This window comes from Helianthus annuus, chromosome 13 (genome assembly GCF_002127325.2).
Source record: "Helianthus annuus cultivar XRQ/B chromosome 13, HanXRQr2.0-SUNRISE, whole genome shotgun sequence".
Taxonomy (NCBI): Eukaryota; Viridiplantae; Streptophyta; class Magnoliopsida; order Asterales; family Asteraceae; genus Helianthus; species Helianthus annuus.
This window is the reverse complement of record NC_035445.2, coordinates 164,681,982-164,754,070: the sequence shown is the minus strand read 5'-3', so window position 1 is coordinate 164,754,070 and position 72,089 is coordinate 164,681,982. Positions and strand designations below refer to the sequence as shown.

Sequence of the window (72,089 nt, the reverse complement as noted above, 5' to 3'; positions counted from 1 at the left end):
AATGAGCTCAAAATCACAAAAGAAGCAAAAAGACTACTAAATCTACCATAAATACAAGAAAAGGAACAAAAGTGAACTGCCCGGACCCTCAACGGCACCTCCCAAGACAAAGAGAAGAGAAACAGAGCCTGAACACGCCCCGTGTCCAGTGAACACGGGGGCGTGCCCAGGAAGCAGCAGAAAAGACAAACCAGTAGAAGCTTCCATTGCTCACCACGGGGCCGTGCCCAGCGGACACGGGGGCGTGTTGAAAGTACAGCAGGCGCATTAATTGTAATTCGCAATTACAATTAATGAAGAGAGAGAATGTCAGACGGGCACGGGGCCGTGTTCAGCGAACACGGGGCCGTGTCCAGCGTTCTGTTCAGCCTATAAATAGAGGAGCTTGGCTTCATTCTCTCTCATCCCTTGGCACACCACCTCTCTCACACTTCATCCACCACCCATCACCACCATAACACCATCATCCACCACCATCATCCATTGTCCATCATAGAGTGTGTGAGTCGTCTCGGGATCCAAGATTGATCGTAAGAGTTCTTGACAATCAAGGCCATGTTTGTCTAAGTCTCTTACATCACTTGGTGAAGACAAGTGTTTAGTATAATACTTTTTATTTTTAATCTTTTGCACTTTTTATTTGGTTTTGTATTAATGACTTTAATAACTAGTTACTTATGTTGAAGGTGATCTTTCCTTATCGTTTGTCCGTGGTGTCTTGGCATTATTTTACTGTCTATATAAAATAAAAGATTTTCACCATTCATATCTCCACGGTCTATATGGAGGTATGTTGGCTACCTGGTCGGGGGTTAAGGGAACGGTTTGGTAAGGGTCTTGCCCTTGTTCAGCGTTTAGAGGTCCTGCTTGGGACCTGGGTCAAATTTAGTAGGATCTCCTTCAATGCCCATAGGTATTGGATGGCGGGGATCCAAACTCTTTGACCCCCTCATAAGCTAACTACTATTAATACTATAACCCGGCTATTTAGGACTGTATCCCTGCTGACTCAGACTACTTAGCCGAGGGTAACGTCACCGCCAAAAGCGGGGCCTACCATAATTTGCATTAATAACTTAATTCATTATCTTTCAATAATCCAACCCTTTAGGATTGTATCCTTGCTGACTCAAACTACTGGGTTGAGGGTAACGTCACCTCCGAAAAAGGGGCCTACTACAATAACTAAGATAATCTCTTAAACAAGTGCAAAAGTGCGAAAATAATCAAAGGTTATACTAATACACGTGTCGGATCCAAGTGATTCATCTTGTCTATCTGTTTTTATTTTATTTTATTTTTCAGCATTTAGTTAGTTTTTATTTTTCTTAGTTTAAAACATTTTTCTAACTTTTTGATTTGATTAGACGTTGAGGATAAACCGGTATTAAAAGCTCTTGTGTCCTTGGACGACCTTGGTATCTTACCAACACTATACTACGTCCACGATGGGTGCACTTGCCCATATGTGTGTTTAGTGTTAGTAAATATCGTGTTTTATAAATTTAAAACTTGGCTAAAAGTGTAAAAAGGGTTTAAAAATATATCTAAATTATATACACACCGACACACATCAACGGCCAGCCTGCAAACATCGTCAAACGTAAAAAACTGTTGTAAATTCACTACCTCTGAGATGTCGGGCCGAAGAGAACCGAGGAACCGAGCGATGACTTGTTCTTCATCTTCGTCCGCTCCGCACCGCATACGTAGACGTTCAAACTCGAATAGAAAATCCGAAACAGAAGAAGACCCTTGTTTGCAGCTATGATACTCCAAAAAGGCGTCTTGGCGGTAGTTAACGGGCAAAAATTTTTTTTGCAATAGACGCATCATCTTTTCCCACGTTTCGATCTTGTACTTTCCTTCTTGCGCCCGTTTTCGTTTCAAATGCTCCCACCACAGGGACGCGTGTTTCTTTAACTTGATCGCGACCAGCTTGACCTTCATATTTTCGGGAACGTCCCGCACATCAAAAACGCGTTCAACAGAGTGGATCCAATCGATGAACTCGTCTGGTAAAACCCCCCCTTCAAATTCGGGAATCTCGAAACGGAAACCCATCGAACGTAACGGGTCAGCGGGTGGTGGTGATCTCGGATTACGGTTTCGGTGGTCGTGATCCCGGTCGCGAAACCCACGTCGATCCGCAAAAGGGTTATCGTTATCCCTATCACGAAACGCGCGTCGATCTCTAGGGTTTGGGTCACGAAACTCATAGCCGACCGATGCTGTTCTCTCGGACTCTGACTCGTCTTCACGCCACCGATCGGTAGCGGGTTGAATCCCTGCGGCTAACAGCTGTTGGCGCAGCACCTCAATTTCATCATCCTGTCTTTGATCCCGATCAAAAGCAACGTTGCCTCTGTCGGCGAATCGACGTCGATTGTAGAAGGGATCCATGGCTCTGATGCCACTTGATAGCGTGATGGTTAATTAACACGAACGTTGATCTATGTCAACAATAAGCAATCACCAAATTGCCTCCAAAGAAAAGAACATGCATTCACGTAAAAACCCAAGAACCAAGTTTTACAAGGAAAAAAACATTAAATACTAAACCCTAATTTGTGGATAAGGTTTAGCTAACAAAGTTCAAAATTCAAACACCAAATAAAATAAAACAACTAATTAATTAAATAAATAAACCAAAGGCACCGGTCCACTAGGAGGCTTTTTGCGAGCCGGCCCTCCACGTGACGTAACGAACTTCCTAGCCACTTTGAGTTTGAATCGGGTTGTAACCCCCGAAACGGATTAAGCCCAAGTTACGTCCCCCGCTATCATGAATAATCCTATTATTTATTGTTTTATAAACTTTTAATTAATTACCTTAGTAATTACTTGGGTTAAATTATAATAACACATCCTTATTTAATTAGGGTGAAGGGGGTGCACACCTAATAGGTGAGTGCCCTCTCTTACGCCAAACCAATCCCCGTGTGCCACGTCAACTCCCCTCTTAAACTCCCCTAACACCCCCATTTGATGGCGCCACTCCCCTCTTAACTCCCCTTATTTTTTTATTCAAAAAAAAAAAAAAAAAAACAAAGAAAATCTATGATTGGATGGATCCAAGGCTGGCCCACCAAACTTCCCCCCTCCTCCATCGGTGAGTCCATGCCCATCTTCACCCCCGATTCGGGACCCCGCGGGGATGGCGGCGGTGTTCCCGATCGGGGAAATGGTTCACCGATCACCTCACCGATTGCGCCCCGTTCACCCTTAAATTTTGTAAATAAATCATAAAAAATAAATCATGCCTCGTTCGATTTTTTTATTGATACAAATATAATTGAAACAGAAAAGGAAATTAATATTTTAAAGGAATTAATTAAGTAGCTAATGAATTAAGGATTTAAACTCATTGTACATATTAACATTTAGATGTTGCTTACGTCAGCGGGGGAACAGTTCTTTCAATTCATTTGACACTTTGGGCGGCACTTTTGACTTTGTTTTTTTTTTTTTTTTTTTTTTTTTCATATAATAGTTATTTATAGGTGATATTAAATTACAATTTTATCCCAGATAGAAATTGTGATTTCGCCCTTGATTCAAAATAAAATTTTGCTTTTGCCTCTTGCTTAAATTTACGATTTTACCCTCAGTAAAAAAACAATTTTGCCCCCAGTTGAAAATACAATTATGGTTTTGCCCTCATTTCCAGTTTAAAATTATGATTTTGCGCCCACCTAAAAATTACGATTTTGCCGCAGCTAAAATTTTATCCCAGGTATAAAATTATGATTTCGCCCTTGATTCAAAATAAAATTTTGCTTTTGCCTCTTGCTTAAATTTACGATTTTACCCTCAGTAAAAAAAACAATTTTGCCCCCAGTTGAAAATAAAATTATGGTTTTGCCCTCATTTCCAGTTTAAAAATATGATTTTGCGCCCAGCTAAAAATTACGATTTTGCCCGCAGCTAAAAATTACGATTTTACCCGCAGCTAAAATATTACGATTTTGCCCCCATTTCAAAATAAAAAAAAATACTTTTGCTCTTAATTCAAAATATTATTTTGCCTCCATTTTAATATTATGATTTTACCTCCGCTAAAAATTGCAATCTTGCCATCGGTTTTTTCCTTTGGCAAAACCATGGTAGTGTTTTATTTTACTTTGTTGACTTAATTTTGTTTTTATTCATGCCAAATAGCTGCCTAGCACTCGCTAATTGGTCCTGACAAGTTATTGTTTTGCCCCCAACTTTAAATTACACGTTTGTCTTCGTTTTAGTTAATTTTTTTTATCATAACTATGCTACTGGTTTTCTTTAATTGGTTAACTTGATGTATCTTTTTTGATATTGTGCTATAGGTAGCATGTATAACTAACCGACATAAAGGCGTACAAGCTATTAACCTAAGAAATACTCGGTTTAGCGCCCCACAACACGGGCGGCGCATAACTCTAGCTGCCTAACACTGGCTCATTAGTTCTGAAAAATTACAGTTTTGCCCTGAACCTAAAATTACGGTCTTATCATCGTTTTTTTAATTGATTGAGAATTATTCGGCCATTGCCCCGCAACGCGGGCGGGGCATCTACTAGTTAATGATTGAGTCGTTGATTGAAAGAAAGAATTTGACTGAGGGTGAAGCAGAGGAGTGCCTCCATAATGTACCTAAGGTCCTGCAGGAATTAATTAAGTAGCTAATGAATTAAGGATTTAAACTCATTAATAACGAAATACAGAAATATTGCTTTAAAATAAAAAATAATAAAAAAGTTGTTTGCCGTTCAAAAAATAATAATAATAATAAAAAAAATAATAATAAACAACATTTGAAAACTAAGTATACGGTCAAAGGATTTAAAAAAAAAATGCAATTTGCCTTGAATCCTTTTTATGTACAAACTAAAAGCAATCATCTTCTTAATTAAAAAGTCTTGGTCGAACCCACTGAACTATAACATTAGATCATATATGTTTTGATTTGGATTATATTTAAACACAGTTATTGTTGTCATCTTCTTCATTTAGATATAACATGAATGTAACTCAAAAGATTCTATTGTTTTAACATAGCATGGAGTTAGAAAATGGTGATTAACAAAAACAGAAAAGGACAAGGATTTATACCGAACTGAAAGAAACACGAATCGAACTCCAACGCGAACCTGGTTCCGGCGAACGTCCCCGATCTTCTAACTCCGGTAAAGCTCCGGTGTCTTTCAGTTTCTCCAGCGAGTGTGTTAACGAAACCAAGAGGGTGAATGAGAGATAGTGTCGAGATGGGAATAGAACCGTGATGATGGTTCGGTTTTATAGAGTTCGCATGGCTCGCCAAGTATGGAAACGAGTTGATGATTGAACCGAAAACATGGAAAGGTTGATGATTGATCGTAACAATGGAAACGCGGAATTCATTGTAATCACCGAACATTCAGCGAAAAAAAAAAGGAAAGTTGTTGCTGTACACGTTTTCTTTTAGCGGCAAAAAGGAAATGAAAATGGTTTATATATGTTACACATTACCAAGTCCAAATGATTTCAAGACAGTGATGGAGTGGTTAATGGTGCGTGTTGCGACGGGATCAACCTGGGTTCCATTATGGTGATCAACCTGGGTTCCATTATGGTCACAGCCCATTCTTTTTCTTTGTTTGGTTTTGTTAATAGTTTTCCATAATTTGCACAAACAACCCCTGTGGTTTATTTCAGTTATAAGCATCCTTGGTCCCTGTTTTGTTATAATTCTAACTAGGGTTAAGACCCGCCCGCGTTGCGGCGCGGGTACATCGTAAACATTGAATAGATTAGTCCAAACGTTATATGATGCATTAACCATATGAAAACACACATTTTCGACGTATCCAGTTGAACTCAGTGTAACTTGTATAAGCATTGTTATTAGATCAAACGTAAAGTAAATGGAATTCATATCGAACAATAACTTGAATTTATACGAAAACGTACATAAAAATATGCACGTAAAAATGGTTTCTTTAAACGAAAACGTATTATATTTGACATGACTCGTCTATAAAAAAAAGTTTACGTCGGAATGTAGTAGAAATCTTATTTATACATACCCGTACATAAAATATGCACGTAAAAATAGTTTTTAAGTAAAGGAAGTATAGGGGTAAACCGAAACAAAAGATTAGTAAAAAATTTAATAGGTTAAAAACGTTCGTAAAACCATGCCAAGTAGCACCAATGCCACAACGACATCAACTCTTAACATCGTAAAAATAAAATAGATAAAATGGTAAAAATTACACTGAACGGAAAGGAGACTAAAATCGTTGAACCATGCACACCCGTTACAGTGTGTTAATGCGAAGAAATTAACCATAAACGTAAAACGTAGAAAATAATAACTTAGTCGATCTAGGACCCGCCCGTTGCGGCGAAGTTTTCAAAAGAGAAAAATGGACGCGTTGCGACGGGTCTGTCAAATATGGAAAATAGAGCAAAAATGTTGAAACTCACATGCACGCTACGACATGTTAACTCACAAAATTTAGAACGAAACGTAAAACGAAAAACTTGCGGAAGATAAAAAGTATGGGGGACCAAAGTTGTAAATAATAAAGTGTTGTGTTAAATTACAAAAGATGAAAAAGTTTGAGTTAAAAGTAAAAATTTCAAATGGTTTAAAATGTAAAAGATAAAACTTTAAGGTTGAAAGTGGAAAATCAAGTAATGGGGCAAAATGTAAAAGATAAAACTTTAAGGGTGAAAGTGGAAAATTAAGTTTTTTTTTTGGAAAACTCCCCAAGCATAGGGTACAAGTCATAATGCACAAGAAAGATGATAATTTATATATGGAATAATAATATATACATAAATAGTCCTCTAACCTTGAAAGGTTTAATTAGTTAGGTTAAGTTATGTTATGTAAAAAAAAAAAAAAAAACTAACTTAACTATAAAACTAACTAGGTTAACTTGTATTATCTTAAACTAACTTTAAAACTTAACGAGACTAACTAGATTATTATTTTTATAAAAAGAATAAAACTTTTAAATTGTAGGATTAAGTAATTTAATTATTTAAACAATAAATTCATAACCATATTTATAAACGAATTATATTAACGATAATAAAAAAAAATCTTTCATCGATTATTTAAATTCGCGAAAAAATTCTGAGGTTTAAAGTTTAGAATCGAATTTCAAAGCGGGTCGGATTTTGAAACGGGTCGATTTTGACGAATGTTACAATCACCAGTGAGACAAAATCAGCCTCTATCTTCTCAACCTCGTGCTGAGGGCAGTAGTTTTCTTTAATGAGAGCAATAAATTCCTCCCATGTCATCTTGTACAAAGCAGACTTACCAGATGCCTGTACCAACGCCCTCCACCATGCCAGGGCCTCGCCCTTAAAAGACTGGGACACATATTTCACCACATCCCTCACTGCACACCCGCTGATGTCCACTATAGTGTCCATCTCATCTAGCCAGGTGATGCAATCAACAGCACCTTTCTCCCCTGTAAATTCCCGGGGCTTACATGATACAAAGTATTTGTAGGTGCAACCCTTAGCATTTGATGCATCAGTATATTCTCTATCGCGATGAACGTTGTTCTCAGTGGACGAGTGTTTGTCGTCATCTTTCTTGGGTTCAGAGGGCGGTTTGGAGTGTGTCTTTGGTTTAGAGGGTGGTTTTGACACGGTTCTGCCTTGGGACTCAGTATATTGACGATCAATAGCTGCCTGAACAGCATTGTCAATCAGAGCCTTCAGTTGTGCGCCTGTCAGATGCACTGGCGTATTGTCATAGTCATCTTCATTTGTGTGGCTGTTCTCTCCATTGGGATCCGCCATTGTAACTTGAATCTGTTACAGAAGATAACAAAATTTTATTTAGGCGATTATTATATAATTGTCTTTTATGACAATTTGTCAACCATGGTACAGAGACCATATTTGGTTAACTTATTATTTCATTAAATATTAGGATTTGAATATATCCTATTTCAGCTATATAAATAGTATTGGCGGCATAAAGCCTAATCATGATGATGTTTTATAATATTAGCCGAGATTTCAGAGAATCAAAGGCATAGAGGTTCGAACCGTAGTTCTCTTATCTCTTTCTGACAGAGAGTCATAGACTACCACTGCCTTTTGTCTTTATAAGACAATTATTATGGCCCATAGGCATTTCACCTCTAATGGATGTTTTAATATGGTTGGCCCGTAGGCACTACATCTCAAATGGATGTTTTTAATAAGGTTGGCCCGTAGGCACTACATCACTAATGGATGTTTTTATAAGGTTGGCTCGTAGGCACTACATCTCTAATGGATGTTTTAATATGGTTGGCCCGTAGGCACTACATCACTAATGGATGTTTTTATAATACTGGCCCGTAGGCACTACATCACTAATGGATGTTTTAATAATACTGGCCCGTAGGCACTACATCACTAATGGATGTTTTAATAATACTGGCCCGTAGGCACTACATCACTAATGGATGTTTTAATAATACTGGCCCGTAGGCACTACATCACTAATAGATGTTTTAATAATACTGGCCCGTAGGCACTACATCACTATTGGATGTTTTTATAATATTGGTCACCTTCATTGGTGATTTAACCCACGATTTGTAAATCATTTAGTTGGGTTTTGGAATCCTTAAAGGATTATTGCATAAGAATGACGTGCGTGATTTTAACGAATCACATCTGCCATGATCGTTAACATGCGTACAGAGGTTAACAGGGAATCAGAATCTTTTCAATTAGGTCATACCATCTTGACTGGATCTTAAAAGACACCAAGCTAGGTTTCACCTTTTAAGATTCTTTATCTAGGCAGATCAATATAAAAGGAATGGTTTTGATTTATTTTATACATATTAAAACAAAACTCATAACATACATTCCAAAATCTCAAATACAATTACATATTGCCCTAAACGGGTCTTTCAAATAGTACATACCTCCATAGAGGTTTAAAAATAAGTGACAAGTCCACGCAGGGACTAATACAAGATAGATGTCCATGCAAGGACTAAAGATAAGTCCACGTAGGGACTGAAATACGATAAGTGTCCACGCAGGGACTTATTTCAAAGTAGAAATTACATTAGTACAATTATTAAGGCTAATAGTCACGTTTCTTCTTTTTGCCCTTTAGTAGGTTTGCCAAGCCCTTGAGAAATCCTCGGTGGCTTTTCTTTTCTTCCTCGAACTCTCTCTCCACACGATCTAGTCGATGGAGTATTTCTTCCTGTTCAGGAGGAGAGAAACGTGGTTGTGGCGCTTGATGCGGAACGGGAGGTCTGGGAGGTATTGGATACCCATGAGCTGAGTAGTCCGGTGGTCCCATGTTTCCATGTGCTCCGTCAGGGTAGCGCGCATTATATCTTGCCGACACCACATATGGGTCGCGCTCATAGCCGTAGTTGTATTGTGCTTGTGACGGTTCGAACGTGTTGTACGCCGTTGGACCCGTGTAAGCAGGTATGGGTTGGTCATACCCAAATGGTGGCGAATTTCGTGCAGCTGGTGCGGAGTTCGCCTCCTGTATAGGACTTGAAGGTCCTTCTTCTTGTAGCGGCGGATAGTGGCTACTACTAGAATGTCGAGGAGTGCTGAAGTGGATACCCCCTCCTCCTCGTGTAGACATACGAGCATTCGTCCTCCTACGCCTTGGCGGATCAGGTATTACTGGTTGCGCCGGTGGCGGAGGTGGCGGCGTAACTGCCTCAAAGCGTGAATCCTCAGAGGGATCCTGTGGATGTCTCGGTTGTTGAGATGTCTGTTGAGGTGGCGTGTAGTACCACTCATGTCGGTCAAACAACGCTTGGAAACTGTCTGGTCCCTGATAGGGTGTGCCATGGAAGGATGACCCATCAGAGACTTCTATCGGATGCGTGGGCGTACCACGAGCCGGTTCAGTAGGATCCTCATCTTCCTCCATGGGATCTTCAGAAAAGTGGTCTTGTGGCCCTAGTGGAACAAAACCTGATGGTTCCTGTATGTAGTCAGCCGGATTAAACTGACCTATGTAGTATGGAGTAGGGTCGTCATAATTCCGGTGCGATATCGAACGTTGTAGAGGTATGAAGGAAGGTTGTGGGTTGTTAGGATCATTCTCTGAGTTTGGTCCAAAGGAGTGCCGGTAGGATGGCGTCGAGCTGTGCGAAGTGGAATGCCTCGCGGGTTCGTAAAGATCTCTTCGTCGTTGTGGCTCTTCGCTCCGTGTCATCGAAGGATGTCTTGTACTAGATGGTCCAGCTTCGTTATCGTGATGTGTCACGACTTCTCCTCTGCCTCTTCTTCCCCTTCCTCTTCCTCGGAATATAACAGGTGGCATTTTCCGGCTTAATAAAACTTTAAATACAAATAATAAAAGAAAAGACAAAATTTTTGTCATTCCTCTTCGAATTGTTATTCCAATTTTGTCCTAAGTTCTTGTCTAGACTCAAGTATGTGCAATTGTGTCATTGAGATTAAACACAATAGGATAGTGTTTAATTCACTCAATGTTGGCTCTGATACCAACCTGTCACACCCCGATTTCCACGTGTCTCACCGGTGGGCCCGGTGGGGGATTACCGTGACGATGTTGGCAACAATATAGTCAAACACACAATTATATAATGCACAGCGGAAGCATAAAATATATAAACTTCGACCTCTAGTTGTAATATCAAATGTATTACAGAAGTTGAATATATCCACAGCGGATCAAAATAAATAAATATTGTTCGTTCAGATACGGCATCAAGTTTGCGAGACTATTCGTGATGCTTAGGTAGCTAATACCAGCCAATTTCGTCTAGCACCTGCACTTAATCTTTTTGGGGAAAATACGTCAGTTTACACTGGTAAATACATTCAACTGACACATTTGAAAATGTTTATTAAAATTGATTTGAATGCACAAGGCACAAACTCTTTTATAACTTGGGAAAATTATAATAAAATCTTGTGAACGTTTTACATGTTCTTTTATGCGTTCAGTAGCCCGGGTCGTGCCGGGTTAAAGATTTATAGACACACCACGTTTGCGTAAAACCGTAGTATAAAAACCAACGGCTACGTCTTTTAATTTAATGTCGACACTTTATACCGGGTGTACGCCTACACCGGGATGTCGATGGTCGTGGCCATTTCGTAAAATGATGCCAAGGATATCCGGGACAACGGTCATTAAACCCCCCAAAGGCTTATAAGCAACAAAACTGTTTAAATGAGCCGATCATATTATTTAATTAACCACCTAAGCGATGGAAGAATATAATGCTCAATCAAGCGGTATTAATATACCGTAACCCAAGCCCATATAGGGGAAATAAGTTAAAGTATTTACCTTTGCAAGTATATTTCCTTAATTTGGATTAAATCACCGATAGCTTTTACTGGGGCTCCTAATCTGGAACGAAGGTTTTAATTAACCTCTTAGAATCCTAACGGGTCGTTATAATGGCCGTAGCCTAGACCGGTTGGTTCCGATATATATAGATATGGTTTAATCGCGCGAAAAGGCGAAAACCGAGAATGGAGTGTGATTCTGACTCAACAAGTTCAGAGACTTGTTTTATATGGGTTTATGGTTCACACTCTGGAATTTGGGGTTCAAATAATATAATTTGACCCGTATCGGCTAAATTATGAAAACTAGTTTCATAAGCCGAACCGTGCGCGCAATAGGCGAAACGGTTAACCATGAGAGTCGTACGCTTATTTCCTAAGTCAATATGCCTTAAATGGGTTGTGGTATCAGTAGGATACCTTCCGTGACGCCCGTAACGAGTTTAAGTTAATATTATGCCCCGTAGGGACTTTTCGGTCATTTTAAAGACTTTTAAAGAGCTTTTCGAGTTCTACAGGAAATCTGAGTTTCCCGAACAGCTTATAAAGCTTAAAATACTTTATTTATTATTTAAAATCAGTAGCAACTGGAATCGGGTCCAAAGACCTTGTAGAACTCATGTTTTGGCCGAAAAGGGCATATTCGGTATTTACCGAACCGTAGCCATAACCGCAGGTTATGAGCGAGGTAAAAATTATTAAAAATCTTTAAAATTCCCAAAATATTATTTTACTACAGTGGGTAAAAGTTTTGGTGACGAAATCTTGGTTTAGATAGGTGTTATGCTAATTGCGCCGTTTATTACAAAAGTTTATTTAAATTGCGCTAATTAGCATAACTCTCATTCTAGACCTCGGATTGACGTGAAACTTTAAGGGCATGCTTATAATTTAATAAGCAAGGTTTTGGTCCGTTCACGTGTCCGAAATACTCGTTTTAATTTCAAAAGGCCGTTACGGTCAACTTTTAGGCGAATGACGGAAATGCGCAAAAGACTCGGATAACTCATGAACCGATCACAGAGGTTTATACCGACATGTGACCTGGTCCTAAGAGAGTCCTAAGGTATATCTATACCTCACTAAAACGGGTCAGAACTGAAGTCAAAGCAAAAGTCAAACTTTTGCGACATTCGGCTCCGAACCGGGTCAATATAGCAAATGATCGATTCAAACGAGCGCAAACAAGTTTATATACTTAATATCATGTTTTATAAGTGTCAAAACAGTTTTCATAACATATACATTACAGATTATGCATAAATCGCTAAAATAGCTTTCTGTTGACTTTTTAACCGCACGTTTGACTCGATATTTGACATAGTTAGAGTGGTGATCAGGGGGAACCCTTTTAGAGGTTTATTACCCACATAAATACCAACTCATAACCACTTTTGATTCGTCATAAGACTGAACCATTTGCAAGTTGTTGTAATGACAACCGTTAGTTACGACGGTTGTGTTTATAGGCTAAAACTATGGAAATGTATGACCAAAATGGTTATGAATGACTTACAGAAGTGGTATCTTGCCTAGAGAGCAGAAGAGAATGCTAGAGGGCCTTTGGAATGATCAGATAGAAGAGTTTGAAGTGTGGTGAACTTATGAACCAAAGGTGCTTATTTATAGTGTTCACAAGACCTCAAGATCACCACAACTCAGCCTACAATTGATCATGGATCATGGGCAGGTGTCCCTAAGTGGTATGGGTCGAGTAGGGGGCACCCATGCTCCATTAATTGATTGTTTGGTCGTTCAAAGGCTCCAAAAGGCAAGATGTTACAACTTTCTGCATCTGGGCACTTTACGCGACCCGCATGGAAGTTCCATGCTTCTTTAACGCGGGTCGCCTAAAGTTCAAATATCAGGCGTGTAATTTAGGAGGCTCGCGGCCCGCCTACACTTAAGCCTAACCTTCACGCGGGTCGCGAGAGGTCTGTTTTTTAGATTTTTAAAATCTTTTGTAATGATTATCAGAATCCGGTAATTAATAACGAAATCTTTCGTAATGATTTACCTGACCTTTCGGGTTTGAAGGGGTAACTTTGCGGTTTGGCCCTCGGTTATTTACCGATAGGGGCCTCGTGTTATTTACCCGCATTATAAAGTCCCCGGTTAGTTTATTAATTATTTGGAAAGCCTTAACTTTCACTGTCGACGCTTTTAACCCTTCTTATACGAATTTGAGTATAACTCTTTCGTTTTTAAGACGGAACTTCGCGGAATTTATACAGTATATTCTAGTGAGCGTATAATACTGTTACGAAGCCTTGGGAACGTTAAAGGGTCACTCAGAGGTATAATTAAACATGTTGACACAGTTAACCCCTGTAGCTCGTAATCTCTCACTTTCTTCCGCGTTTCGTTTCCGTACGATCTATGATTTATTCGTTTGAAGGTTCAAGCGTTATTTAGGGTTACTATACAGTATATTTACCCTTGTTGACATTTATAACCCTCGAATTTATATACTTTCAAGGTTTGTCAAAATTGGTCCTTTATTTAATATCAATGCCACGTGTAAACAAATGACACGTGTTAACACATTATTGGACACAAAAATTCGAGGTGTTACATGAGTTTTCCTATCAATGTTTTTTTAACGAGACAACATTACCAAGTGTATTATAAGAATAATATATTATTTTGTCACATGGATAGTCAAGGGGGAATATTGTGAATTATTATCTATTTATTGTGTGACTATCCACTTGTGTTTACCATTATATTATGACTCTCCATGAACGTAACTCCCATCTTGTAAGTCTATAAATAGAGTCATATTTAATTCATAGACTAGTTGTTTCAAAACACTATAAAGGTTGTTGGGTAAAAAAAAGTTTAAAAAGAACATGGGTCTTTTAATGATATAAAAAGTCTACAATTAAAAATTAAGTAATCGTTAATAATGTGCATAGTCCACTTCGTAGAGGCACATGTCTTTTAAATGGGAGCTCTCAGGTTCAAACATAGACAAGGAGTGTTATTTTAAATAAATGGTGTAAAGTGGTGTAGGAGCAACCTTTGCCATTAAAAAAATTAAGTAGTTAGGTTTAATTTTTAAACTATAAATTTGTTTATTATGTAAAACAGTTAGAAAAAAGCAATGGTGTACATCATAAAATTGGCGTCGGTCGTAAAAAAATACAATAGTATCACTAGTAAAAAAACAACTATGTCAATCCATATTTTATTCTATTACATTACATGTCACATATGATACGCAAACTTCAATAGTGACGAACCTGTTAGACTCGGCCTCGATGTAAAGGAAGGGAAGAGATGAAGAAATTGCCAATCATTCATAGGCGTTAGGAATGACTTGACTTTTCCAAAACGTTCCCACGACTTGGCATGGTACCAAATAATGTAGCCACCATATTTTAAATTTCTTAATATCTCCTTTTTTGAACGGACTTAAGATCTTCTAATCACATCTTTTATTTTTTTTATTTTTTAATTCTTTATCTTAATTCTTTAAACAATACTATCGTCCAAAATTTTGGTTTTGTTTCTTAAATAATTATTATATATTAACCTACATAAACGTTAAACTTTTTATTGAAATATTGTCATGATTCTTTTGATATACTCATGTCTTATTTAAAAAATGTACATTCATCACATTTTTGTTTTGGATAATTCCACCTACCTACGACAACTTTTTCATAATATTATTAACTTTATTTGTTTGATGATTAAAAATATTATATCCTTCTATTAGAAGGAATGATTCACATGTGTTGTAGTATAATGTATGACTCTCTACGTCAAATATTTAAAAACAAGATTTATTTGACTTTCACATGTATATAAACACGGATATATATACAGATAATACCTTACTTCTCCTTCTCACACCATTTTCCGGCAACTATTTATTATTTTCCGGGCGACTATTGCTTGTCTTTTTTTAACGGCAAATTTAGATCACTGACGGACCACTGGAGTATCATCATACAACCCAATCATGCAGACTGGTCCTCTCTCTATATCTATCTATCTATCTATCTATATATATATATATATATATATATATATATATCCCCTCTCTCTCTCTAGTTTCTCTCTCTAACACATATAGTTTTATGCAGGTGGGGATGGAAGTTTTGAGATTGTTACCGGAAAGCCTGAAAGCGTTGTTCCGCGGTTAGATTTGACCGGATCCGGCCATGTTGGAAGGCCGGAAAACTTTTCACATTATGTTGGTAAGCTTTTAAATATGTCAAAATCATATATCTTGCCATTTTTTGAAATCTGATTTTGATTCTTTCAATGGTAATAACAACAAGAACAACTTGCATTCATCGGTATCCACTAAAATCTTATCCATAGCAAAACTATTGATAGGATACGGAAAAAGAGATAGAGAGACTGCTTCCAATAATCCAATCTCAGCTAAAATATGATAATGATAATGATAATAACAACAATGATAATAAGAACTTTTTTATATATTTTTATTGTTTATTTTTCGAATTTGCAGCACGACAACTTGGATTTAAGGATGCAAATGAGTGTCCGAAATTGAGCAAATTGGCATCGGAATATGCAAGAAGCTCGAAAGCATTCGAGGATGACCTATATAGGTATTTTTCAAAGGAAAAAGAGGTGGAATCACTATGTGAAAAGCTTGATGAAGAGCTTGAAAGATGCATTCTTGCATACTTTGCATTTCATTGGAGCCAAGCTTCGGATATGATCAGTCAGGTATATCGAGTTTAAGCATACATGTTTCATGTCGTTTTGATGATATTAGTTATGTCGTGTTGTTAAGGGAAGCAATTTTTCTATCTCCTAGGATAGAAGTAACCCTATCAATAGCTTTGCTACTATTAGGATTTACTGGGTACACATGTTTATAGTCACCGTGTTGCCTATTATATGGTTTATATAATTTACACCTAACTAAAAGTAATTGTAGTAACAAAAATGCTCATTTTAGCTTATTGGTTTTTATTTATTTTGGGTGGAAGGTGTTGAGCGATGGATCCGAAGAGAAGAGGATTAGAAACATGTTCTTGACAGCAACAAGGTGACTTTTCTTATCTTACACTACTCACTAGTCGGGCTTGAGTTGTTAAATATATAACCCAAAACTAGTAAAGCTCCGGTTTTTATTAAGTTAAATGAACTAACCTCGAGTTTAGTCAAGTTCAAGCTCAGTATCCTTTTACAAACCTAGATGCATAATGTGGTTAATCCATAAAACTTATGAAGCACACGTAATGATAAAAAAAAAAAAAAAAAAAAAAAGACTTTTTAGGTCATAATTTTATATTAAAAATAGAGTAAACTGCTAAATTCGTACCTGAGGTTGACTCAAATTGTTAGATCAGTCCAAAATCAAGTTTTGTTGCTAAAATAGTCATTGGCCCTAGTTTATGTTGCTAATTCAGTCCAATTAATAGGACTGAATTAGCAACATAAATTAGGGCCAATGACTATTTTAGCAACAAAACTTGATTTTAGACTGAGCTAGCAATTTGAGTCAAACCTCAGGGACGAATTTAGCAATTTACTCTTAAAAATATGATGTAACATTTATATATATATATATATATATATAGGGGAAGGTTCATTTGAGAAGAAAATTTAATTGAGAAGAAAAAGAACAAAGGGTAATTTTGTAAAATATTAAATAGTTTTTTCACTTATCTCATTTATTATCATTTTTTACTAATTAATTAGTCATAAAGACTAGTATCCTCCACACCAACTTTTTTTGCCTACACACATCAAAAGTTATCTTACATATTTCGAAATTCATCCTACACGTTGAAATTTATCCTACACAACTCGTGATTTATCCTACACTTTAAATTATTTTATTTTATTGTTTTGAAAAAATATATATTTTAAAGATAAGTTACAAAAAATTTAATGTAGTTAGCTATTAAAGAGGAAGACTATAAATTAATGACCTATGTAGATTTACCAATGTACCCTTATAGTAACATTAAATACTTATATTAAATGAAGTAAAATAAACCATTCTTATTGGTTAAAATTTCTTCTTTTTTGTTCTTACAAAAAATTTCTTCTCATTTGAACTCTCCCCTATATATATATAATAAAATATTAATGGTCATTATTTTTTTACAGTAATATTGAAAAGAAGGTGTCAGGTTTGGTTAAGATGTCTTGTTTCATTTCATGAATAAGGGGCTGTTTGGTAATGGTTAAGTGCTGAACCAGTAAGAGGTCTGAACCATTAAGTGCTGAATCAGTAAAAAGTCTGAACCATTAAGAACATGTATAATGCTTAACCATTCAGAAGCAAATGTCTGACCAATTCAGATTAAAGGTCTTAACCATTCAGACTCTGTATAAATCTTAACCATTCAGAGACAAATGTCTGAATCATTCAGACATCTGTTCATGAAACAAACAGTCTGAACCATTAAATGCTAAACCAGTAAGAGGTCTGAACCATTAAAAGCCTCATTAAGATGTAAACACACAACCCTTAAATCATCTAACAAGTTGGGCATGGAATCACTGATATTTGCAATATATATTTAAAAAAATACAATTATATAACCGTAAAATATGTTGGTAAACTCACGAGTTCATATAGAAACTTAAAATAAGATTTAAGATAAGGTAACAACTATAATGATGTATAATTAATAAGTAATATCAATAATAAAAATAACGAATTTCATTTTATTATAAAATTGCAATATGTCTTTAAATTCGACCTGGTTATTTTGTTAGAAATCTTATTTTTTTAGTTTTATTGTTTTTTTTTTAAATTTTCTATTGCCTTTTCTTTATCAAATACAGTCTTTGTGTACAAATAAATTGCAATTATTTACATGATTTTAAAATTTTGTATCATTTTTTAAAAAAACGTAGACATATACCATTCTTTAAAAGTATCAATCTTTAAGAAAAATGTAACTATGTAAGGTAATAGAGGTGTATATGAAGAAGAAAAAACAAAATAAGAATATCTTGGACCACCCATGTGGCCAATATCAAGTATTCAAGAGTACGAAAGGATGGGATGCAATATTGAAATGTGGTGGGGCCTTTGAATTTATTAGCTATTTAAAAGTTGGTTTATCAAACTGTCACATACCATACAAAAATTAAGGGAAAGGTGTATGCAGTGATTTCAGATATGGTCCGCAAACCGTAGATGTTTTACCTCTTAAAAAACAAATAGACCTTAGAGACGTAATGAAACAAAGAAAAACAGACGCTAAGGTGTACGGTTGTTCGTAGATTGTTTAATAGGAGTTTTCGTTTATTTATTTTAGAGTTAAATGCCATTTTAGTCCCTTTGGTTTTAACCATTTTGTAAGTAATTTTATTTTAAGATGTTTTATATTAACTTGATTGTTATGTATATGTAGAAAGCAAAGATTTGAGAGAGTTTCAAAGGATTTGAAAGTGACGAGGGCAATCTCAACAATTGTGGAGGAAATGAAACTGATAGGATCTAACTCCTTTAAAAGAGACGATTGCGATGACACCTTCACAGAGGTGTTGGTGCCGGTGGCTCATTCCGCCAGAAGCCCTGTGCTTCTCTTCATGGGCGGCGGAATGGGAGCTGGAAAAAGCACTGTACTCAAAGAAATTGTTAATGAGTAAGTTCTTTTTCGAATTTATCCACTATTAAGTTGAATATTTAGGCGTTATCATCACCTTTTGTTACAATCTAATTCGGGTATATTCATTTATGGTCTTATCTTATTAAAACAAATACCTATTACCTAAATTATGATCCACACTTCTTAAAATGTTATAACTTTATAACAACTTTAAAATACTAGTTATAAGATTATACATTGTATTAATATATTTGGGTTTGATGCGGGTTCAACTTCATTTGCCATCCATATTCTTAGCTCACATTCCATTTTCAACCAAAAATATGGCAGGGCGTTTTGGTCGGGCGCTGCAGAAAATGCGGTAGTGGTGGAAGCCGATGCTTTTAAGGAGACGGATGTGATTTACCAAGCACTTAACTCAAAGGGAAATCATAATGACATGCTTCAAACCGCCGAGTTGGTATAGTCTCTCTTCATGCGTATAAAGTTTTGCATGACCCTGTGTGCTATTTTTTAGTATAAAAATACCGGGTCATGCAAAAAGAATAGGCTCATTTATGATTTAGATGGATATGATTTTAGTTTAAGACAAATGGAACATTTTATATAGGTGCATCAAACATCTACGGATGCAGCTTCGTCTGTATTAGTAACCGCGCTAAATGATGGGAGAGATGTGATCATGGATGGGACATTGTCATGGGAACCATATGTTGAACAAACAATTGCCATGGCGAGAACCGTTCATAAACATCGTTATCGCATGGGTGTCGGCTACAAGGTCTCCGAAGATGGAACCGTCACCGAAAAGTACTGGGAAAAGTTAGAAGAAGTAGATAAACCGAAGAAACCTTATAGAATTGAGTTGGTTGGAGTTGTTTGTGACCCTTATCTTGCAATTACTAGAGGAATTAGGTATGTGTTATTGATCATTTTATTAACATATATATTTACAAATATAAATATTTTATTTATAATGATGCAGGAGGGCTATAGCTGTAAAAAGGGCAGTGAGGGTAAATTCACAATTGAAATCACACAAGAGATTTGCTAATGCATTTCCAAAGTATTGTCCTCTTGTTGACAATGCAAAGCTCTATTGCACCAATGGTAGTGGAGTCCCTCCAACCGTAAGTTTATTATTTATTTGTTTATTTAAATTAAATTAGGTGTATAAACGAGTCGATCAAGCCGTATCCATTCGAGATCGCTCGTTAAATGTTATAATTAAATTGAGCCAAAACAAACTCGGTCCGGAACTTAAGCTCTATAGAAATTCATTTAATAAATTACGAATGAGTTCAAGCTTTGTAGTTTTGAGTTTGATTTGACTCGTGAGCAATAAACATGCATATTATTCATATAAATATAACAATTTTTATAAATGTATTACATGTAATTAATATTATAGTATTACATGTAATATGTATTAGTTTATAGTTAAAAATTAGAATTTTATTTTAGTATTCTTGTTAAATAATTTGGTATACGAGGATCAAGTTCATTTTAAAACTCACAATATCTTAAGAACTGCGAAAATCGTATAATACATTTGTACATCGTATACAGAAGATGATAAAAGTAGTGGGGAGAAAAAGTGAGACGGTTACGTTGTCTTCTTATATATTATATACAAAGCCATACACCTAACAACAATATGCAATTCACGTTGTTCTCGAAAATATTTTGAATTGGAAAAGAATGTCATGAAAACTATGTAGTTGATGATTTAACAAAAGTACAAAATTATGTTTTTAGTACCATGTGATTATCTTTATGTTGTATCACAATTACTAAACTTTTTGTTGTATTTGTCATCTAGTTTGTTGATTATGTTAATCTTTTGCTAAAAATGCAGTTAATCGGGTTCAAAGACGTTAATAGCAACCTACTAGTTGATCCAGATCAAATCAAATGCTTGAAAACGCTAAGCAATATAAATGATGAAGCGGATTCCATATGCGAGCTTTATACGGACAAGAAAATGTTAACTGATACTGACTCGATGTGGAAAGAACTTGTCTTGAAGCCGGATAGAATGGAAAGTCAACGTGAATTAAAAGTTGTGATCGAGAAAATTGAGAAGTCAAAATCGTAACATATATTCCCGAAGTTTAAGATTGATTTGTTGTGCGTACAATTATAATGTATTTTAAGCCACATCTTGTTATTTAATTTATAGCCACTTCTTGTTATTCAATTTATTTATCTAAGGGTAAATTGTCAAAATCGTCGATGGGGTTTAGGTCTGTTTGCCAGTTTTATCCAAAATGACTTTTTGTGCCAAACAACTTTTAACCTTTGGCATTCTTTTGTCATTTTCATCCAAATCACTAACTTTGTTTACTTTTTATGTTAAGTTGAAGGATATTTGGATGAAACTGACAAATATAAAACCTTAGAAATAATTTTGGCAATTTACTCGAACTCTTTTTAATTTCTTCTGTTTAATTAATTTTGTCACATATATATAACATAATATACATGCAGTTTTTATAAAAAAATAATAGTTTTGTCATATATTTTTTATAAATTTCCATCCAAACCACTAACTCAGTTTATTTTTTCTGTTGACGTAAAGGAATTTTTTTAATTTTATAAATTAAGACAGAAATTAATATCCAGTTATATATATATATATATCACTTTTGTAAAGAGAAAACGATATATAAAATAAATATCAATGGTGTGGAACACATAACAATCGATTACAATTTAATCAAGTGTAGAGATAGAAAAAAATTATAAAACATTACATATTTTTAAACGTGTTGAGCACCTAAGAAATATGTTGGCAAAATTAAAATATTTATCTAATTAAAATTATGAGGGTAACTAACTAATATTTATTTCGAGTGGGTTGAGTAAAGAAACTTTTGGTTCATGACATTATACTTACTATTTGGTGGGTAATTTTTAGGTTTTGTAACGATATGTTGTTTGATTTGGGGGGGGGGGGGAGTGGCTTTTGTTTTTGTTAGAGCGAATTTAAAAGAGTAGAAAATGAATTATAAACGTGTTACATATGATAAGATTTGTTTATTTGACTTTTTTTCTATAAGGTCACTATCATTTTAGTTTTATAAAATTTAGAGGTTGAAATAGATTTTATTTTTATAAAACTAATATATATAAAAAATTGGAAATTAATTTTTGTCTTACTTTACAAAATTTAAAAGATCTTTCACCTTAATAGAAAAAATAACTGAGTTAGTGGTTGGATAAAAATTTATAAAAATTATGTGATAAAGCTATTAATTTTTTTTAAGAACTGCATGTATATTCTATTTTATATATATGTGACAAAATTAATTAAATAAAAGAAGTTAAAAAGAATTTAAGTAAATAGCAAAAATGCCAATGAGTGAAGGGCTATTTGACACAAGAAAAATCATTTTGGATGAAACTGACAAAGAGACCTAAACCTCTGGGACGATTGCGGCAATTTACTTTTTATCTAAAGAATAACACAAATAAAAGTTTCACTAAATTTACATTTATTTCTTTTAATGTGCATTAAATGTATTGAGTTAAGTTCACATACAAATTGTCTTATCATAGATATGAAAAAAAAAAACGCGATAAAATTTTCGTAATTATTTAGTCGTAGAGTAATTATCAAAATTACACTACAAATGATCTTGTAGGGTAATTTTGATCTTGTAAAGTAATTTTGTAAAATGTTCTTCTAGGGTAATTTTCATCTTGTAGAGTAATTTTGTAGAGTATCATAATTACTCTACAAATTGTCTTGTATGGTAATTTTGATCTTGTAAGATAATTTTGTAGAGTATCATAATTACTCTACAAATGATTTTGTAGAGTAATTTTGAATTGTATGTTTTTTGAAAAACTTGCAAAATAATTTTGATACACTTGTAGAGTAATTTTGATAATTACCATACAAGATCAAAATTATTATACAAGAACATTTTACAAAATTACCCTACAAGCTCAAAATTACCCTACAAGATCATTTGTAGAGTAATTTTGATAATTACTCTACGAGTAAATAATTATGAAAATGTCTCCGCGTTTTTTAAGCAAAACCTTTCGTTCGTACGTTTTGTACGTTAAAGTTATTTGTATTTGATTAATGACATGACCGTGTCGTCCCGATCAGTAAAAAACCCAATTAAACCTAGGTAGCTAGGGTAAGTCGGGTATCGAATCCACGAAGAGCATGTGGTCAGTATCGCACGACTTGTTCGACTAGTTAGACTATTTACAAAAATGTACAATGTGATTGTGAAGATTGCTAATTTTTTTATAAGTTTATTTGGTTGGAAAATAAATCGGAGTGACCTGACAATTAGTATTATCTAAAACACTTGTGATTAACTAAAATTGCAACTAAATTACTAAATGATTAAAACAAGAAATTAGAGACAAGTTCCACACCCGGTTCGATTATTGCAAGACCTAGGGTTCCTACATGTTTTAACTTGATTCAATTGCATATAGTGATTAACGGATTACTATCACGAAGCTTAGGTGCCAATTGCTATCGACGTCATAGACAACGGACCGTAATGCACTTCGTTACCTCGGACATGTAAATCCTAACCTACGATAAGGCATAAGTGCACAAATTCATTTCGCAAAGTCATAACTTTATCATCGTTCGACAATTCACAAATTCAATTCAAATGCACGACAATTATCATAAGTTTCAAATACTAAACAATTTGTCACAAAACCAAATTAAAATACAAATGAATAAACCCTATAAATCTTACAACATCTACACCGGGGTGAAACCGAAGAGACTAGCCCTTCATGGTCAAAGAGACGCGATCACGGGAGGATGAATACGAGCACTGAACCATAATCTTGAGTCTTGAAGGAGAGTTAAGGGTTAGGGGTTAGGGTTTGGATGGTGGAGAATGGATGAAGATGAAGTGGGGTTTTTTTTTTTCAAATGAATGGGAGTTGAAGGAATAACAAAGTGTAACTCCCCCTTTCCAAAAATGACGTTTTCTCTAAAAAGTCTCGTTTTTACCAATCAGCTATTGTGCAGCAGATAATGCGACAATTTCTAGCCTTTAAAAACCTTATATTTTGATTCGTCTCGTCGAGCTACCCCAAATGCATATATTATAAGCCCCGAAACTCATTTTCTAGCTCAGGATAAGCCAATATGAAGTTTGGACTGTTTCTGGCGCAGAGTTCACTTCAGTTTTGCCTCTTTTTGCATTTTCTTCAATTATGTTCTCTCTAGCATCCACCCAAAGCTTCAGTAATTCTCCAAAATGCACCTTAAACCCGTCAATGCCTGCAAAACACAAACCATATCAAAGTAGTGTATTCTAGAAAGTAATTTCGTGTAATTAACCGAAATTAAAACCATTAACCTATGGAATTTTACCAACCCATCAATTAAATATATATATATATATAGAGAGAGAGAGAGGATCCTGTAAAAAGTCCAACTTTTGTGAGAAGTGTGAGAAATAACACGACAAGTGTCCCTTATCTTAACTAATTCAAAATGGTATGTTAGTAATTGTCCATTCTTATCAATTAATTGATTTCAAAAGATAACTGCCAAAAATATCAGGCGATATATTAGGGATGTGATTCGCATTCGATTTGTTCTATACATTTAATTGTTTACGGTAAGTTCTTGTTGTAGTGTTATATTCCCCAGTCAATAGTGTTATATTATGTACAGGTATCTTTAATCTCCTTTTCATAGTGTTTTATCCCCATCAATAGTGTTTTATTCTGTATAGTGTCTTACAGTAAACAGATAGTGTTATATCTTTCTATAGTGTTTTATCATGTAATATAGTGTTCCTTTTCATAGTGTTTTATCCTCATCAATAGTGTTTTATTCTGTATAGTGTCTTACAGTAAACAGATAGTGTTATATCTTCATATAGTGTTTTATCATGTAATATACTGTTCCTTTTCATAGTGTTTTATCCCCCATCAACAGTGTTTTATTTATGTATAGTGTCTTACAGTAAACAGATAGTGTTATATCTTCCTATAGTGTTTTATCATGTAATATACTGTTCTTTATAGTGTTATAAAAAGTTGTTGTGAAGGAAATCAAAGAATTTATTTCAGTACGAGAAATTCGCTATTTTTTAGGAGATTGATGGGGGTTTTGAAACAGTTACCATAAATTCGCTGATTTATAGGAGATTTATGAGGATTTTGAAACGGTTACCATATTTGAAACGTTGGAAAAGTCACTATTGCCCTTTAATTTTACATAAGGTCCTTCTAATTAAAACACAATTTACATTTTATACCCTATTAATCTCAACAATTAGATCAAATATCCAATGGTTTAAAACACTTCTTACCCTTCTCACATTTTAGACACTTTTTACCATATCCCTACCCTAGATATATAACTAAAATTAATTTAAACATCGCGGCCGTGTACACAGGTTCGTCGGCAAAATAATCGGCCACTAATCTATCATGGGCACCTAAATATTAACACCGAAAAAAAATTAAATACATTATTAACACTGAAAAAAAAATTAAATATATTATTATCACCGAAAAATAAAGATAACCTTCTCGATCTCGGTTTAAGGCGGCTGCCCTACTTCGCGGTTGTGACGACGTTTTTTCCTCTTCCTCCATGATCATATGTGCTGCCAGCATTACGAATTTCGCAAAAAACAAATCGCCCTCACCCGAAGATGACGGACATCATGATGAAGAAGAAGACATGCCTAAAACTTTATAAAAATTAAGGTGGTGTATAAAAAGTGAGAGAGATTGGAAAGATTTGGGTTGAAATGAGGGGAATAAAGGGTATATATTTATAAAGTGGGAAAGAATTTTTTTTTAAAGCTAGCCGTTATAACAGCTCTTTTTGTTTGAAAGTGGCCTGGCTTAAACGTCTAGTGGAGGACGATCACGACATCAACGAACCAAGGGAAATGGTGTGGAGGGGCGGCGCCGCTCCTCGACGGGGCTTGGACATCCCGCATAGCGAGTGGTCTAATATAAGATTTGTATAATTCGGTCTTAACCATAAAACTTAGTTAAACCGATTGATTTATCTAACATAAGATTTGAATAATTCAGTCTGCAATAATGAGTTGGTTAACAGTATCTAAAGATGACCGACCCAAAGCTTTAGCTAGTATTGTCGACTTTTGTGTTTCTTATGCTCTTAGCTTGTAAGAATGTGAATATTCGTTTTTGTAGATATGCTTGAATCTTTAGGAGTTTATAGTAATATGGTTAGACTGTTGAATAAATGACAAAACTGTTATTAATATGATGAATGCTAGTAAACCTACTTAAATAAGGCTAACCTGTCGCGTCGCGCAATACGCGACGTCGAATACCTCTAGTTTTTCTAGTTTTTTTATTTAATAATGTGCATTAAATGTGTTTGTATATGTTAACTTTTTATTCTTATTTATTTTTCATTTTTAATTTTTAATATACACAATCATGCGTCTGTATAGTTTAACAAAAAAGTGGTTTTGTTTTATCATTTTCCAAAATTACAATTGACAATTAAACCAATAACTTTTTGTAAAAAACAACCTTCCAGTTTGACTTTGACCAAAATCCAAAATACAATATTTTGTAAAAAACAATGTTCCATAAGCCCATAAAGACATAAAATAAAATCTTATTGTAGCCCAATAAACCGAAAGCCCAATAAAAAAATAAAAAACCAAAATGGGCCGAAGCCCTAAACTTACAATATACATATCATCAAACTCAACCGTTCATTTACCTCTATCAAAACCCTAACCCTAGTTTATCAAGCCGCACAGAGCCGAAGCAGATTCAGCAACCAACAATGGTGATTTTTCTTCAATTCTTCTTTTCATTTACACAATTTGCTTCGATATTAATCCATTGCTGTTTCAGGCGGATGTTGAGGTCGATGTTGCAGCAGCCGGAGCACCGAAGAAGAGGACGTTCAAGAAGTTCAGTTTCAGAGGAGTTGATCTGGATGCTCTCCTTGATATGTCCACTGATGAGCTTGTTAAGCTCTTCACTGCTCGTGCTCGCAGAAGGTATATATATTTATATGCATTTTTTTGTATAAATTGTGGATTTATATATTTTTAATTTAATTTGTGTAATTTTAGGTTTCAGAGAGGTTTGAAGAGGAAGCCTATGGCTTTGATTAAGAAGCTCCGTAAAGCTGTATGTTTTCTATACCATTTTACTGTGATAATCTTGTTTTATAAGGGAATTTATGCTGCTGTGTGTTACTGTTATATGCTATTTTGTTACATTATGGTTAGTTTTGTTGCTGAAAAGCTTTATTAATGTTTGATTGATTTATGTAAATAGTGCTACTAAATGTATTGTTTGTTGGATCTTGGTATGCTTGACTGCAATTTGTGTGAAACTTAGTATTGGTTGAAGATGCCGTAAAGGTGTTTGATGAAATGCTTCAAAGAGGTGTAGACCTAGATGTAACTAGTTTTTTGATTTTTTTTACATGTTTATAGTTGAGCACATAGGCCTGATGCTACTGTTAATCCGTTAAACTGTTAAAGCAGTGTGTTCTAATTCTATGTTCTAACATCACTGGCGTCGTATACGTTTATTGGAAATTGTTGTTCTTGTGAATGACATGGATTTGTTTTGTTTTTAATTGGCTATTTGATGTTAGTATGTTTTGTATATCATGTAAATTTTTTATTTGTCTAATGTTTCCCTGATTAAGCCTTGGCAAGATGTGATTTTTATGTAGTAACACAAGCTTTGCATACATTTCTTTTGATTTTCGAGTCCCTTTTGGATCAACGGAAGTATAATAAAATAAACCCACCTAGACCCCGAGCTATGCAGTTAATGCGGTCTAAAATCAAAAAGTCGTCAAGGGTCAAGGGCAGATATTTGAGATATAGGTTATCACGGTGGGATATTGATAACTCTATATCATTCAGAATTTATATATAATGCACACACACGCAACGTAAAACATATATAGTGTTAATAGTAATATCGAATGTCAAAACTCAAGTGCCAATATTTGAAACATGATCTAACCGTAAGCCATGGAATCTTCTTCTAATTCCACATCAACCAAGGCATCTAAAATAATGGTCAATATCGGTCAAATAGCAATCAATAGCACCGATAATAGCGGTTCCGCTATTCTGGACTGCTATTTTGGAAGGCCCGATAACCGCTATCTCACCACTATTGACAGTTTAGACCTCGAGTGGTGTTGGTTAAAATCCTTACAAGTAGTATTAGCTGTTACAATTGCTATTAAAAAGCTTTTTTTTTTTCAAATTTAGAAAGGTATTGTTTTTTATTGGCGTTTGAACGTGGGTTTAAACTTCTTGGAACTGGTTGAAAATGTCGTATGTAGATGCATGATGTGTGTTCTTTACCTGTTTTTCTTTTTTTTTGAATGACTGCATATTAGTAAATTCGGTTTCACCATTGCTGATATACGAATATCATCTGAACAGAAACGTGAGGCACCCGCTGGTGAGAAGCCAGAGCTTGTGAAAACCCACTTGAGGAACATGATCATTGTTCCAGAAATGATCGGTAGCGTTGTTGGTGTCTACAATGGAAAGACCTTCAACCAGATCGAAATCAAGCCCGAGATGATCGGTCACTACCTTGCGGAATTCTCAATTTCATACAAGCCCGTTAAGCACGGTAGACCTGGTATTGGTGCCACCCACTCTTCCAGGTTCATCCCATTGAAGTGAGTCCAGTTCTTGTCACGCTTTAGCGTGTTTTTGTTTTCCGAACCGGGTAGGTGGTTTTCATTTCCGTAATGTAAGATGTTACATGTTTTGAGGATTTTGCGTGTTTAATGCTTGTTATGACAATCTTTTTTTAATACTCATTCTTTAACCTTTATGCTGTTTTAACTTTTATGTATTGAGTTCAGTTTAAGTGTTTTTGTTTCTCAAATCACTTTTTGCCCCTGATCATCTATTGAGTCTTCTCGCCAACCCATAGTTGTCGATAGCGAATAGCGACAAGGCACCTATAGGCTACGTAGCGAATAGCGACGGCTATTTTATAAATAGCGATTACACTAGAAAAAGAATTTTGAAAATTTTTATATGTATATTACATCAAAATACCCTTGTATATATGCTATTTTACATGTATATTTAACAAAAACTAATAGTTAGTAGCAAAAGTTTAGGACTTATATGTTGGGTGTGTGAATGAAAGCCTCCAAAGGTAGTAAGTACTTTGTCCCACATTGATGTGTGAAGAAAGTGAGTGGTTGTTTATAAGGTAAAGTCTTTACTACTTCATTGTAGCTTTATGACATGTTTACCACAAGTCCTACCCGCACGCAGGGGGGTGCAAAAAATGAGTTTCTGAGCTGGAATTTAATTGAACTCGTGCATGCCCGCATCCTGCGGACACGCATGCAGCTCTGAAAACCCGTGCGGGGCAGTTTTTGCACCATTTAAACCTTCGTTTTAAGCAGAGTTATGCATTTTTTTTTTCGTTTTTCAAATGGTCCAGGCAAGAGAGGTGTGATAAACAGCCTGAAACAAAAAAAAACAGCAGCCTGTCGCTAACTTTGCTATACATCGCCAAGACCCATATAGCGACACTTGGTCGCATGGCTACATAGCGCGCTTCAGTGGCGGATCCAGGAATTTTTTTCACCAGGTTTCTTTTGGTAAATTCTCACTAATTTTTCCCAAATCATACAAGGTTTCCACTAATTTTTTTCATTTTTTCCAAACCGAGGGGGTTCCTGGGAACCCCCCAAACACCCCTGGATCCGCCCCTGGCGCGCTTTAGCGGTCGCTATAGCCGCTATTAACAACTATGCGCCAACTTGACATTTGCATCAAGAGTCTCGCTAAGTGTACTAGCAGACCTCATTGGTTTTGTGTTCACATCTTGTAAAGATTTTGCCAAATTTCTTTTTCTAAAGAGTAAATTACAAGTTTTGTCCTTTATGTTTACACCATTTTGCGGGCGGTGTCCTTTAGGCTAACGTTTTTATTATAAAGAATTGGTTGCATGATGTGTATAGTTATGCCTTTTGTTTGACGATCTAAGTTATGTGTTTGTTTAATGAAGTCAGGCGGGTTCTGATAGTTTAGGGGAAATCATAGAGGGGGTCTTTTGGGTTTTGAGAAACCGGATGATGGGAAAATGTATATGTTTTTATGTTCAGTGTTTTTTTGACTAATGTGATATTACCAGTGAAAAGATGATAGCTTTTTATATATGTGTAACATCTGGCCCCTCGTACCAATCAATGTTGTCTGCTCTGGGTATGATTTTTGGCTGGAATTTCATCGAAACTTGACCTGAAAAACGTCCCTGGGGCCTGAAAGTGGGCCTGTTGAGGCGAAGCGAGAGGACTGCGCTCGGCCTGAAAAGTGGGCCTAGGCGCGCGCCTGGATGAGCCTTGACAACGGAGGCCCAAGGTGTCATAACAATAAGTATATCAAACATACAATATTCCATCATTCTCCTACAATTGCTGATTTATTAAAAAAAAAGTCAAAGAACTGAAAGTGAAAGGGTAAAATGGTTTAAACGACATGTACCTACAATTTGAATAATTTTATGGATAGCAAAATCTATCATGGTGTTCATAGTATTAGGTCGTATGTAATGGGGCGCGGTGAAGGCCATAGCGCCGGTATGGAGCCCCCCACACCGCCCCCCCAGCGCGATGATCAAAAAAAAAAAACCGGCGTGAAAAAATTCGCGGCGCGAGAAGGTGGGCATTTTCCACTTTGGTCCCTGCATTTTACAATTTGGTCCCTGCATTAAAACACTTTGGTCCCTGCATTTTACACTTTGGTCCCTGCATTTTACACTTTGGTTATGATGAGGTAGGGCTTTATGACTACGGCCTCAAGCCCCGGGGTGACGTGGCATGCCACATGGCGCATAACGCCCCTTTGGGGGCTTTATGACTACACATGGCCTTAGAAGGGTTGCAGTGTGTATTCTGACAAAAGCTGCGTACATGATTGTAGTGATATAATACTATAAGACTAGAGGGTATGGAGAGCCCCATCCTCAAGAGGATGGGCCGCCACGTCAGCGCCACGTAGGCTCGGCTTGGAGGGGATGGACCTGAGGGGGGTGGTGTGGGAGAGAGGAGAGAGGCACGGCTACACCGGCTGTGTGAAGCCGAACTTGCCGGGCCGGACCTGAGGGGGGTGGTGTGGGGGACCGACGCCGGTCCTAGCCGGGCCTCAGCCGGCCCCCATACCCACTAGCCTAACGTGTCTTTTGTTTATAGTCTCACATTTATCTTAACCAATATGTAAACTATTTTGTTGCAACACTTACAGCCACTTCAAGTCCGTTCTTTAGTAGTTAACAACGTAGTCTACTGATTACAGTTTAAAATGCTTTACTCATAGTTGCATATTTAGCTGATTTCATTAGCTAGTAGGGTATTGATGAAGTCTATAGAGTTTTTGATAACGGGTTTTCATGGTTAAGAAAACACACTTAAGGTACAATTAGTTTCTCATCGACATACATATTTTACTTGGGGTATGGTATTTTAAAATTAAATAGATTTATGAATTAAAAAAATTAACTTTTGGTCTTGGATCATATTTTATTAGATGGTTGAGACATGAGACAATTATATTTTAGAACTGCGACCATCTCCTTTATTTCCAAATGTCAATAGTCTTTTGGTCTAGTAACATTTGATGTTTATCTTTACCAAAGTGATACAGGTTCAAGTCTCACAAAATAAACATTAGGTGGATTTTAAGAGAAGACGTCTCTACGACAACAAAAATCCGCACAATACGATAAAATAGGTGTGAGTCATACGATGCATACAATGCAATGTTCATGTCATGGTTCTAAGACTATAGTCTAGGTTCACTTATGCAACCTAGTTCGCTATAACCAATGACTCTGATACGCATCTGTCACACCTCCCCAACAATGAAAACGCGAGATGTAACATTCATGGTTTCCATAGCCTTTGTTTTATATCAAACGACCACTAGTAGTTTCAAATTTAAATACCAAAAGAGTACATGATTCACAAATATTGTACCGAACAATGTTTCAAGTTGTTTCATAAAGACATTTTCTACAAAAACAATTGTTTCACAGACAGAGGGAAATTTCCAAAATGCCCTAACGTGCATGTGACTCTATGATGCTTCCACTTATTAATTCCTTGAGAAATATATGCTTAAAATGTTAACATAATGTTGGTGAATTCACAGGTTTATACGACTCAAAAAATACAACTTTCGTGGATGAGGGTTCAAAATACAAGCATTGCCATAATGTTCAAAAACGTTTATGTGTCTAGTTACAATGAGCTCCGTAATCAAGACTCGACTTTATTTCATATTTTGCCCCTAACCCAATGTTCTATTGCTAAACACTGAAATATGTTATGGACAATATCACCCGACTGATTCCTAATGAAGGTTAGCGTGACTAACAACGGGTAGGGGTGTCAACCCAAATAGATCTACTTATATGTTCCACGTCTACCAAAGTTAATGATTATAGAAAACCGAGTGGACTTAGATGCAATAATCCGTCTACTCATGTAATAAACTATTCAAGTTCTACTCATTTCCGTGCATATGATTCTAGCATGATTTCTCCCCCTAATGTTTAAAAAACAATGTAAAAAGGGCCATGATACTCACCTGAGTGTGCTAGCAAATGAACAACCGATAGCAGAGTCCTTGTATGTGTGAGATGACCTAACTATGCCCTACAGTATAACAAAACACTTTAAGATCCGTACAATGTTTCCGGTGTACATGTTCCACATGCGTTCGATTAACCCAAAACTACTCATTGTGTTAGCATGTGTGTTTCAAATGTTCGAATCGAGATGTTTGACCCATCGACCATTGGTGATGTGTTCCTGATTTTCCATATATTTTTATCTGCATTTTTGTAGGTAACCTTAGACAATGGTGGCAGTGTTCCAGACTCCCCGCACAACACAAACACAACTCTCTCTCATCTCTTCTCATCGGTGACCACTTGCCGTTTTCCTTACCTGTCCACCCTACCCAAAACACCCGCAACATTGTTACCACCCGATAACTCCTACCTGATACACATTACCCCCATGCCCCCCTTCCACCCTTACTTAATTACGTGTAACCCCTTCCACCCTTAGACCATGTGCAGTGGGGCATTTTTTTAAAAAAAAAAAATTCAAAAATAACGCCCAAAAACGCCCCAAACCGTTTGGGGCGTTTTTTAGCGTTTTTTTTTTGGAAAAAAATTGATTCAGCGTTTTTTTAAAAACGCCTTGCCCCAATCTTCTTCTCCAATCATCTTCCATCTCCCTTTTTGTTATCCAATAAGATTTTTTTGAGGGTTTTTTTTATTTAATTATTTTACATCTCATTTAACATAATGTCCCACATCCCCACTACACCCATTTTGTAAAAACGCCCAATAATGCCCCTTGCTGACTGGGCTGCCACATGGCGCAAAACGCCCACGCATGGTCTTACTTAATTACGTGTAAAAAAATAAAAATAAAACATTTTATCAATTATTATTGAATAATAATGAAAAAGCACTCGTGCTCATGAGTCTGTGACTCAGCAAATAAACCCACCAAAACTCGTACTACAATCAATCACACCGTAAACCCTAAAAATCCGCTCGGAGGTCACCAAACCCTCTAGTAAGTATCATTTCATCATCTCGATCGTTTGATTTTCAATTTTATCATACTCTATTCGTCAGGTTACTAATTTAGGGCTAAATTGATTGTAATTTCACCTAATTTTGTGTTGTAATCAATATCATCGTCCGATTTTGTGTTATATGTAGACGATTTGAATGTATGTTCTATAATAATCACAATGCACAATCCTTAGAAGTTACATTGTGGCCTATTAGATAACGCTGCGAGATCTTAAGTCTGTTTTGAAGTGTGATTTTTAGGGTTTTGAGTGGAAATTTATTTGAAAGGTAATGTGATTAGGTGTGTATCTGGAGTTGTTTGCAAGCAAGGTTTTATTTTTTTTCTTTTTCAGTTTTTTTTTTCATGTTCAGTTTTTAGGGCTGTTCAAAATTGTCCGTGGCTCGGGGCTCGCTCGAAGTTCACTCGAAAAAAGTTCGAAAAAAACTCGGTTCAAAGTCAGCTCGGTTTTAAACGTGCTGGCTCGGCTCGGCTCGGTTTGTAAACGAGCCGAGCCTGAGCCAAGGTAGGTTCGATTCGTGGCTCACTCAATAGTTGGCTCGTTAGCTCGTTAGTTTAAATTAAACCCCAAATTATATATGTGTGTGTATTCTAATATATTTAAGAAATGTTGCTTAATTAGTAACATGGTTACTTTTTTATCCAAAGAAATAGATTGTTAAGAAATAGTCTTAATTAGTAATATTGATTTAAAAAATTATATATATTATGGTAAGTAACATAGAATCTTTTCTTGTTCGTTTTATTTATAGTTTGCACAAAATTACTATTCTATTAGCCTAAATAATGTTTTATTTATTGTTTTCTTGGTTTTATGTATATCATTATGTGTTAAAAAATTACAAAAATATAATTTTTTTAAACAAACGAGCCGGCTCGACGAGCCACGAGCTGGCTGAGCTTTTGACGAGCCGACCCCAAGCCCAACTTTCTAGCTCGTTAAGAAAAATGAGCCGGCTCGGCTTGATTCGATTTTTAAACGAGCCGAGCCTGAGCCCACCCTGGTTCGGTTCGGCTCGGCTCGTTTACAACCCTAGGTTGAATGTATGGTCTCAAATAGAAAAAAATAGCTAAAAAGGGACAAGTCAATCTAAAGTCTATTTACAATGCATACTTATAATTAGTGTAATAATATTGTTTTATAATCATAGTTAGTTCGTTAGTTATTTATAACAGTTAAAAAAGATATATGCAATATTGAAAAAAAAAAAGATTTCTTGTTTGTTTGTTTGTTTATCTGTTTGAAAATAATATACAAAAAGGTATTTGCTGGTCGACTAACCATCTCGACCCGTTTTGACTTTACCTTAATCGACATGTTTTAAAATCTAACCCGAACCCATTACAACCTACCACTCAATCTGTGTGTTAATGTTCTTTTATTGTATCCTATTATAGCAGTCACAAAACCCTCTACAAGTATCATTTTGTCATCTCACATCTGCATTGTTTGAGTTCGGTTTTCAGTTTTCGTGAGCGTATTGTACTCGGCGGATTTACTAGATTAGGGAAAAATTAGTGGGTGCGATCAGTGGCGGACCCAGAAATTATTTGTTGAGGGTGCGGATGAGGTGTTTAACCATATTTTCAAGGGGTGCGGTCGGGTTTTTTGCCTAAAATATACACTAAATTTTTATTTTCAAGGGGTGCAGCCGCCCACCCTGGCCAAAGGGTAGGTCCGCCACTGGCTGCGATAATAAGTGTGTTTCGAAGAGGTAATAAGCTTTTTATTTGGATTAGGGTTTATGATTCTTATTTGTTTTTCTAGTGGTGTTAATAATCTTTTGAAATAGATTCTTGCTCAGCAAAAATCCATTTTGTTTTGTTGAACATAGAATTTAGCTTCAGTTATTATCTAGGGATTCTGCTAATCAGACGATGATGCAGCTTAGGTATTCTGGATAGTTGAATGTATGGTCTCAAAACGGGTCAAATAGGTCAAACATGTGGAGAGTTGTCTAAAGTCTATTTTCAATGCCTAGTGCCTCATAAATAGTTGAGTAAATTGCCAAAATCGTCTTTGAGATTTGGGCATATTTGCATGTTTCATCCAAAACGACTTTTTTGTGCATTGCAGTTAGGGCTGTAAACGAACCGAACGAACACGAACAAGGCCTTGTTCGTGTTCGTTCGTTAAGGAAATAAATGTGTTCACGAACGGTTCATGAACACTTACCGAACGAGATTTTATGTTCGTGTTCGTTCGTTAAGGAAATGAGCGTGTTCGCGAACGGTTCACGAACACAAACGAACAAAAATAAATTTGGCGAACGCGACGAAGGATAAAGATAGATGGCCTAGAGAGTAGCACTCGAACTTGAATCCCTTATTGTGGAACGGAGGTCGATTGTATTCGTGGATGTAAATAATGAGAAATGAAAGGGAAATGATGTATAAACAAGGTGAAAGTGGGTTTCCTAGTTTAATTGTTAGGGAAATAAACTAAATAAAAGTTTAATAATATAAAAAGTACAACTAAAATATAAGAAAGTACAAAAATCTTCAATTAAAACACAAACATACGAACATAAACGAAGGCAAATCAACGAATGTTCACGAACACGTTCACGAACATCTTACCGAACGTTCACGAACACAATCGAACGAACGAGACCTCTGTTCATGTTCGTTCAATTAACTAATCGAACGAAATTTCTTGTTCATGTTCGTTCGTCTATTAAACGAACGAACATAAACGAACTTCCCGCCGAACGGTTCACGAACTGTTCGCTGAACGTTCGGTTCGTTTACAGCCCTAATTGCAGTCCTTCACCTTTGGTTTTTTTTTTTTTTTACCATTTTCATCCTTGAGGTTGGCAATTTATTGCGACTTTCGTCCCTCGAAAAATGGACCTCAGGGATGAAATGGCAAGATTTCAAACTTTTTAGATGAAAATGACACCTCAGGGACGAAAGTCGCAAAAGTGGCCAAACCTCAGGGACGAAAATGGCATTTTACTCTAAATAGTTTTACGTATAGTTAATGTAATAATATAGTTTTGCAATCATAAGTTTTAATATAAGTTTCTTTTTCCTATTAGGTACGGTAAGATTGAAAAATGTTTCTCAAGGTACAACTGAACTGGAACGTGGTAATACCAGCCGAGAATCTCGACATCAAAGGGTTGATGTTACAAAAGGCGATTCTCGTTCGTTTGCTTGATGACTTCTCCGCCAAGAAAGCAACCAAAGATCTCGGGTACCTTCTATGCGTGACCACTTTGGACAAAATCGGTGAAGGGAAAGTACGAGAGCACTCGGGTGATGTCTTGTTTCCCGTCACCTTCACTTGCTTGAGCTTCAAGGTATTCCGAGGTGAAGTCATAGAAGGAGTGGTTCACAAGATTCTTAAACACGGGGTTTTCTTGAGGTGCGGACCGATCGAAAACCTTTATCTGTCTAACCAGAAAATGAGCGATTATCAATACCAAATTGCGGAAAACCCGTGTTTCTTGAATTCGAAAACCGGGTCCAGGATTGAGAAGGATGCGACTCTGAGGTGTATTGTGATCGGGGTGAAGTACATGGAGGCCCCGAAGGAGTTTCAGGCGGTTGTCGGGTTGGAGGGTGATTATTTGGGCCCGGTCTAGTACCTGTTGTGTGGGTTTAGGTCTGCATAGTTTGACCCAGTTTGATGTTATGAGTTATGGCAATGTAAAAAGATGCTCATTTTGATGTGGCTCTAACTTCTAAGGTTGTTTGGTGATTGGAAATATGTTGTGTTGACTAATCATTCTGCATAGTTTGACCCTGCAGCACTAGCAGCTGCAGCCATGGGCCGACCTAGCCTTTGGCCAGGGTGGGCGGCCGCACCCTTTGAAAAAACAAATTTAGTGTATATTTTAGGCAAAACACCTGACTGCACCCCTTGAAAATATGGTTGAATGCCTCATCTGCACTCCCAGCAAATAATTTCTGAGTCCGTCACTGGATGTAGCTGTTGTCAATGGTGATTGAACAGATACAAACCTTGACCATCATCACTACGGTTGACTGCAACCTTCCACTAGACCACAACACTCATCAGCGTTCCGACTTCTAACCCTTTACCATCATCGTCACGTTGTAAAACCGCTACAAGTTAAAGCCATAACCCTGTCCAAGCTTAAATCTTTAGAAAGAAGGCAATAGATAACCAAGTAGTGTGAGAAAATGATTCTGTTGGGAGTGTTGGATATCCATATATATGTGTGTTTATATATGTGTATTTTATAAAATAGAAAACCCATCTGAAACTTGTAACATTTATGCCCATTAAAAACCTAAAGTCTTACACTTAGTTAGACCCATTCTCAAAAGAACATATTAATTATTAGCTCAATACCCATTTAAATGGCTAAAAAAAACTAGCGCTAAACGCAAGACACAACAACAACATTGGCGCGCTGCGGACCACGCCGATTGACCCCACCTCATTGCCACCCACATCAACACACTTAGATGGTATAATCTGTGAAAAGTTGAGTCACCAATTTGCTATTAAAAATGTTAGGAGAGCTTCACGAAGGTTAGATATTAATCTATTACAGTATCTAATTTCACTCATTCAAATACTATGATTTTGCTAATTGCTATAACTTTAATGATCGTTTAAAAAAATTAGTTTACATTATTTAATTTGTTAAGGCTTAAGGGGCGTATTTAAACAGCTTAGACATGACACCAAAATCCTCAGAGCCACCATTGATATTTGTGCAATGGAAGTAATTTAGAATTATTAGTGTATAAGGGTGTACGGGGTGGTCGCGGCAAGGGGATTCGACAACCCCTTTGCCGATCGGCAAACACCGCCGCCACATACATTTGCCGCGCGGGGAGGTCTGGATTCGGGGGATGGTTGTCGCATGCGTGAAGGGAAAAGGTGATAAATGTTGGGTGGGGCCCACTAGTATTCAAACAATAATGTTTTTTTTTTTTTTAAATTAGTTTGCCCCATCTCATTTTAGGCATGCACCCCTTATGTTTTTTGGGCAAGACGGAAGAATGAGAGGGGAAATGACATAGCATGGCACAATATGATTGGATGAGTGAAAAGTTTGCCTAATCTCAGTAGGCATACACCACTTACACCCTAATATTATAGCACTAGCCTTTGCCGTTTAAACAAATATTATTAAGTAATTTAATTAAAACTCTACAAATTACTAAACTAACATAGTTTATTTTTTCAATGATCTCTAGATCAAGTGGTGGAAAACTTGCATTTTTCTTGAGAGATGCAGGTTCAATTATCACTTGGTGCAGAGTGAAGCATTGGTGGACAATGATAGGAGACCTAGGGAAACCTGGTTTGGATCCTTGAGCCAAACGAGTTTTACTGGTAATTTTACTGTCGTGTTTACGGGCGGGTGAGTTACTGGTGGACTCGGGTTACTCTTAGAGTACTCCGTTTGTCTGGTTGATGCCTCAAAAATGTTCAGGATTGATTCTGTTGAGCGTTATTCTGTTGTCTGGTTGGTGCCTCAAAAATGTTCACATCATTATTCTAAAATAATGATGTGAACAAAATGGTGAGGGTGACCCTGAGCCACCAACACTCCTCCTTCACCTACCCCCCTTTCTTCAAATACCAAACTGCAACGGCTCCACCAGATTTCTCATTTCTCCTCACCTACCATTCTCCCCCTCACCATCACCCAATCCACCAACCCTATGGCAGCAGCAGCAACGGCGGCAACCGCCTCTTATTCCACACTCTCCACCAAACACAACCTCTCCATCTCCACCACTCACCACATCAATAAAAATCATTCTCTAGGTTTTCCTTTCCTATCTGAAACCTCTGTCCGTATTCGCCCCCTTTCCCTTCCTCGTTCTGCGAAACTTCCGGTGAAAGTTATGGCTACTTCCGCCGCCACTCCGGTGAAGAAGACTAGCGGATTGAGTTCCGGTGCTGTTGCTCCTACTGTAGTTGATGTGGATTTAGGTGATCGGAGTTATCCGATTTATATCGGATCTGGTTTACTCAATCAACCGGATCTTCTACAGAGGTATTAATGATTATAATTATAATTATAATTGTGATTTTGTAGTTCCGGTTTTGTTATTTAATTATTTAATTTGATTTATAAGTTTAGGTTGTTTGAACATGATCAGTTATGGTGTGTTGTTATTGTGTGGTTGCATCAATTTGATTAATTAGGATTACTGGATTAGGAACCTATGCTTTGCTATGCTTTTAGTACAATTGTGCAGGAGGTTTGTTGATTAATTTATAATGATATTAGTTTATTACTGATTTATATAGTTTAATTTAGATGGTGATATCACATAGGAAAAGCTAGATAGTCACATATGAACTGTATAAAAGCGTTTTTGCTATTTGTCTTGAGTAGAGAATTAAAATAGTTATTCTTAGAATGTTGAAACTCAGGGCTGGTTTAGTAGTTTATTGTGTGTGATCAAATACATTTTATGTATTTAGTTTATAGCTATGTTGTCAAAGACGCAAGGCGCAGGCGAGGCACATCGGCCTCGCCCGGAGCCTAGGCGCAAGGCGCAAAAAAAGTGTGGGCTTTTTTAAGAAAAGCGCACATAGAGAAAAAAATATAAAAAATATGTTATGCTTTGAAAATAAATAAGATTCCACATATAAAATAAAAAAAAACTATTATATATGCCATTTAAGATCATGTAGCTAATAGTTAGTATAGTAGCAAAAGTTTATTGTATTTAGTTTATAGCCATGTTGTCAAAGACGCAAGGCGCAGGCGAGGCGCATCGGCCTCGCCCGGAGCCTAGGCGCAAGGCGCAAAAAAAGTGTGGGCTTTTTTAAGAAAAACGCACATAGAGAAAAAAAATATAAAAAATATGTCATGCTTTGAAAATAAATAAGATTCCACATATAAAATAGAAAAAACTATTATATATGCCATTTAAGATCATGTAGCTAATAGTTAGTATAGTAGCAAAAGTTTAGGACTTATATGTTGGAAGTTTTGGGTGTGTGAATGAAAGTCTCAAAAGGTGGTAAATACTTTGTCCCACATTGGTGTGGGAACAAAGTGAGTGGTTGTTTATAAGGTAAAGTCTTTACTACCACGAGGCGCTATAGGCTCGCCTTGCTGCGCCTAGCCGCGCGCCTTTTGCGCTTTTGACAACTATGGTTTATAGGATAGAAGATAGATACTTCACGGTTTTAAGTTTTAATAAGTGAAGCTAATGAAATTGATGAAAATGCAAATGTGTGAATAATGTGGAAAAAGTAGTTCAGCTAATTAAACTAAAATTACCCTAAATTAAGACTCAAGTAATAAAAATCTAGACTCTTTAACCTGACTAAACTACTCACCGGCAAGTGTACCGGTCGACTCTAGCACAGAAAAGTAAGTCCGGATGTCGAACCCACAAGGACTCTATGAATTACGTTAACGACTCAACTTAGATTAGACACTGACACGACTAAACGAATATTGTGTTTGGGGGGGGGGGGGTTTGCTAAAATCCTAAAATTACGATTAAATTGAAATTAACTAAAACACGAACGAAAACTAGGGTTTTGATTCAGATGAGATTAAGGACTACCTAGACTTGAATCCAGTTTAACTATGAATGGACTTCTAACGGTTTTATTGTTGTATGGAGCCGGGATCGTTAAATACTAAACCTTAAGGTATTTCAATGCTAAGACTTCCCGACCCTTCTCAGGAAGAAACCTAGGAAACCTACAAGGCTGTTATGATTACCGACTGTTAGATTTCCTCTCAGTCCTCTAACGACTCTAAAAGTGCCCTAATATGACTATCTACCTCTCAGCGCGATAATCTAAGGCAATTCTAGGTTCTGACTTGGTTTACTAGACACAACTGCAATTAGGGAACTAACTTCGACTTCTCTCAAAATCTAATTTAGCTATATATTGCATCGCGACCTAATAACTAACTCGAGCCTCTCAGCGACAAGTTAAGCAGAATATTTACTTCTAATTATATTGCTATCGGCCGATTTACCCAAAGATCACCCGAACCCGCAAGGATGCAAATAATCAACACAGATTTATTATGTAATAAAGACCGTCACTAAAATCTATGTGAAATAGCAAATAAACCACAATCAAAAGTAAATACGCATATTTCCCAGGCGAGAACCCACTAGCAGACCGACAATTAAGGTATATTAACTCAAAGGGACTTAGAACCAAAACCCGGGCCTACCCACATATCCCTAACTAGACGCAAGCTCGATTTATTATAATCTCATATTATTATTATTTCAACCCGAGCAAAAATTTGTCTTTTCTATCATTTTCCGTTCAAAATTGCAAACTTCTTTTTATTTCGAAAGACATTTTCTGATTTTTCAATTTTTTTTTGTATTTTTTTTTTCAATTTTTTATTTTTTTTTGGATTTTTATAATTAAGACTCGATTATTTACATGTATTCCCATCCCCACACTTAGAGATTGCATTGTCCCTAATGCAAGAACGAAAACACGACTCGACACTACCTAACAACTACTAAATAACGAACTAACTAAATAACCAGACGACGAAAAAAAAAAAAATAAATACAACAACAACAAAAGGGAAACGACTTAGCTGATATGTGAGACTGTCAAAGTGCCAGTCATTTCCACATAAGCCCTCCAATTCGAAACGCGCTCAGCAAACAACTCAACCTCGGACACGCGAACGAAAGCGGCTAACATAATCACCTATCAAACAATGAACAACCTACCAACATACCATATATATATATATCAAAATAGATGCATCAGTGTTCATCAAACCAGCCCAACCAACCCAACCTGTTTAACGTGTATCAATATCAAATACAGACCAATCAATCAGGATGAAAACAACAATAAAGAAAAAATAAACATCAAAAGATATAATCATCAGCTGCTGCTCATCCGCCTGCAATCCATCCACGATCTCTAGCCACTATCTGTCTCATGGCTGCTCGCCTCATAAACATGACAAGTAGAACCAGAACCCGTCTGTGCACCCCGTCCCCTATGTAATAACTCAATCATACGCTCTAATCTGTCAAATCTCTGCTCCACATAGCCAGAGAATGACTCTAAAGTGAGGGGCACTGGTAACGGCACTCTCCTCTCAGCCTGATGTACCGGCTGTACCGGTGTCTGTGGCGGCTGCTGTGCACCTGACGGTCCTACCTCCTGTTGTGGCTCAACATCTACTGGCCCTCTCTGCGGTGGCTGAACAGGTGGACCCTCTCTAATCGGCTCCCAACCATATGGTGCCTCCCACGACGCGATGCCTGCCTTCTGCAGGTCTTCTAACCCAAAGATCGCAGTCGTCGGGCCCCTATGCAAGAACTGAGGCTGATATACATCTAAAACCCCAAGATGTGATGCAATACTAGTAATATAGGGGCCCATATCCAACCTAGCCCTATCGCCACCTCTCCTACCTCGACTAATCGAATCTACCAACACTGTGGCCAAATTAAACTCTCTCCTCTGCACCCTACACATCAAAATAAAAAGCTCAATCCAGTTGGCTTTGTTCTCCCCAGACTTCCTCCCAACCAACGTCGTCGCTAACAACCTCAACACATACCTATATATCGGATTCCTAACCGTCGAAATCAGATTTGTCTGGCCAAACTCCGTATCCGAAATCGATTCCCAGAACGCCTTCAACTCCCTTTTTCCAACACTATACTTCCTATTCTCCGAATACGCACCCCTCAAACAGGTCGAGAACTCGGGTCTCCTAACCTCATCCTCAGTATATAACCCCGAAATAATCGCAAACCTAGGTACGTTCATCTCGTACACCTTCCTACCGAAACTGAACGATAACGCATTACCCTGCTCAAACTTACCCTCCTTATGCATCCACGTGCTGTGGAACTCTAACACAAGCTCTACATACTGAGGGTCAATGCAATTCATCACGTCTATCAACCTCTCTCCTAACAACTCCCTAACCTCCTGCTCTGCACCTATCTCAGTCAACCACTCCCAATTTATCACCCTATGCTGAAGCAGTGCCATTTTCTTAAATTTCTTAAACTTATCCCACTCATACGTATCTTCTTCAAACTTAAGGATCGGATGGTTCACTGCCCTATTCATCAACTGATCCGGTATGAAATTGTCTGATGACGAGTATTCAATCTTCCTTAGATTGGGATCATCCTCTGCGATCTGAATAATGGGCGTTTCGATAATCACCGGATCCTGTCCCGGTGCAGTCTGCCCCGCAGCCCTTTTTCGTGCCCGACCTGCTCTAGAACTACTCGCCATATCTGCAAAACAATTGATATTCAAGACAAAACAAGCAGATCATCAGTAATAACAAACTATTTTTGGATTTTTAATTTTTTTTGATTTTTTTTTCTTTTTTTCAAAAAATAATAATATAAAAATGTACAGTCGAACGACGGCCGTATAGCATTTCGTTCGCGGCCGTTATTCGATACAAGTGACTTTTACGCATATCGGTTCGATAACCGGATCGAACTTCGCCCGAATGGAGATTGAGTACGAGCGAAACGATCCGATTATCAAGCGATGTACATTGCGCAAACCGACACTGGACAAAAACTCTAAGACGACTCGTTAAACTGAAAACGACACTAGACGACGCAAAACACGACACAAATGACGCAACATACACTTCTACCCCCTTCCGGCACCTTGCTCGCCCTCGAGCAATCCCAAGTGCCGAGAATATCAAACAACTCCGAAGTGTGGAAGCAATGGAAGCGAGACGCGTAATTTTTGTGAAAAAGGTGACCTTTATGTGAAAACCGCGCAACGCCTCCCCACACTTAAAGTACATTATGTCCTAAACAAACGTCCGCGTCCAATTATCGTGATCAATACATCCGCGGACAAAACCACCCCTCCTATATGTCTCTATCACACCCTACACTTCCATCTAAACCACCGAACTACGACTTCACCCCGAAGTCATCACCCCATAATTCCCCACCACCCTCCCGTCACCCTAGTCCACCACCAGTTCACCAAATGGCCGAAAACCAAACTGTCCACCAGCGTTCCACCGCGGGTTTTACCGCAAACTCACCCATCACCCTCCCTGAAATCACCAATGATAAGTCTTGGCAAATTCCTTCATACATCATGACTGCCATTAACAACTCTTGTCAGTTTCACGGTCGTGATGATGAAGACGCGCCAGCACATATCAACCGTCTCACCCGTCTGTGTATGTTGCGTCATTTGTGTCGTGTTTTGCGTCGTCTAGTGTCGTTTTCAGTTTAACGAGTCGTCTTAGAGTTTTTGTCCAGTGTCGGTTTGCGCAATGTACATCGCTTGATAATCGGATCGTTTCGCTCGTACTCAATCTCCATTCGGGCGAAGTTCGATCCGGTTATCGAACCGATATGCGTAAAAGTCACTTGTATCGAATAACGGCCGCGAACGAAATGCTATACGGCCGTCGTTCGACTGTACATTTTTATATTATTATTTTTTGAAAAAAAAGAAAAAAAAATCAAAAAAATTTAAAAATCCAAAAATAGTTTGTTATTACTGATGATCTGCTTGTTTTGTCTTGAATATCAATTGTTTTGCAGATATGGCGAGTAGTTCTAGAGCAGGTCGGGCACGAAAAAGGGCTGCGGGGCAGACTGCACCGGGACAGGATCCGGTGATTATCGAAACGCCCATTATTCAGATCGCAGAGGATGATCCCAATCTAAGGAAGATTGAATACTCGTCATCAGACAATTTCATACCGGATCAGTTGATGAATAGGGCAGTGAACCATCCGATCCTTAAGTTTGAAGAAGATACGTATGAGTGGGATAAGTTTAAGAAATTTAAGAAAATGGCACTGCTTCAGCATAGGGTGATAAATTGGGAGTGGTTGACTGAGATAGGTGCAGAGCAAGAGGTTAGGGAGTTGTTAGGAGAGAGGTTGATAGACGCGATGAATTGCATTGACCCTCAGTATGTAGAGCTTGTGTTAGAGTTCCACAGCACGTGGATGCATAAGGAAGGTAAGTTTGAGCAGGGTAATGCGTTATCATTCAGTTTCGGTAGGAAGGTGTACGAGATGAACGTACCTAGGTTTGCGATTATTTCGGGGTTATATACTGAGGATGAGGTTAGGAGACCCGAGTTCTCGACCTGTTTGAGGGGTGCGTATTCGGAGAATAGGAAGTATAGTGTTGGAAAAAAGGAGTTGAAGGCGTTCTGGGAATCGATTTCGGATACGGAGTTTGGCCAGACAAATCTGATTTCGACGGTTAGGAATCCGATATATAGGTATGTGTTGAGGTTGTTAGCGACGACGTTGGTTGGGAGGAAGTCTGGGGAGAACAAAGCCAACTGGATTGAGCTTTTTATTTTGATGTGTAGGGTGCAGAGGAGAGAGTTTAATTTGGCCACAGTGTTGGTAGATTCGATTAGTCGAGGTAGGAGAGGTGGCGATAGGGCTAGGTTGGATATGGGCCCCTATATTACTAGTATTGCATCACATCTTGGGGTTTTAGATGTATATCAGCCTCAGTTCTTGCATAGGGGCCCGACGACTGCGATCTTTGGGTTAGAAGACCTGCAGAAGGCAGGCATCGCGTCGTGGGAGGCACCATATGGTTGGGAGCCGATTAGAGAGGGTCCACCTGTTCAGCCACCGCAGAGAGGGCTAGTAGATGTTGAGCCACAGCAGGAGGTAGTTACGTCAGGTGCACAGCAGCCGCCACAGACACCGGTACAGCCGGTACATCAGGCTGAGAGGAGAGTGCCGTTACCAGTGCCCCTCACTTTAGAGTCATTCTCTGGCTATATGGAGCAGAGATTTGACAGATTAGAGCGTATGATTGAGTTATTACATAGGGGACGGGGTGCACAGACGGGTTCTGGTTCTACTTGTCATGTTTATGAGGCGAGCAGCCATGAGACAGATAGTGGCTAGAGATCGTGGATGGATTGCAGGCGGATGAGCAGCAGCTGATGATTATATCTTTTGATGTTTATTTTTTCTTTATTGTTGTTTTCATCCTGATTGATTGGTCTGTATTTGATATTGATACACGTTAAACAGGTTGGGTTGGTTGGGCTGGTTTGATGAACACTGATGCATCTATTTTGATATATATATATATATGGTATGTTGGTAGGTTGTTCATTGTTTGATAGGTGATTATGTTAGCCGCTTTCGTTCGCGTGTCCGAGGTTGAGTTGTTTGCTGAGCGCGTTTCGAATTGGAGGGCTTATGTGGAAATGACTGGCACTTTGACAGTCTCACATATCAGCTAAGTCGTTTCCCTTTTGTTGTTGTTGTATTTATTTTTTTTTTATTTCGTCGTCTGGTTATTTAGTTAGTTCGTTATTTAGTAGTTGTTAGGTAGTGTCGAGTCGTGTTTTCGTTCTTGCATTAGGGACAATGCAATCTCTAAGTGTGGGGATGGGAATGTAGAGTCAGAAAGGGCTGAAGATGAAGTTGGGGGTTTTCGAACCTGAGGGATTGGTGTGGAGAAGGAAGACTTGTCAATTGGTGGCTTCACTGGTCCCTGCGAACGCGTGTGGGGCATGAACTGCAAAACCAAGAATAAAACAAGTAAGTCAACTCCAATAAAAGACTCAAAGAAATACGAGAAAGACACTAAAAGTACTTGGACTCCTACGACTCACAAACACACAAAAAGCACGTAACGATATCAGTTGAAATCCAAACAAAGAAGTTAACGCAATTGCCAAGAGTCCCCGGCAGCGGCGCCAAAAACTTAATGTGGAAAAAGTAGTTCAGCTAATTAAACTAAAATTACCCTAAATTAAGACTCAAGTAATAAAAATCTAGACTCTTTTAACCTGACTAAACTACTCACCGGCAAGTGTACCGGTCGACTCTAGCACAGAAAAGTAAGTCCGGATGTCGAACCCACAAGGACTCTATGAATTACGTTAACGACTCAACTTAGATTAGACACTGACACGACTAAACGAATATTGTGTTTGGGGGGGGGGGTTGCTAAAATCCTAATATTACGATTAAATTGAAATTAACTAAAACACGAACGAAAACTAGGGTTTTGATTCAGATGAGATTAAGGACTACCTAGACTTGAATCCAGTTTAACTATGAATGGACTTCTAACGGTTTTATTGTTGTATGGAGCCGGGATCGTTAAATACTAAACCTTAAGGTATTTCAATGCTAAGACTTCCCGACCCTTCTCAGGAAGAAACCTAGGAAACCCTACAAGGCTGTTATGATTACCGACTGTTAGATTTCCTCTCAGTCCTCTAACGACTCTAAAAGTGCCCTAATATGACTATCTACCTCTCAGCGCGATAATCTAAGGCAATTCTAGGTTCTGACTTGGTTTACTAGACACAACTGCAATTAGGGAACTAACTTCGACTTCTCTCAAAATCTAATTTAGCTATATATTGCACCGCGACCTAATAACTAACTCGAGCCTCTCAGCGACAAGTTAAGCAGAATATTTACTTCTAATTATATTTTAATTACTGTTTCTAAGGCTATCGGCCGATTTACCCAAAGATCACCCGAACCCGCAAGGATGCAAATAATCAACACAAATTTATTATGTGATAAAGACCGTCACTAAAATCTATGTGAAATAGCAAATAAACCACAATCAAAAGTAAATACGCATGTGCACCAAATCAGAATATCTAGAACACGTTACTTTCAAAATCAATCCATAGTCAAACAATAAAAACCGTTAAAAGATCCAAACTTTCATCAAACCATCATCTAGTCTAGGTAGTATCTAGGGTTTAGCCAAGAAACATGATGTCTAACATAAACAAATCAAATTCAAAACAAGAATTCATTATCAAAGTATCGAAACAAGAAAATAGTGAAAACCGGGAGATAAGACCCGAACAATCTTCTTTCCTACGCTCCGTGCTTCAACCTGATGATTCTTGCAAGCTAAATCACCTCGAAAAACTCGAAAATCTGCTCTCAAAGTCGCCTAGGGTTTCTTGGTTCGTGTGTTGTATCTTAATGATGATTATTATTCCTTTTATATCAAACCCTAGTCGATCCTCCAATCAGGAGCATCAGTCATGCCAGTCGCGCACTGGTCTCCTCTTTACGCTGGCGCTACGCGAGAGCCTTCAAAGTCAGCAAAGTCAACGTTATCTCAGTCGCGTAGCGCGACTGAGCGTCCTGTTACCTTAGCGCTACGCGAGTGACCATTTTTCACAGAATGTTTACTTCCAAGCTCAGCTCCAATTTCCAAAAACTTCAAAATTATTCTAACACTTTTATACATTGGCTCCGGAACTTGACATTTGACACTTTAGCTCGGTTTTGCTCCAATTTCAGCATTTTATGTATCAAGACCTGGAAAACGCAATGTAGATCAATAGCACGCAATTCTAAACTAAACTAAGCTAAAAATAACGATAAAACGTACAAACTATACACGATAAAAGTATGTATTTTGCAATACATCAGTGAATAAAGGTTTACACGAGAGATTTTGGTATCGGACTATTGGACTAAGAGTAATATGTTTCAGACGAATCTTTTACTTTGCTATGCTTTTAAATACAACAGGCTTGGGATGAAATCTGTATGACGGTATCTCTGTTGTTGGAGTTAGGGTGTGATTCTGTTTGATATAGGCATGGTGCAGGAGGCTTGTTGATTAATTTATAATGATAGTACTCACTCATAGAATTGTTATATTTAGATGGTAATTATCACATATGAACTATGAGAAACATTTTTGCTATTTGTCATGAGTAGAGAATTAAGTTCTCAAAATGTTGTAGAACAACAACAATGCAACTTAGACCAACCCAGGGCCGTTTTAGTAGTTGATTGTGTGATTAGATTTCTTTTATGTATATAGTCTGTAGGATAGGTATTTCACGGTTTTGATGACCGCAGCTAATGAATTTGCTGAAAATACAAATACATGAATAAAGGTTTACAGCTTTGATGACCGCAGCTAATGAATTTGCTGAAAGTACAAATACATGAATAAAGGTTTACACCTATGTTGTCAAGGCGCATATGCCTAGCCTGGAGCCTAGGCGCAAGGTGTTTAAAAAGCGAGGTCTTTTTTAAGTTAGGTTCATAGTATAAAAATAGTGTTTTTAGGGGTTGTAGACTTGTTTTAGGCTTGTTTAAGGCTACTTTTCGCTGTTTTAGTTAGGGGTTTTAGACATGTTCAAACAGGTTCAGGACCATTTTTGGCCAAAATTTGACCCGAAACTGCGCCTAGCGCGCTTTTGACAGCATAGATTTACATACGAGAATCAAGATTGGACTACAGAATAACATGTTTTAGATGAATTGTTAGGAATAGTGGTGCAAATAAGAGAAAAAATAGCTTTGTAGCTGTGTTAAGTCAATTAACAGTTGACCAAGTTTAAGTAGATGCTGGCAGTCATGGGTTCTTCTAGCTCATATTTTTCAATTTTTGATTGTTTGGCAATTTATTTTTAACACACATTATTATTACACCAATGATGAAATGATACACCGTACAAGTCATTGGATAAATTAGATGTGGGAAGCATCCAATATATCTAGTTCTAGTACTTTTTAACTGTTTGTCTTTGTACAAAATCATGTTTGCTTGTGCAACTGAACATGAGCAGCCAATAACCATGAAATGTTTCCGATACATGTTAGGGGTATCGGATCAGAGTAGGCTCGAGCGGAAGCGGAACAAACACACACACACACTAGCAGAAAATAAAGAACACGAGAATTTACGTGGTTCGGTCAAGGTGACCTACGTCCACGGGTTGCAACTAGGGTTTCACTTTTATTAGATGCTCACAACTGTTTTCAGAATGATACAGACTACAGTTACATAATAGGTATTTATAGAACAAGATTAGGGTTTCCTACTTGGTCAACAAGTTAACTAAGTGGGCCTAATAACTAGGGCCGGCTAGCCCTAATTAGGGCCGGCTACCCTAAAGCGTACGAACCCAACAATCTCCCACTCGGAGGCTTTGCATAGTCCAAAAAGTGCATCCAAGAAACCCATCACCAGTAACACTTCAGTAATCTTTACGTTCAAGTCTTCCCAGCCTCCAGTTCCAAGAACAAGCTAAGACTTCAGTCACATCCAAGCCACCTAGTTGCAACCACACCTCTCATCAAGTAACTGAGAGACCAGTTGAAGCTCCCACAAGCTCCAACCCAACAGTCTTATCAGACCCATTCTCTATCTCAACCGGCTTGCATGATCTACCACTCTCCACATTTTGCAAACTATTTCCAAGAGAGCTTTTTTCTTCAGTCGGAATCTTCGTCTTCAAAACCCAACGGTTCTTTGTGATTGTACCCGGAACACGACCCGTGCTCCCACTATCACCAAATCCCCTGTCTGGCTTAAACTTAGACCCCCGACCACATTCAACTGACATCCCCAAAGCACCAGGATTCAAGTTCGCAAATTGAACCCTCTTCCGCTTACTAGATTCAGTGAACCAGACTTTATGTTGTACAGGGACGGCTACTCCCTCAACAGGTATCTCAACTAGATACAACGATCCTCGTCTCCTCCCACAGGCAACAACAAGATTTCCATCAATCACCTTCCACTTCCCACCACCAAACTTAACATCTAGTCCCTGTTTATCCAGTTGACTAACAGAAATAAGTTTCTTCGTTAAACCTGGAATTACCCTGACGTTCTTTAAGTTCCATTTAGTGCCCAGTGGAGTCTTCAGATTGACATCTCCCATACCCGTAACATTAAGAACATGACCGTTAGCTAATCGTACCTTTCCAAAGTCTCCTTTTTTCAGATTCACCATCGTCTCCCCGCTGTGCATGGCGTGAAACGAAGAACCAGAATCCATAGCCCAAGAATCTATAGACTCTTCACAGCAAACCAGTACGTCACCATCAGATTCATCTGACACAACACTGTTTACATGCTGCTTACCATCCTCTTTTTTAGGATCAGGACACTCGTTTTTAACATGCCCCTTTTCACCACAGTTCCAGCACCTCACATTCTTCCCAGCTTTAGACAAGCTTTTCCCACGACTCCCACTGCTTCTGTTTTTACCTCTTCCCCTGCTAACACTGAACATACCAGAAGTAGATCCTCCACTAGTGTTCCTCCGGCGAACGTCTTCACCCAAAACACTATCCCGGACCTGATCAAACTTCAAATTTCCAGTTCTAGCAGTTTCAGTGACCGTTGTCACAAATCCTGACCAACTATCAGGTAAGGAAGATAACAAAACCACAGCCTGAGTGTCATCATCCAACTTCATGCCCACAGTTGATAATCTGGACAAAATTGAATTGACCTCGTTAATGTGATCAGCAACTGAACTGCCTTCGTTCATTCTCATATTAAACAGTTCCCTCATCAAGAACACCCTATTACCGGCAGACGGCTTCTCATACATATTTGACAGAGCTTCTAACATATCACGAGCAGTTGTTTCTTTCATGATATTAAATGCAACGCTCCTCGTCAAAGCCAATGTAATTTTACCTCTTGCCTTTTTGTCCTTTGAGTTCCAAATTGCCTCAGCAGCTTTATCCATTCCAGCAGGTTTTTCTTCCGGTACCACATCCAAATCGCATTCACCAAGCAACGCCTCTATTTGCATTCTCCACCAAGCAAAATCAGTACCGTTGAACTTCTCGATTCGGAACTTCCCGTCTTCAGCCATAGCAAACGAGAAAAACCAGAAAAAACCACAAGGAACCACCAAGCAACCGAAACCCGAGCAACTTTCAATAAACCAGAAACCCGAAGTACCGAAACCAGCGACTTCTCTTGCAAACCCGAGCGTAAAATCAGCGAATAACCAGGGTTCAAGAACCAAAACCCTAATCGCCAAACACCCCAAAACCACCAGATCTGCAACAGCAAACCCTACGGCGCAAACCCTAGACCTTACGAGCCGTAACCAGAGAATAGGTACGGGCCGTAAACAATTCAGCGGCGACGGCAGCAACAGCAGATCAAGATCTCTCGTCCAGCTCTCTCCTTCTCCTGCGATAACCGTGTGAACCGTGTATTTTACTGAACCTTTGGCTCTGATACCACTTGTTAGGGGTATCGGATCAGAGTAGGCTCGAGCGGAAGCGGAACAAACACACACACACACTAGCAGAAAATAAAGAACACGAGAATTTACGTGGTTCGGTCAAGGTGACATACGTCCACGGGTTGCAACTAGGGTTTCACTTTTATTAGATGCTCACAACTGTTTTCAGAATGATACAGACTACAGTTACATAATAGGTATTTATAGAACAAGATTAGGGTTTCCTACTTGGTCAACAAGTTAACTAAGTGGGCCTAATAACTAGGGCCGGCTAACCCTAACTAGGGCCGGCTAGCCCTAATTAGGGCCGGCTACCCTAAAGCCTACGAACCCAACAATACAAACCCTGTGATTTGATTCCATTTAGAGGAACGGTTGGGTTCAACCTTGGAGTGAGTTGGATGCATTTTTAGCTTTTTTATTCAATGGTAAATTAGAGCATTTTGAGCCAATACGTAACCATGATGCTACAAGCCTACAATTAAGAACAAAATTGCAGCATGGCATGATTACTTATATTTTATAGTTAACCATAGTTATTAAAGCGAGCGCCCAGGCGCGCCTAGGCGCACGGCGGGAAAACGCCTCTTCGGGTTCCGAGGCATTTAATGCGCGTGGGGGTAAGTAATTATTATTATTATTATCATTATTATTATTATTATTATTATTATTATTATTATTATTATTATTATTTCAAAGATTTGTATTTCAGCCTCTATCTATAAGAGACCTTTCAAACTCTCGTGTTTGAAGTTGATGACGAGTCCGATGGTTGAATGTTTTTAAGACTTTGGTACTTTGGTTTTGAAACTTTGGTTTTTTTTGGTTGTTGTTTTGAATGTTTGGATTTGAAACTTTTGTTTTTTGGGTTAATTTTTTGAATGCTTTGCTTTTATATGATGAATTTGGTACTTTGGTTTTGTTTTAAGATATATTTTTATATAATTATGTTACTTGCGCTTTTTTTTTCGAGCCCACGCTTTTTTTGCGCTTCTCGCCTAGGCCCCGGGCCCAACAAATCCCCCCGAGTGCGCCTCGCGCCTTTAATAACTATCTAGTTAATACATTTTTTGGAAAATTAGATGCCAAATGTACTTCAGAGCGTTCTTCTATAGACTTTTAGCTTCATTAATAACTTTCAATAATTTATGCTGCCATGTACGGACGCAACCTCTTGGAATGCATTTTGATTTATATCAACATTACACATTGTCTGGTCGTAAATAACGACATCTGTTTTTCAATTCTCTAGACATATTCATGGGAAGAGAGTTCTTGTGGTCACTAACACCACAGTGGCACCACTATACTTGGATAAAGTTGTAAGTGCTTTGACAGTTGGAAACCCTAACGTTACAGTTGAAAGTGTGATTCTACCTGATGGTGAGAAGTACAAGGACATGGTAGGTATCTAGAGCTTTCATTAAATCCTTACATTTTCTTACATGTGGCATATTTTGACCCATTTACTTCTGTATGGGTCAAAGTTGGTCACGTTTTGTCTCAAATTGCTCAAACAAAAGAAAGTTAGCTTGAAAGGAAGTGGGTCAAGTTTTGCCAATCGAAATAGTATAATATTTGTAATCATGTTTCAGTTCCTTTTTTTGTAAAGAGTAAAATGCCATTTTCGTCCCAGAGGTTTGGTCAGTTTTGCGACTTTCGTCCGAAGGTTTGTTTTTTCGCATCTGGATCCAAAAAGTTTTGAAATCTTGCCATTTTCATGATGCTCGTGAACTCCATCCATTCTTCTCCGTTAAGGTAGGGGTATTTCTGGCTTTTTTGTTAACTTTAAGGGAAATTCGGTCTTTTTCAGGGGTATTCGGTCTTTTTACATAAAGTGAAAAAGACTGAATCGCCCTTAAAGTGAACAAAAAAGACGGAAATACCCCTGACTTGACGTTAAAGAATGGATGGAGTTAACGAGCTGGATGAAATTGGCAAGATTTCAACCTTTTGGATCCAGATGCGGAAAAACAAACCTTTGGATGAAAGTCGCAAAACTGGCGAAACCTCAGGGACAAAAATGGCATTTTACTCTTTTGTGAAAGTTGAAAGATTTTGGACAAAAAGTGTTTCCAGTCAACCCACTCAGTCCCGACTTGCTTTGACCATGCAAAATTATCTGTTGACCCGTTAGCTAACCCACTCGTTTTGTTTCATGATAGGATACTCTGATGAAAGTATTTGACAAAGCAATAGAGTCTCGATTGGACAGACGGTGTACATTTGTTGCTCTTGGTGGCGGTGTCATCGGTGACATGTGCGGATACGCAGCAGCTTCGTTTCTCCGTGGTGTCAATTTCATTCAAATTCCTACAACTGTTATGGCACAGGTGGATTCTTCTGTTGGGGGCAAAACGGGAATAAACCATCGATTGGGGAAAAACTTAATCGGTGCATTCTACCAGCCACAATGCGTGCTCATAGACACCGACACATTGAACACATTACCCGATAGAGAATTAGCATCTGGGCTTGCTGAGGTCATCAAGTATGGTCTTATTAGAGATGCTGAATTTTTCGAGTGGCAAGAAAAGAACATACACGCGTTAATGGCTAGGTAAAAAAAGCTTCCCTTCATCACCATGATTTTCTAAAAAGACGATTAACAATTCGAATACTTCTAAATGCAAAATCTTATGTGATTTATGCATATTTTATAGAGTAAAATGCCATTTTCGTCCCTGAGGTTTGGCTAGTCTTGCGACTTTCGTCCAAAGGTTTGTTTTTTCGCATCTGGATCCAAAAGGTTTGAAATCTTGCCATTTTCATCCGGCTCGTTAACTCCATCCATTTTTCTCCGTTAAATCAGGGGCATTTCCGTCTTTTTTAGTTAACTTAAAGGCCAATTCGGTTTTCTTCACTTTATGTACAAGCATTTAAAATACCCTTACTAACTAAAAAACAAAATATAATATAAGTAAAGAAACAAAAATACCCCTCACTTAACGGAGAAAAATGGATGGAGTTAACGAGCCGTATGAAAATGGCAACATTTCAAACCTTTTGGATCCAGATGCGGAAAAACAAACCTTTGGACGAAAGTCGCCAAACTGACCAAACCTCAGGGACGAAAATGGCATTTTACTCTTTTTTATACTCTGATGATTTTCAAAATATTATATCCGAGTTTATGCCTTGTTGTTTTGCAGGGATCCTGATGCGTTTGCATATGCTATCAAGCGATCGTGTGAAAACAAGGCTGAAGTTGTATCACAGGATGAGAAAGAAAGTGGAATAAGGGCGACACTAAACTTGGGTCATACGTTTGGTCATGTGAGTTTTTTTGGTTTTGACTTTTGAATTATGCTATCTTCGCAGTTCGCACAAATATTTACTTTTACCAACGGATATCTTTCTCATTGTATTTTTCGGTTTACAGGCAATAGAAACTAGCTATGGTTACGGACATTGGCTTCATGGAGAAGCGGTTGCAGCTGGCACGGTATTTTATCTTTGTCACCCTAGTTGAGGTTTAAAAATGGGCGGGCGGGTCGGGTTGCGTTGCGTTGGGTTGGGTTAAGTAATGGGTCAAAACGAGTTTGGGTTGGAAAGGGTAATTTTCTAGTATGAATAAAAAAAAGTTGATCCACAAACGATTTTTCGTTTTCGTTATAAGTTTATTATGCGTTAAATTTGATACAAAATCCATATCATTAGAATAACCATAAGGCAACATATGAGGCTGTATGGACTAAAAATTACACTTTGGGCGGATGTTGACTTGCAATGTTTTATTTTTTTTAATTTTTTTATTTCATGCGTTTGACTTGTTTAGGGTAAGCAGAAAACCAAACCGAAACCCGAAAAACCAATCTAACCGAACCACACAAAAAGCCGAACCGAAATTTACGGTTCGGTTGCGGTTTTGAATTTTATGAAAACCGAAAAAACCGAACCTGAATAACCTAAAAAATCATTTTTTTAATTTTTGTTATATATTTATTTAGGAGTTATTAAGTTTATTCTTGAATGTTGAGTATTTATAATAGGAACATTAACGTTTATTTATGATTTATCCATTGCCTACAAGAAATAACAAAATTTAACATATTGTAAAAGAAAATGTCTTTAATAAAAACTTTGGAGAAACATTAAAATAGATTAGAAGGTTAGGTCTATGTGAACATTATTAATTAAAAAGGTTAATTATTTTAACTTAAATGTAAACATCTAAGAAAGATTTTTAAGTCTTGGATTATACTTTTTATGTTTGAAAAAACCGAAAAAACCAAAACCGAATTCAACCGTGCACACCCGTACCTGATTGTGGGGTGAATAACGCCTCTAGCTTCTAGTATGACGTCAAGGCATACTTGTATATTCTCTTGAGGGTACTTTTGTAATCTCAGGTAATGGCGGTTGACATGTCATACCGACTCGGTTGGATCGACGAATCCATTGTTGAACGAGTTCACAACATCCTAAAACAAGCCAAGCTGCCTACTAGTCCTCCCGAGATGATGACTGTAGACATGTTCAAATCTGTCATGGCGGTAAGTAAAAAACCAACACGATAAAAACCTTCCACATCAAAAGTTTCTCGTAATTATTTTTATTTATCTTATTTTGTTGCGGCAGGTTGATAAAAAGGTGGCTGATGGGTTACTAAGACTCATCCTCTTAAAAGGCCCATTAGGAGGCTGTGTTTTCACCGGAGACTATGACCGAAAGGCCCTTGATGAAACCCTACATGCATTTTGCAAATCTTGAGCACAGGTATAGTTCTTGTTCTTGTTCTTGTTATTGTTCCTTGTGTAAGATTTGTATACATACCATAATATGGTATAATTTATGTAATCATAAATGGCTTTTAGTGGTCATTTGTTTTGGAATACAGACATTGGGTGTCGAATCTGTAACCGCTAGTTATCAGTTTTGTTTTGCTTTAAACCTACAGTTGGTTATATGTAGCTCCTAAATGACCAAGCTCGTGCTAATGAACATAGATTTGGAAATTGAGCGGTTTGATTGGGAGAAAATCATGAAACAGTAACAAGTTTCAACTAGAGGTGTAAACGAGCCGAGCCCGACTAGCCTTGAGCTCGGCTCGTCATGTTTTAGTGAAGCTCGGCTCGGTTTGAGCCTACTTATTTGAGCTTGAGCTCGGCTCGCCAGTAAAAGCTCGAGCTCGGTTTGACTTGGCTCGAGCTATTTGGAGAACAATCTCTAATGAGCTAAAATCTCGGCTCACCAATGTTCTTAGTTTAAATCATATGGGCCTAAATTGAAACCGACTTGGGCTTTTTTGGATTGGGTTATAATCATCATTATCATTATAATATATATAAAAAATACATAAAATTTTGTTTTGGCTCGTTTAGGCTCGGCCTAAACGAGCCTAGTATTTCAAGCTCGGGCTTGATAACTAAACGAGCTATGTTTCAAGCTTGAGTCTGGGCTTGGGCTCGTTAAGGCTCAGCTCGTTCGAGCTTTTGACCGAGCCAATTCCGAGTAGCTCTCGAGCCAATGGGCTTGTTTACACCCCTAGTTTCAACGTTCTTCGTTTGAAGGATCAAATATTGTTCTACTTTCTTGAAGTTTTTCATAATTTATTAAACCAAGTGACGTAAAGTTTCGTTTCCGAAACTTGATTACTTTTTTTAGACAAACAAAAACAGCAAACCCTACAACATAATATCAAATTTTACACACTTATGCCAATCTATACACGTGAAACTTCGATCTATGAAGAAGCCGAAGGACTTCACATTGCCGATAATCCCCCAGTCTTGACATCCTTCCCTAAGAAAAGCTTCTAATTCCTTGCTTTCCAAATTCTTCAGCAAACAATTATCACAATCCTACGGAAGGTGTCTTTCGCCCTATCCTTTAGACCAATGTGCAAGTGCAATTCTAACATATCCCTAACCGAAAAAGTGACGATTTGAGGAATGTTACACCACGGGCTAACCGCCTGCCATATCACCAAGGTCACCCCACAAGCTGTGAAAATATGATCAGCAGTCTCAGGAGCTAAATCACACATATTGCACCTTTGAGTAGACACCTCCGAATAAACACATTACATTTAACTGGAACCCATTTGCACCATTTCATCACGAAATTTTGACTCGAGTCCTTAGCCGATGTAGCATTTGAACTTTTGGGTTTGCCTCTCTTGATATGGTTCTGTAGCATATCTGCATATGGGTTGTGCTTTAACATTTAGAATAAATTAAAGATTGATATTTGACATTTTGGAGATCTAACATAGATTATCCGTATTCCCAATGGCGTAGCATAGTGGGGGCGGGAGGGGCCGGCCGACCCCCCAAACTTTTCGCTCAGTAATGGAGAGTATGTAGTTTTCGTATATAAATTTTTGGGCATATACGTTTTCGACCCCCGGTCGGAAATCTCAAGCTTCGTCACTGCGCATTCTATGAACGATCAAATCCCATATGTGATTAATACCGAGTCTCCAGGGACAATGGTAAGGATGGTACTTAATGCTGTAATAGATGGTAAAAAAATCAAAATGTCGAATGAGCTAACAAGTTATAAGTTAGATGTATTCAATTAATAAGTATCTTAAAGAAATGAGTTAATTACACAAATGGGTCCTGTGGTTTATACATAATTTCGCCTTTGGGTACTAACTTATTTTTTTAACAGGTTTAGGTTCTATGGTTTCAATTTTGTAACACCTTTGGGTACTAACACCAAAATTAGTTAATTAATGACTAAAATACCCTTGCATTTTTTTAAGTTTATCAATGTAACACATTTGGGTACTAACATCTAATTTTATTTAAGTTTAAATCAATTTTACAAAATCTATTTAGTTTTTTTATTTTCATTTTTTTATTATATCTCTTAATTAACGTAAAGTCTGTTTATTTTTTTTTATTTTCATATTTTTATTAAGTTTCTTATTTAGCATAAAATCTACTTGTTACAGAAGTATTTTTTTTAAATAGATTTTTTAAATAAAATCTACTAGCTATATAGTTTTATGTAAATTAAATTTCTTACTAGTTTTAAATAATGTAAACCTTACTCGTTTTGAATTTTGGATATATATGATTGATAATAATAATAATAATAATAATAATAATAATAATAATAATAATAATAATAATAATAATAATCATCTTTCATGTAAAAAAATTAAGCCATTTTTAACTCGTTTTTTGTTCATTTATATTTTACTATTTTAGAAAGATATTTAATTTACATAAAATCTACTAGTTGCACCAGTAAAATCTACTAGCTATATAGTTTTATGTAAATTAAAAATCTATTTTACAAAAAAAAAAAAAAACGAGTTAAAAAAAGGCTTAAATTTTTTTAGTTTTATCTAAAATACCTAGCTATATAGTTTTATCTAAAATACCTAGCTATATAGTTTTATGTAAATTAAATATCTTTCTAAAATAGTAAAATGTAAATGAACAAAAAAACGAGTTAAAAAAAGGCTTAACTTTTTTTACATGAAAGATATTTATTATTATCAATCATTTCAATCCAAAATTGAAAACAAAAATTTATTTTACATAAAACTATATAGCTAGTAGATTTTATTTAAAAAATCTATTTAAAAAAATATTGGTGTAACAAGTAGATTTTATGTTAAATAAGAAATTTAATAAAAATATGAAAATAAAAAATAAATAGAGTTTATGTTAATTAAGAGATATAATAAAATAATGAAAATAAAAAAATAAGTAGATTTTGTAAAATTGATTTAAACTTAAATAAAATTAGGTGTTAGTACCCAAATGTGTTACATTGATAAACTTAAAAAATGCAAGGGTATTTTAGTCATTAATTAACTAATTTTGGTGTTAGTACCCAAAGGTGTTACAAAATTGAAACCATAGAACCTAAACCTGTTAAAAAAATAAGTTAGTACCTAAAGGCGAAATTATGTATAAACCACAGAACCCATTTGTGTAATTAACTCTAAAGAAATATAAGCGAACACCATCTTATATCTCAACATAATTGGATATCACTAAATAAGGTGAGCATTGGTCAGGTTGCTTCAGCTTTTTGGTTAAAATCAAACCTATAACCGATATTTGTTTATTATTATTATTATTATTATTATTATTATTATTATTATTATTATTATTATTATTATTATTATTATTATTATTGTTATTATTATATAATTGAACAGTTTCTGTTATAAATGGTTTGGTTGATGGAAAAGATGGTTTAGTTAATTTGGTTTCTTGACTTCGAGAAATTGTTGTGCACGACTTTCGGTATTCTGTCCAGAAATCGACAGCTTTGGGGCAAGGGAATCAAAAGTATCAAAGGCAAAGGGAATGAAAACATAGTAATATGTTCGGTAGGATCAAATCTGCTATTTAAAAGGGAATTGCGATGCAATTATTGCTCATTTAACTTTGGATGTGGTAGCTATGTTCAAGTAGCAAATCCAAACATATCTTGGGCTAAATAAGATGTTACCAATCCGGCAACCTTCTCTATAACAATAAATAAAAATAGGAATACACTTAGCTTATTCCTAGACTATCCACCTAAGATTTTGCCGTTGGTCAACTCCATATTATTTCTCACTCTATTTGATTATTTATGGTAAAAAGGTAGAAATATTTTTTATATACTTTCCAAGGGCGAGGATCAAATTGAAAGTTTATTTTGGCTAGGAAGGATAGGAAGCAATAGGATTAGGACATGTAGCAAAATTTAAAATAAAGAGGAAGGGTATTTTAGTCAATCTTATCCTTTTTTTCTTCTTCTTCCCACTAACATCAAAACCCACCATTTTCAAAACCCACTATCTTCAACCATTTCTTCACTTTCTATCTCAATAATCACTACATTATAGTGCGATTTTCGTCACCAATCATTGAATCAAACACCCGATCAACGTGTTCATCAGTTTTTTTTTGAAGAAAACCCAGTTTAATTTCATACAAAATCTCTTTTTTCCTGTGATTTTGAAGATAATCACTCGATCCGTTCGATTCGATCGCTGATAAGTGTTTCTATCATTCAAATTTCGTCAATCGTTGAAGAAACCGACTTCGATCCATGTAAGAAATTCTTTAATTTCATTTTTATGATCTGGGTTTTTGATTTAGTCATTGCGTTTTACGATCTTGGCGGGGGTCCGGGGCCAGCGCCCCTGGTAGCAGGGTCCTAGGGGCGGCAGCCCCTGGCGGGGTCCAAGGGGCAGAGCCCCTGGCTGGGGTTGAGCTTTAATAAAAAATGCATCAGAAAATTTAATAAAAATGCATCAGAAAATTTAATTTTCCAGAAATTGGCTCATTTCGAAGACAGTAATTCGTAGACAATTCAGACAATTTTTGATTTGCTACTCTCTGGTTCAGACAATTCACATACAGTTCACAGACAGTTTTATGTGTCCATTGCGTTTTAGAAATAAGAGAGTTTTATGTGTTTTCTGGCTATTGCGTTTTAGAAAAAAAAACACATTTTTAAGTGTTTTTAGTCATTGCATTTTAGGTAAAACACATTTTTGAAGTGTTTTTAGTCATTGTGTTTTAGGTAAAACACATTTTTAGGTGTTTTTAGTCCATTGCGTTTTAGAGAGAACACTTTCTTTTTCTGTTTTTAGGCTATTGCGTTTTAGAAAAGAGACTTTTTAAGTGTTTTCTGGCCATTACGTTTTATAAATAAGACATTTCTTTGTGTTTTTGGTGCATTGCGTTTTAGGTAAAACACATTTTTATGTGTTTTCAGTCCATTACGTTTTAGAAAACAGACATTTTAAGTGTTTTCTGGCCATTGCGTTTTAGAAATAAGACATTTGTTTGTGTTTTTGGTGCATTGCGTTTTAGGTAAAACACATTTTTATGTGTTTTCAGTCCATTGCGTTTTAGAAAGTACACTTTCTTTTGTGTTTTTAGGCTATTGCGTTTTAGAAATAAGACATTTCTTTGTGTTTTCTGGCTATTGCGTTTTACAAATAAGACATTTCTTTGTGTTTTTGGTGCATTGCGTTTTACAAAAATGTCATTTTTAAGTTTTTTTTTTCATTGCGTTTACGCAACTGGGTTTTCAATTTTTTTTTCGAAAATATAGCAATAATATACTCGTTTTAAAGATAAAAAAACGCTTGTTTTTTTGGTGCAATTTTTATAAAAAAAATAATGTCGTATGAAAGAGTTATTAACGTTTAAAAAATGGGGGGGGGGGAATTGGAGAAGAGAGAAACTATTGCCTTGGATTGACTAGAATGCCTCTAAACAAACCCACGCGCCTCTTTTCTTCCCTTCAATTTTCATCATTTAATCTTAGCCCTTGATTAAATAAATGGATGGTCAAGATTACTTTCTAGACTTCTTAGCCAAATAAACTTTCTATTATATCCTAACCCTACTTTCCAATAGCAAAGTAATACATCGATATTTGTAGTATCTTTTAAATTTTTGTTACAATTATCGTAGCATGTTTTACATTACTTAGAAAAAAAATCTTTAATTTGACTATAGTTTTGCTATACATTAAAAAAATAAACTTAAAAAAGTAGTTGTTGTGTTGTGCGTACAGCATGAGTAATTATGTATATGCATAATTAACATATAAGTTGCATATTACATTAAGTGGCATGAGTGATCGACTGAATAAGATTTTCCTTAAACTTACAATAAGGATCAAATATATGATCGCGGATGAATAATATTATCATTAAATAGGGATGACAAAAAAACCCGAGCATCTATCAAACGACATGCCTAGCATGACCATGAATATTTGAGCATCGGTATATGTTCTTAGTTCATATTCTTTATTTATGAGATCTACCCTATCTTGTTACTTAAGTCGCGTAGGCCATTAGCAATGGGGTCTTTGGAGACTCGAGGACGTTTATGAGATCTACCCTATCTTGTTACCTAAGTCGCGTAGGCCATTAGCAATGGGGTCTTTGGAGACTCAAGGACGTTTATATGTTAGTCAAGAACGAGGATACCCCATTGCGCAACTACGTCCTAGAACGTTTGTGGGGAAGGACTTCTGAACATCTAAATGTGCGGGGCACATTCATTTTATTTGCTTTTCTTTTTCTTAATAAGGCTGTTTGGCAACTTATGAATGGATAAGAGCTGAACCAGTAAGAGGTCTGAACCATTAAGAGCCAGTATAATGCTTAACCATTCAGAGACAAATTTTTAAACCATTCAGACATCTGCTCACGAATCAAACAGTCTGAACCATTAAGTACTGAATCAATAAAAGGTCTAAACCATTAAGAGCTTCTTTAAGAGATAAACAAACAACCTCTAAAGTTATATCTTACTAAAGTTGATTTGTTTCTTTAAATTTAAACTTACCAAATCCAATGTTGTTTTAAACTGCAAGAAACAATATTTATATAAACCACCATGGCTAGTTCGGTTTAGTTCCGTTTGATGTGGTTTTATGGTAAAAGCAAAACCGAAACCGAAATGTTTGATTTTTGAAAAATGTTCGGTTTTGGTTTTAGCAATGGTTCGGTTTATTTATTCGGTTTTTAGAACAAAGTCACGTAAGATTCATTTATGTTAATATATTTAACCTTTTGAATTAATATTAATCAAATAAACTTAACATTCTAAGCTACTTTTATCTTTCTCTAAAGTTTTCATTAGATATATTCTTTCATAATACTTTAAAATTCATTTATATTTTATGTTACATTTTATTATTACTTAGGCATAAGGTACTGGATAAATCATTCCAAAGATAAATAAACACGTTAATTTTTTAAAAATAAAAATAATTATTTACTAAATAAATATATAGCAAACACTAAAAAATATATGATTTTTAGGTTATTGGATTCGTTTTTTTTTCGGTTTTCATAAAATGCAAACCGAAACCAAACCATAAAGTTCAGTTTGTTTATTTTTTATTTAGTTTTTTTGTGGGGTTTGTTTTTTTTTTATTTCGGTTGAATAAGTTTTTTTCGATTTTCTGCTCACCCCTAATTAGCAAGGAGCTAAGCCAAAAGCAAAAACAGTTACTCATCGTCAATAACGTACATTAAATTTATACCGATTGCTCCAATCTAACCACTGTAATTTTGCTCTATGTTTGATTCTAAATAAAGAGAGAACTTTGATCTTCTACACTATCTTCATTGGGCAAACATTTGACATTAAAGACTTTATTATTTATTATTTCTGATCTTCTAAATACACCATACATAGATATGTGAATTATAGCAAAATCAAAGATTTGCAAGGTGGAAAAATCCAATCATTGTTATATTCTTTTGGAGTCTTTAAAAAATTGGAAAGATTGGGCTCACTGCTAATCCGTTCTGGTGCCTAGAGATGTGTGTTATTGGGTCAAACCATGATCAAATGTAATGCATTGACTATTTGACTCACATTTTTGTTTTCATATTGGCCTGGTTCATTTGTTATTCATGAAGTATTGTTCTTCTTCTTCTTTACTTTCGCTTAAATAAATCCTTAATATAATTTCATAACTAAATTATTTATATTTGACTGTAAAAATGTTGGAAATATGTAAACTTTTTTGTATGACATAATTGATCTTACATAATTTATATTTAATGTTAGAAAATCTCTCACATTAACAACAACAACATGAGGAGTTAATTTTTATAGTTTGTACTTTGTACTAAAACGAGGTTGTTCTCACCCGCGCGTTGCGGCGGGGCACCAACCTTTTGTAGGATGTTAACGTATTATATCATCTAATGAAAACGTATTATATTTGACCCAATTCATTTTCGAGCAAAATTTATGCCGAACGTATTATATTTGACCCAATGCATTTTCGAGCAAAATTTACGCCAAACGTATACCAAATGAAAACTCCCATAAAAGTAAGCGAGGAAACTTATTATATTTTGACATGACTCATTGTTGAAAAAATAAATCGAAACGTAAGCCAACTTTAATTTATACGATACGTACATAGACGTCAAATCGTAGACAAACTAAAAACGTACATAAAAACTAAGTTTATGTCGAAACGTAAACTAATTGAAACCATCCATAAAAATAAGCAGGACAACGTATTATATTTGACATCAATCATGAAATGTAAAGTAACTCGAATTTATACTATCTTATGAAAATGTATTATATTTGATCCGGCTCATTTCCGAACTAAATTAACGTCATAACATAATGAAAATGTATTATATTTCATTATATTTAATAGCTAAGAACAAATCGCATGTTTCAGTGGGAATCAATGTACGAACCTTACGATAAAGACCGGTTTTCTTCTAAGGTATTGTGTTATATCCATTATAAACTTACTTCAAATAACGTGCACTACAAAATAAAACGTCATGCATTTGCATAAAAACAATTGAATAGTAAATTTGTAAGAAAAACCTACAATTTAATTTAGTTGTTCATTAGTACTTACAACGTATTTTGAAGAAAATTTATATTGTAATGTAAATATAATCATACAGCACTTACAATGGATTTTGGGAAAATAAAATAAAATTGGATGAATGGAAAAAAAAATAGACAATTATATACAGTATTTATTTTCAACTTTAAACATGAAATAAGTTGAATGTTAGATTATTTACATTTACGCTTTGTGTAATTACAACATGTTATTTTAAAACAATTAAAAAATAAAACTTTGGGACAATAGGTCTTGGGTTCGTTCTCATAAGAGGATTTTTCTCATAATTATTGGGTTTTTTCTGAATTAGTGTATAAGCATTATGTCTAGTGGAGATGAATATGATCGAGTGGTTCCAGTGGTAAAACGATTATACTCCAGTGGTCCGTTAGCAATCCAAATTTTTCGTTAAAAAAAAAAAAGAATACGAATACAAAAATGGATATTTTATAGAATAATAACATTAAACAATGAAATTCAAAATTAAACCCTCTCTTTCTATTCCTTCCCTTCCAACCGAACTTTAGAAAACGTTTTACATCGAAAACACCAACCGCCCTCTGTAATTGATCGTCTTCATCCTCAAGAGACGATGAAGAAATAAACTAAATTGAACGTCTTCATCGTCGAAAACACCTACCGGCCTTTGTAAATTAAATAAAGTTACTTACATGGTAGTTGATGAATTTATGGGGATGGATGAAATGTTGAAGAAAAAATAATCTAAACCAAATCAGATTGCAAAACAGAAATGTTATAATATGAATAGAAAATTCTAGTATATATTCTTGGGGGATGGAGGAATGCATAATCAAGAATTAACAACGATGTGATCGTGTTTCAAGTAGGAAAATACAAAAAACATAATAACCATAAACCATAACAGATTTTATCAATTGAACAGAATATGAATCCCAACATAACCAAGAACCCTCCAAAATCCCAAGCCCCTCAATCTCTCTCCGTAAATAAAAAACAACCCACCATCCGCATCATGGTAACGATTCAAATTTTGTTATGTCGACACAATTAAACTGACGACGGTAATTTTTGCGGTGATGATGATGGTTAAATAGGGTGTGAAACGGTGCAAACGACCCGGACGGGTGCGGAGGAGATACGTCGGTCGGTTTGGTTGTCAAACTGTAAAGTGACGTTGGTAGTTGAATGTATGTGTCGGTTCTATACCGGTGTGTCGACATCAGAAAGAGTTTGAAAATAAAAGGTGGCAGGTTCCATTCCGGTGTATTTTTGTTTGATCTATTACTAATATATATTGCTTAAATAATGAGGTATCAAATTGTTGATAAAGGGGAAGAAAATGATGGGGAAGAAAACGGTGGATGTTTGAGTTGCGACCGAAACCGGTGCCGGAAGCAGTTATGGTAACGGCATTGGTTAATGAACCGTTAAGTTGGCATTTGTATTATTATATAATATAAAATATAAAATAAAATAAAATAACTTTTCCCCATGTCGGTTCTTTGAATTTTAAATGAATCGGGGCAGATTAAGTGTTGCGATGGTTCATTTAAAGGCAACGCACCCTAAGTTAGTAATTGTATTAAGGTATAATATTTAAAAAATGTCTGATTTTAATATAAAAATGCTTAACTTTGAATAAATCGTGACCATTATACATATGAATCGAAACTCTTGATGAATAGTGATAACCATAAATTAATTATTAAATTATATTAAATTAAATAGTTATGAATAACAAGTAATGATATCTTATCCTTTATTTTTTATTTTAAATTTCAATTGAGTGATTCTTGAAAATATATTTTTGTGTCTAATTTTTAAATAAGTTATATATATATAATTGAATTTTTTCTTATCGTTATGAATCGAACGATGCCATACTAACAATATAGGTACTGGTATTCCTTTTTATATTTTTCTGGATATTTCTACCAGTTTCGTGATGAACCGATTCGATTTCCACCCAATTACAACATTACCAGTTCCTGCTATTCATACCGGTATAAGTTTAGTCGAAGACGGAGTTTTATTCACCCATATATTCGTTGTTTCTTTCATTGCTATATCGAGTTGATTATAGCTAATTTTTTTGTTCTTTATTGTGACAAACCAAACCAATACTATTCGAACAACTTTAGTAACGGTATAGAATATTTTTTCATATCATAAGCTATAGTGAGTGTCGATGACAAACAAAACCCTGTTCGAAAAACATGGATACCACGTCGATTTCAACCGAACATCCGTACCCGATATTTGTTCTTTTGAAATCTTTATCAATATTCATTTTTATCAATAAAAAAAACATATGTGAATATCTTTTTGGACTTATCACGACTTTATTTTTAGAGGTTTATCTTTTGATCGATATACAAAGAGCCAATAACCGTACCAACACCTTATTGAATCGAACTAATACCGAACGACTTCTTGCCGCAACGCGTGAAGGATGTCTACTAGTTATTTATGAACTACTAATGTGTTACTTAATATACTAGACTAGAATAGTCAAGTGAATGGAACTTTATATTGAATAAAAAGGCCAAAATAACTTTTGCCCTTGTAATTGATTAAGTTAACTTTGTTTGGCATAATAGCTTGATTTACAATGTAGAGCAAGTTCCATTATCATACCCACAAAATTCTTTTATGAAATTTAAACAAAAAATGAGTGGATGGTAATTTTGTAACTTTTATTCTCTCGTATCATCAATATTGTTCGCCTTGTCTATAAGGAGCTTACGTCTTTGTTTATTGTTGCCAAAGTGGAGACTTTTTAGGAGGTCACCCATCGTGGTATTACTCCCACCTAATTAAGCTTAACTATGGAGCTCTCATATATGACTCATAGCTATTGTGACAGAACATGTTGATAATATTTGAGGTTCGGTATTTCTTATGAACCAACTGATATGAGATTTGCTTACTATGTGTTTGGTATTTCTTATAAACCAGCTGATATGAGATTTGCCTACTATCTTTATAAATTGTGGTACTTATGTATTCTGAAACATAGTTTTTCTTTCTATAACATTTTGATATCATATAGATTTAGGACCTTTAATTTAAGAGTGCAAGGGATTTTACTTAGCCTTGTCTAGGCTATACCTTTTAGACAAGCCAAGAACATTCACCATGTCTTGATGACCGCATTCTTAATTGTAACATATATGAGCCTATGTGGTGATTTGATGGAACAATCGAATTCCAAACAAAGGTTGATATTCCATCTTGGACAAACGTCATAAAGAGACTCATTACCAGTGGCGAAGCTTGAGATTTCTGACCCGGGGAGGGGGGGCAGAAGTCACCGGACCTAAAAATTTCTATAAAACCGGGGGTCGAAAACGTATATACCCAAAAATTTCTATACGAAAACTACATACTCTCCACTACCGAGCGAAAAGTTCGGGGGGTGCTGCGCCCATGCTCATTACTCACATCAATCTTGAATATAGAGGGATTTACATCCACTCTTGGTGTCTTATATGCCACCATGGTCTTGAATCAAACTCTCACCTCTTTTTGTCGTGTAAGCTCATTAGAAATCGATCTTTCGAGTTCTTTTATTATGTCGTCACCTCCAAGCAATCTCATTAAAACATTCTAGACAATGAGGATTCTTTAGCTCCATGTGTCAACATTATCAAGCATCTGAATGTGATTATCCTTTCATGCCTTTCAGCGATTCCATTCGACAATTTAGAACTAAACTCGTTCGTGTACAACATTATGATAAAGAAAAGCCTAGATGCTACATTTGACATCAATGTTTTGCTTCTATATTTTCATTAGATTTTGAGTAGGAATAGAAAGTCTAGTTCAAGTTGATTGTAGTTTTTCTTATCTATAGTATTTGCTATTGTGATTTTATAATATTTATATTTATATTTGCAGTTAAATTATACTAAATAGGATGATTGAAATCAATCTTGAATGATGAACGAATCGACATGATTTCGAGTGTGTGATTGGGGGAGAACATGAGCACGAAGCTTCTTTTTATTTGCATGTGAACCTTTTTAAATAAATGTGATTAGTTGTTAGTGATCCCATAAATATGTTTATTAAAAAAATTCCAAGCCAACACACATTGGGACATGCATGTGCTTCTAACCACCATCACACACTAATCAAATTTTCCTCTCTCCAACAAAGTCAAAACTTCTGATTTCCAATATCAAAATACTATTATTTTCTAAACTAAGTTTGATATAATATAAGTTTACAACACCTTTTGTTTTAGGATGTTTTGTAGCTAAAGTGGATCAACAAAATTCATGGTTGAAGTATGACAATTATGAGGATGTACATTGCAAATTATGTTTTAGGTATTTGATAAAAATTACATATTCTATCCATACCATGTGTTAAATTAAACATTAACAATTGTCAAAAAGGATTTAAACTTCATTTTTTTCTCTTTCTTTCTTCAAAACAATTGAGTTTTAGGTTGTTAGAAACATGACATATTGGCTACAGTCTATAAATATGTGTCAATGCCTTCAACCATTGCTACAGGAAATCTTATCGCATCAAACATTGCTAGAAATAAAATCAAATATTTACAAAAGCCAATTTAGAAAAAAGCGATGGCAAATTTCTTTTGCGACTTATGATCACGGTCACAAAACATGTTCGCCGCAAACCAAATTCTAGGCTTGTTGGTACACAAACACACACACAAAAATATAAAAAACATACCCATCGACACGAAAATATTTAGGATCTTTTACAAAGTACTAACATTCATATATAGTGTTTGTGTTTGAAGCTTAAAAGTTAATTATGACACATTCATTTTCTTTTAACATGAAATAAAAGTGTTGATTGTATCAATACATGTAGTTAAATATTCGTTAATACTTTTTTTTTAACAGCAACAATGTAATCTTTATTTATTAAATCAAGGACAAAACGACAAATAGCAAGGTGCTATGATAGTGCAATTGTTTGGAACCATTTTTAGCATCGGTTTGACTATTGTAACCTCTTAAATTTTTTATTTAAATACATTCTATAATTTGAAAAGAAAATAGTTACACAGAACCATGCACATTATTTTATATTCTCAGAACTATTGTAAGTTTTTATGGAATACCGAAAATAAAAAGTAATTGGTCATGAATGAGTTGCCCCATAACACTACAAGAAAAAGGTATCTTTAGCGACGACGGTATTAGCGACGACAAGAGCAATAGCGGCGACCTAGATACGCGTCGCCGCTAAAGGCTCTTTGTCGCCGCTATTGCTGTCGCCGCTAAAAGCCCGATCTGTGTGCTTCTTCAAGACTTATATTGCTGACCATTGATTAGAAACTGATCTAATGGCTACTATCTGCTCAAAGAAACACGCGTCTCCAGCGAACTTTCCGGCAATACTCAGGCAGAGGCATTAGCGGCGACCACAGTATTAGCGGCGACATGTTGTTCAATAGCGGCCGACCTATACCGGCGACATTGTAGCGGCGACGTGTCGCCGCTAATACCCAATAGCGGCGACAAAAAGGACTATTAGCGGCGACACCTGTCGCCGCTAAAGGTACCCGTTTCTTGTAGTGTAAACATGCACATGCCTTTGTTCCCTCCCTACCACTTGGTGTATGGCTACTTATAAGACCATGTGTAGTCATAAAGCCCTTTTAGGGGCGTTATGTGACATGTGGCATGCCACGTCACCCCGGGGGCTTTATGGGGCGTTATGAATTTTGAGGCCGTAGTCATAAAGCCCCTGTGTAATCATTACTCATTTTTTAATTTTTATTTTTTTAATTCATTTTGTAATTGTTTTAAAAATAAAATTCATTTCATTAAATAAAAAAAAGTACAATAAAATAAAAAAAACATAAAAAAAAAAAAATATAAAATCTGGAAATAATAAAAAACAGAAAAAAAAATAAAAAACAGAAAAAAAAATAAAAAACAGGAAGTAATAAAAAAACAGAAAATAAAACTGGAAATAATAAAAAAAAGAAAAAAGATAAAACAGAAAATAAAAACAGAAAATAAAAACAGAAAATAAAACAGAAAATAAAAACAAAAAATAAAAACAGAAAATAAAACAGAAAAAAAAAAACTGGAAATAAAAAAAACAGAAAAAAAATTCACACATTCCATTTCTTCACGCCGCTATCACCTTCGCGCCGTTCAAAAATGTGCACCCATAGCGCCGCCGGGGGCGGTGTGCATGGCGCCATGAAGGCGCTTTGATGATGGGTCGCGCCCCATTACATATGCCCTAATTATTAAGCCATGCCTCATTAATAAATTCAATTAATTAAATATTAACATTATTGAATGAAAGAACTAACATTGTACATAGATGAAATTAG

At 36.4% G+C, this 72,089-nt stretch overlaps 4 protein-coding genes across 4 annotated transcripts; all 4 read left to right on the top strand.

Moving 5' to 3' along the window:
• Positions 1-14,904: 14,904 nt before the first annotated feature.
• Positions 14,905-21,058, top strand: LOC110900221. The gene is made up of 9 exons (XM_022147127.2): positions 14,905-15,272; positions 15,387-15,500; positions 15,779-16,002; positions 16,269-16,327; positions 18,657-18,890; positions 19,185-19,314; positions 19,465-19,769; positions 19,840-19,984; positions 20,713-21,058. The coding sequence occupies exons 1-9, from the start codon at positions 15,263-15,265 to the stop codon at positions 20,950-20,952; spliced, it is 1,461 nt and encodes a 486-aa protein (XP_022002819.1). The 5' UTR covers positions 14,905-15,262; the 3' UTR covers positions 20,953-21,058.
• Positions 21,059-26,514: 5,456 nt separating this feature from the next.
• LOC110900222 (40S ribosomal protein S15-4) lies at positions 26,515-28,696 on the top strand. The gene is made up of 4 exons (XM_022147128.1): positions 26,515-26,646; positions 26,715-26,863; positions 26,939-26,996; positions 28,283-28,696. The coding sequence occupies exons 1-4, from the start codon at positions 26,644-26,646 to the stop codon at positions 28,529-28,531; spliced, it is 459 nt and encodes a 152-aa protein (XP_022002820.1). The 5' UTR covers positions 26,515-26,643; the 3' UTR covers positions 28,532-28,696.
• A 4,652-nt stretch (positions 28,697-33,348) lies between these two features.
• Positions 33,349-37,216, top strand: LOC110900224 (DNA-directed RNA polymerase V subunit 7). Its single transcript, XM_022147130.2, has 2 exons — positions 33,349-33,465; positions 36,528-37,216. The coding sequence occupies exon 2, from the start codon at positions 36,546-36,548 to the stop codon at positions 37,074-37,076; it is 531 nt and encodes a 176-aa protein (XP_022002822.1). The 5' UTR covers positions 33,349-33,465; positions 36,528-36,545; the 3' UTR covers positions 37,077-37,216.
• Positions 37,217-38,998: 1,782 nt separating this feature from the next.
• Positions 38,999-57,354, top strand: LOC110900223 (3-dehydroquinate synthase, chloroplastic). The gene is made up of 7 exons (XM_022147129.2): positions 38,999-39,476; positions 53,700-53,850; positions 54,613-55,007; positions 55,600-55,723; positions 55,830-55,892; positions 56,800-56,943; positions 57,029-57,354. The coding sequence occupies exons 1-7, from the start codon at positions 39,139-39,141 to the stop codon at positions 57,158-57,160; spliced, it is 1,347 nt and encodes a 448-aa protein (XP_022002821.1). The 5' UTR covers positions 38,999-39,138; the 3' UTR covers positions 57,161-57,354.
• The last annotated feature ends 14,735 nt before the right edge of the window (positions 57,355-72,089 follow it).

Excerpts from the sequence above, each read along its gene's own strand:
- LOC110900223 (XM_022147129.2), top strand. The coding sequence starts at position 39,139 with ATGGCAGCAGCAGCAACGGCGGCAACCGCCTCTTATTCCACACTCTCC. Across the intron at positions 39,477-53,699 it reads CAACCGGATCTTCTACAGAG|ACATATTCATGGGAAGAGAG; the intron begins GTATTAATGATT and ends TCAATTCTCTAG. Across the intron at positions 55,724-55,829 it reads TGGGTCATACGTTTGGTCAT|GCAATAGAAACTAGCTATGG; the intron begins GTGAGTTTTTTT and ends TTCGGTTTACAG.
- LOC110900224 (XM_022147130.2), top strand. The coding sequence starts at position 36,546 with ATGTTTCTCAAGGTACAACTGAACTGGAACGTGGTAATACCAGCCGAG.
- LOC110900222 (XM_022147128.1), top strand. Across the intron at positions 26,864-26,938 it reads ACTGCTCGTGCTCGCAGAAG|GTTTCAGAGAGGTTTGAAGA; the intron begins GTATATATATTT and ends GTGTAATTTTAG. Across the intron at positions 26,997-28,282 it reads TTAAGAAGCTCCGTAAAGCT|AAACGTGAGGCACCCGCTGG; the intron begins GTATGTTTTCTA and ends TCATCTGAACAG.
- LOC110900221 (XM_022147127.2), top strand. Across the intron at positions 16,003-16,268 it reads CTTCGGATATGATCAGTCAG|GTGTTGAGCGATGGATCCGA; the intron begins GTATATCGAGTT and ends TTTGGGTGGAAG. Across the intron at positions 19,315-19,464 it reads TGCTTCAAACCGCCGAGTTG|GTGCATCAAACATCTACGGA; the intron begins GTATAGTCTCTC and ends CATTTTATATAG.